This window comes from Zea mays, chromosome 3 (genome assembly GCF_902167145.1).
Source record: "Zea mays cultivar B73 chromosome 3, Zm-B73-REFERENCE-NAM-5.0, whole genome shotgun sequence".
Lineage (NCBI taxonomy): Eukaryota > Viridiplantae > Streptophyta > Magnoliopsida > Poales > Poaceae > Zea > Zea mays.
Window position 1 is genome coordinate 36,174,473 of NC_050098.1, and position 72,089 is coordinate 36,246,561.

General features: G+C 43.7%; 1 protein-coding gene, 1 long non-coding RNA gene and 1 pseudogene across 2 annotated transcripts; 1 reads left to right on the top strand and 2 right to left on the bottom strand.

The window, feature by feature from the left end:
* The window catches only part of LOC109944977 (uncharacterized), an 18,310-nt pseudogene extending 6,660 nt beyond the window's left edge, over positions 1-11,650 (top strand).
* A 9,299-nt stretch (positions 11,651-20,949) lies between these two features.
* Positions 20,950-28,044, bottom strand: LOC100383665 (uncharacterized). The gene is made up of 7 exons (NM_001366830.1): positions 27,380-28,044; positions 26,757-26,850; positions 23,975-24,114; positions 21,948-22,022; positions 21,548-21,705; positions 21,347-21,447; positions 20,950-21,252 (listed from the first exon to the last, which is right to left on the bottom strand). Exons 1-7 carry the CDS (start codon positions 27,598-27,600, stop codon positions 21,187-21,189), a joined length of 855 nt encoding a protein of 284 aa, NP_001353759.1. The 5' UTR covers positions 27,601-28,044; the 3' UTR covers positions 20,950-21,186.
* Positions 28,045-31,071: 3,027 nt separating this feature from the next.
* On the bottom strand, positions 31,072-33,625 carry LOC103649955 (uncharacterized). Its single transcript, XR_004857115.1, has 2 exons — positions 31,546-33,625; positions 31,072-31,446 (listed from the first exon to the last, which is right to left on the bottom strand). It is a non-coding gene; the product is annotated as an uncharacterized lncRNA (long non-coding RNA).
* Positions 33,626-72,089: the final 38,464 nt, after the last annotated feature.

The following is a 72,089-nucleotide window of genomic DNA, read 5'->3' on the forward strand; positions in this document are numbered from 1 at the left end:
TTGTAAAGGCCTCGTAGTGTTACCCTGCCTCGCCTCCTCGGTAGAGGTGTATGGGATTGGCCATCTCTTGGCAGATGGGTAACATGACTTGTGGGTAAAGATGTGCAACCTCTGCAGAGTGTAAAACTGGTATACTAGCCGTGCTCACGGTCATGAGCAGCTCGGACCCTCACATGATTAATTATGGAACTTAAATTTAATTTGACATTTGCATCGCATTTGGGATTATTTTACTATTACTTTTCTTTATTATTATTAAGGTTTGGTATTTACTTACACTTAGTAATTGCTAATAAAATTTTGACCAACTTATAAAAGCAATGCTCAGCTTCAGCCTTTATCTCATTGATCAGCCTTACACTTCATGAACTCCCACCTTTGGTGAGTTCATGCCACATTATTCCCCACGACTTGTTGAGCTATGAACGTATGTGAGCTCACTCTTGCTGTCTCACACACCCCCCCCACAGGAGAAGAACAGGTGGATCGGGAGGAGCCACAAGGCGAGGAGTTTGATCTGATCTAGGTGGCGTTTCTCAGTCGACATTGGCGCCGACGATCCTTAGTTCGTTTTATATTTATCTTTATTTTGTAATAAGTCTTCCACTATGTAATAAATACTCTGATGTTTTATGACATTTATCTCTATACACTCTGTTATTATATATGTTGTCTTCTTTGGCGCATGTATGAGATGCACCCGGCTTTGTTCCTTAAAACCGGGTGTTACACATACCATGCTCTTGGGGCTTGCTTGAGCCCATAAAGCGCCTTAGAGAGTTTATAAACATGGTTAGGGTACTCACTATCTTCAAAGCTGGGAGGTTGCTCAACATAGACCTCTTCCTTGATTGGTCCATTGAGGAAGGCACTTTTCACGTCCATTTGGTAAAGCAAAGCCATGGTAAGTAGCATAGGCAAGTAAAATGTGAATTGACTCAAGCCTAGCTACGGGTGCATAGGTTTCACCAAAATCCAAACCTTCGACTTGTGAATATCCCATGGCCACAAGTCGGGCTTTGTTCCTTGTCACCACACCATGCTCATCTTGCTTGTTGCGGAAGACCCACTTGGTTCCTACAACATTTTGGTTAGGACATAGAACTAAATGCCATACCTCATTCCTCGTGAAGTTGTTGAGCTCCTCTTGCATCGCCAGCACCCAATCCGAATCTTGAAGTGCTTCCTCTACCCTGTGTGGCTCAATAGAGGAAACAAAAGAGTAATGTTCACAAAAATGAGCAACACGAGATCGAGTGGTTACCCCCTTTTGAATATCGCCGAGGATGGTGTTCACGAGGTGATCTCGTTGGATTGCTTGGTGGACTCTTGGGTGCGGCGGTCTTGGACCCTCCTCATCTTCCTTGTCTTGATTATTGGCATCTCCCCCTTGATCATTGTCCTCCTCTTAAGGTGGCTCCTCTTGATCTTCATCATCATCATCTTGAGCTTGATCCTCATCTTGAGTTGGTGGAGATGCTTGCATTGAGGAAGATGGTTGATCTTGTGCATGTGGAGGCTCTTCGAATTCCTTAGGACACACATCCCCAATGGACATGTTCCTTAGTGCGACGAATGGAGCCTCTTCATCATCTAGCTCATCAAGATCAACTTGCTCTACTTGGGAGCCGTTAGTCTCATCAAACACAATGTCACAAGAAACTTCAACTAGTCTAGTGGACTTGTTAAAGACTCTATATGCCCTTGTGTTTGAATCATATCCTAGTAAAAAGCCTTCTACAGCCTTAGGAGCAAATTTAGATTTTCTACCTCTTTTAACAAGAATAAAACATTTGCTACCAAAGACTCTAAAATATGAAACATTGGGCTTTTTACCGGTGAGGAGTTCATATGATGTCTTCTTGAGGATTCTGTAACACTATAAAAATCATTAATAAAAATAATACATTTAGTTATTAATGATATTTATGGTAATTAAATTTCCTTTTAAGTGTTTGTTATTTATTTGCATTTGGAATGATTTTTGATTCCTCATAATTGATTTTGGATATTGAATATCATTTCTTCTTAAATGAAAACCAAATAATTAATATAATAAGTACTAGTCCAAAATAAATATTTTATTTATAAATATTTTGATATAATTATTATGAATTTTAGGGTTATTTAAAAATATATTTCGAATTTAAAAAAAAAAGAGATTGAAAAAAAGAAATTGAAACGATCGGCCCAGGCCCTAGCCATCCCACGTTTCCCTTTCACCCTCCTCTCCATGACGTGTAGGCCCATGTTGTCAGATGTTTCTTCAGCAATTGTGTTTCCAGCACTTGCCGCTGCTCGCACGGACAGAGCCGCTCTGTAGCGTATGCCTGTGCACCCGGACCTCCCACACGGCCGCCTGCTCACCTACCGGATTAGTGGAGCAGCCGCCAGCAACCACTTATGCAGAACACCAATTCCCCTTCCTCTTCCCTCCCCTCACGACTTCTTAGCCTACTGGCTTCCTCCCAAAAATGCGACCGCCATTGTTGCAGCTTTAATAGCTACCGTTTCTGTGATGGTTTAAGTAGCGTTTAATGAACCATCAATTCATGTGATCACCGTCCTCTCTCCCTCGCCTATAAGAGCAGACTCGTAACGCCCGACGCTTCCTCTGCTTCCCCACTGCGTCGTACGTCTTTCTCTCTCCTCTTCTCCGTTACTGCTCGCCATCAATGGTAGTTGTCGGCCGCTGACTGCTCGTCTCCCCGTCCTCAGCCTATAAAACCTACAGTGAGCTCTCCTTTTTTTTCACTGCTCGCCCATTTCATCTGTCACCCGTGTGTTCTGTTTATGCCAGCCTCCGCGCAGCCAGGCCATCACTCTTCGTCCACTCGGTGTCGCTCTGTTGTGCAGCTCGCCGGTGCTGTCGCCCTTCGTTCGTCGTTGCTCTGCCGCTCGCCCATCCTGTTATGTGCTGAGCGCCATTTTCTCTACTCACCAGCACTGTACCCTGCTCGCACGTCGCGCATTGCGTGCTCTGTCTTCGCTACCAGTGTCGTACATATTGTTGAGACCTCCTCGCGCAGAAGTTCTTCGTGTCGTTGTTGCCGGAGCCGCGCTCGTGCACAACCACGACGTCGTCAGTTCGTCGCCTGCCCGTCGAACCCCGCTCGTCGACGTTCATCCCTGCGCATGAACGAAAACCTAAGGTTGAAGATAACCCACTGATTTATTTTCTAAATCATGTTTTGAATCTTGCGATTTATCGTGTAATATTATGATGATGCGATTTAGCGATTCGTGTATGATTTTAGAGATTCGATATATACATGTAACCGAAATCGAACCCCGCGACAACACTTTAATAGGTGTATGATTTTATAATTTTAAAATGAGTATGATCACCATTCACTAACTCAGTGATTTTCATATTAGAAATGTTTATTTCGCTAGTGTGTGTGAAACGATAATTGTTAGTAGTATTTTAAGTGTAAACTTATTTGCATGAAGAAAATAGAAGGAATGCTAAGCCACATATTTTCGGTCGTATGAAAATATATATTTTACTATTCATAACAGATGTATTCATAAGTATAGCACTTAATTACTTAGAATAGTAAAATGCTCATTTATATCATAATAACCATGAATAGGTTATTAAAAGTCCCATTTAGTAATTTACAATTAATTCTTAGTATATTAATGTTAGAAGAATTAAATAAACAATTTTTAGTTATAGTATAAATTCTATTTAGAAAAGAAAGGAGAAAACTGAAATAGTAGAATTTATAATAATGTTAAAATGATTTAACTAGACACTCATACTTTTCTAATAAAAAAATTGATAGTTATATTGGTAAACATATGTTTCTTACTAAAGAATTAGATAATTTGTTTCTAACTTTAAAATGACCTTTTAATAAATATCATATTTAACAAGGTTCATTATAGATGTTTAAGTATAGCCGTGTTAAATAGAAATTTAAAAGATTATGTAGACTATATGTTTCTTAATAAAAATAGAAGATAAATATATGTTCAATTAATAGATTAATTATATTTTCTTTATCAAAAGATAACAAGGGTCATTGCTTTTACAAACTAAAATGATAGTCTATATATAATTTCCTTTCCAACGAATTAGATCATTTTGTTCCTACACTAGAATTAAAAGATAATTAATAGATTAATTATCCTTTATCATAATTTATTAATCAAACCGATAGTCAATTTGTTCATAACTAGTTATCCAGGCTTGATTAATCATTTTATCATATTTAGTCCATGTTATGTAAATCATTTAGTTTTTTCTAAAGGATAAAATAAAGTAATAAGAGTTTAAGTTCTTTTATAACTTAAAATGTTACTTTAGATATATTGACTTCAAATACAATAATATAGGCTATGTGCTTTTTAATGAAATTAAATGATGGTTATGTGTTCATTACCTTTTGCATAAAAATCCACTTAAGACACATAACCTAACTCGTCATAAATAGGTGTTTAATAATATTGACCTCTTCACATAAAACCTATTTAGACTTATTTCTTAATTTGTCATAAGTGATTGGTTAACAATATTTATAATATGCTCTATAATGCTTCTAAAATTAATAATGTGATAAGTAGACCATTAACCTTAGATATATAACATATATCTTTTCTAAAAAGTTAAAAAGGTTTAATATTGTTATAACGTGTTGCATCATCTTATAAACCCTTAATATTAGACATATCACGTATGACGTTTTATAAAAGATTAATTTGGTGAACCTAATATTTGTATATTTTAATTAAGATATTTTTAAGCTCATGTCTTATTTTATAAAGTATAGACCACACACTTTTGAAAAGAATATTTTTTATTATAACCCTTGCGTGTAATGTTTTTGAAAAGTGAACGCTCTTTTCGTTAGGCTTTCTTTTAGCTTTACGTATGGTGAATGTTGTATGTTATTGAGTGGTGTTTGTTCTTTTGTTTGTTTGTGTGATATTCAGTGGTTGATCTAGTAGTTAAGAATCAAGATCTATTCCTATCCGTGGAAGAACCTCAAGTTTTCAATAAGCAAGGCAAGTGGACTTCTCCCTCTGCATACTCTGTTTGATCCCAAACAATACATTTAATAAAGTTTACTCTTTTGGATATATATGCATAATTTGACGGGTTACCTATTTAGATAACATTTCCAACCTTACTCCTTGTTTAACCTGGGATTATGATCTAATCAAGTAGCTATGCTATTGCTACAACTTTAAATTTATGCAGTCACTCCTGTTTATGATATTAATGTTCCAAATGGTAAGATTACTTTATTGTTGTTAACCCGATGGTTAAACAAGATTATTGCATATTAATTGGAACATGAAGTGACCACCCGGGAAAACAGTGCTACCATGAGAACTATCATGGCTCTGGTCTTGGCTAAATAACTAGGGAAGTCTTATGTTGGGTGTTGGTCGTGGTCGACCGGAATGGGGGCATCTGGCAAGCGCTTATAGTTCCGGCTCAGGCAGATTGGATACGGGCATAGTTCCCAAAGCTTTACCCTGTAGTCTGGACTATAAGTTGGTTACGGTAGGTGTACCTTATGCAGTTGACCATTTCCAGCATTTGCGTAATGAGGACTCTAGGGAGAAGCCTTGTAGTGAGACCCTGGCCATTCACCTCGGAAGTGAATACGGGTCTAGCTAACCCGGGCTAGAAGGGAATCGCGACTCATGGGTAAAGATGCGCCACCTCTGCAGAGTGTAAAACTGATATATCAGGCGTGCTCACGATTATGAGCATCCTGGACTCCTCACATGATAATTGAACTTGAAGATGGAAATAAATCGAGATCCGATGATCTGCCAATGGTTTTGCTTAAGTGGTTTCACTTAAGTGTTTTTGATATACTCTTATACCTTTGTTTAATGGGAATACTTGGGATTCACACTTATTAGTAAGACAAATGTTGATAATAAAATGTTGACCAACTAAAATGCTTACTGCTCAACCTCAGCCTCACCTTGTTACCTTGCATTAGTTTTTCCCCCACTTGCTGAGCCCCGACCATAAGTGAGCTCACCCTTGCTTAATTTTGATCAGAAGTTGCAGATGAAGATATGATGCTGAACTCCATGGATGCTAGTCTAGTGATACCCCCGGTCATCTTCCTGTGGATGGATGTCCATGTTCGCTGTACTTTGATGAATACAGGTTAAGACATTATGTATGTTCGAAGTGTAATATGTTAATATAATCGTTATTTACGCTTTTATGCATTGTTCTTTTGATATATTACACTTGTGACATCAACATATGTGTGGAAATAGATCCTGGCACACATATGCTATGCACCCGGCTCTGCCCTTGGAAACGGGTGTGACAGATTCGGTGTAGATATAACTGGTTGATGGCGTAGCAAGCGGTGTTAACCGCCTCAGCCCAAAACCGATCCGAAGTCTTATACTCATCAAGCATGGTTCTTGCCATGTCCAATAGAGTTCTATTCTTCCTCTCCACTACACCATTTTGTTGTGGCGTGTAGGGAGAAGAGAACTCATGCTTGATGCCCTCCTCCTCAAGGAAGCCTTCTATTTGAGAGTTCTTGAACTCCGTCCCGTTGTCGCTTCTTATCTTTTTGATCCTTAAGCCGAACTCGTTTTGAGCCCATCTCAAGAATCCCTTTAATGTCTCTTGGGTTTGAGATTTTTCCTGCAAAAAGAACACCCAAGTGAAGCGAGAATAATCATCAACAACAACTAGACAGTACTTACTCCCGCCGATGCTTATGTAAGCTATCGGGCCGAATAGGTCCATGTGGAGTAGCTCAAGCGTCCTATCGATCGTCATGATGTTCTTGTGTGGATGATGAACACCAACTTGCTTTCCTGCTTGACATGCGCTACATACCCTGTCTTTCTCAAAATGAACATTGGTCAGTCCCAAAATGTGCTCTCCCTTTAGAAGCTTATGAAGATTCTTCATCCCAACATGGGCTAGTCGGCGGTGCCAGAGCCAACCCATGTTAGTCTTAGCAATTAAGCAAGTGTCGAATTCAGCTCTATCAAAATCTACCAAGTATAGCTGACCCTCTAACACTCCCTTAAATGCTACTGAATCATCACTTCTAAAGACAGTAACACTTATATCCGTAAAAAGACAGTTGTAGCCCATTTTGCATAATTGAGAAACAGAAAGCAAATTGTAATCTAAAGAATCTACAAGAAAAACATTGGAAATAGAATGGTCAAGTGATATAGCAATTTTACCCAAACCTTGATTTCCATCCCCGAATGTGATAGCTTGTTGGGGATCTTGGTTTTTCTCATAGGAGGAGAACATCGTCTTCTCCCCTGTCATGTGGTTTGTGCACCCGCTATCGATGATCCAACTTGAGCCCCCAGATGCATAAACCTACAAAACAAGTTTAGGCCTTGTTCTTATGTACCCAAACGGTCTTGGGTCCTTTCACATTAGAAACAAGCACCTTGGGTACCCAAACACAAGTCTTTGTCCCCTTGTGTTTGCCCCCAACATATTTGACAACTACTTTGCCTGATTTGTTAGTTAGCACATAAGATGCATCAAAAGTCTTAAATGAAATATTAGGTTCATTTGATGCACTAGGAGTTTTCTTCTTAGGCAATTTAGCATGGGTTGATTGCCTAGAACTAGATGACTCACTCTTGTACATAAAAGCATGATTAGAGCCAAAGTGAGACTTCCTAGAGTGAATTCTCCTAATTTTATGCTCGAGATAACCGACAGGGTACAAAATGTAACCCTCGTTATCCTGAGGCATGGGAGCCTTGCCCTTAACAAAGTTAGATAATCTTTTAGGAGGGGCATTGATTTTGACATCGCCTCCCTGTTGGAAGCCAATGCCATCCTTAATGCCAGGGCGTCTCCCACTATAGAGCATGCTTCTAGCAAATTTAATTTTTTATTTTCTAAGTTATGCTCATTGATTTTGGCACTAAGTTGAGCTATGTGATCATTTTGTCGTTTAATTAAAGCTAGGTGATCATCAATAGCATCAACATTTATATATCTACATCTAGTGCAAATAGTAACATGCTCAACAGTAGATGTAGAGGGTTTGCAAGTATTTAATTCAACAATCTTAGCATGTAAAATAGCATTCTCATCTCTAAGATTGGAAATAGAAGCATTGCAAACATTTAAATCTTTAGCCTTAGCAATTAATTTTTCATTCTCAATTTTAAGGCTAGAGAGGGATGCATTCAATTTGTCAATCTTAGCAATCAAATTAGCATTATCATTTCTAAGATTAACAATTGAATCATCACAAACATTTGAATTCTCAACCTTAGCAATTAATTTAGCATTCTCATTTCTAAGGTTGGAAATAACATCATGGCAAGTGCTTAGCTCACTAGTTAATTTTTCACATTTTTCTATCTCTAGAGCATAAGCATTTTTAACCTTAACATGCTTTTTATTTTCTTTAATTAGGAAGTCCTCTTGGGTGTCCAAGAGTTCATCCTTCTCATGAATAGCACTAATTAACTCATTTAATTTCTCCTTTTGTTGCATGTTTAGGTTGGCAAAAAGCGTTAATAAATCATCCTCATCATCACTAGAGCTAGCCTCATCACTAGATGTTGCATACTTAGTAGAGGATTTAGATTTTACCTTCTTCTTCTTGCCGTACTTTGCCATGAGGCACTTGTGGCCGACGTTGGGGAAGAGAAGGCCCTTGGTGACGACGATGTTTGCGGCGTCCTCGTCGGAGGAGGAGTCGGTGGAGCTCTTGTCGGAGTCCCACTCCCGGCAAACATGGGCATCGCCGTCCTTCTTCTTGTAGTACCTCTTCTTTTCTCTTCTCTTTCCCTTCTTGTCGTCGCCCCTGTCACTATCACTTGATAATGGACATTTTGCAATAAAATGGCCGGGCTTACCACACTTGTAGCAAACTTTCTTGGAGCGGGGCTTGTAGTCCTTCCCCCTCCTTTGCTTGAGGATTTGGCGAAAACTCTTGATGATGAACGCCATCTCCTCGTTGTCGAGCTTGGAGGCGTCGATGTGGACTCTACTCGGTGTAGAGTCTTCTTTCTTCTCCTCTGTTGCCTTGAATGCCACGGGTCATCGGGTGTGGAGGAGGCGCCTTGCTCGATGATTTTCTTGGAGCCTTTGATCATCAATTCAAAGCTCACAAATTTTCCTATCACTTCCTCGGGAGACATTAGCTTGTATCTAGGATCACCACGAATTAATTGAACTTGAGTGGCATTAAGAAATACAAGTGATCTTAGAATAACCTTGACCATCTCATGGTCATCCCATTTGGTGCTCCCGAGGTTGCGCACTTGGTTCACCAAGGTCTTGAGTCGGTTGTACATCGCTTGTGGCTCCTCCCCTTGGTGAAGCATGAACTGACCGAGCTCCCCCTCGATCGTCTCCCTCTTGGTGATCTTGGTCACCTCGTCTCCTTCGTGTGCGGTCTTGAGCACGTCCCAAATCTCCTTTGCGCTCTTCAACCCTTGCACCTTATTATACTCCTCTCGACTTAGAGAGGCGAGGAGTATAGTAGTGGCTTGGGAGTTGAAGTGTTGGATTTGTTCGACCTCCTCTGAATCATAATCCTTGTCCCCTTCCTTTGGTACCTGCGCTCCATACTCAACAATATCCCATATACTTTTGTGGAGTGAGGTTAGGTGATGCCTCATTTTATCACTCCACATAGAATAATCTTCACCATCAAACATAGGTGGTTTGCCTAATGGGACGGAAAGTAATGGAGTGAGTTTTGAAATGCGAGGATAGCGAAGGGGCATCTTACTATACTTCTTGCGCTCATGGCGCTTAGAAGTGGCGGATGCCGATTCCGAGCCAGAGGTAGAGGGTGACGAAGAGTCGGTCTCGTAGTAGACCACCTTCTTCATTTTCTTCTTGTCACCTTTCCGTTGGGAATTGATGGAGGAAGAGGATTCCTCCTTGTGCTTGTGGGCGGACTCCCTTGAGTGCGTTCTCCCCGAGCTTGCGGACTTGTCGCCGGTCCCGATCTCCCTCTTGGCGGATGCTCCCGACATCACTTCGAGCGGTTAGGCTCTATTGAAGCACCGGGCTCTGATACCAATTGAAAGTCGCCTAGAGGGGGGTGAATAGGGCGAATCTGAAATTTACAAACTTTAAGCATAACTACAAGCCGGGGTTAGCGTTAGAAATCTAAACGAGTCCAAAAGAGAGGGCGAAAACAAATCACAAGCAAATAAGGCGAATGACACGGTGATTTGTTTTACCGAGGTTTGGTTCTTGCAAATCTACTCCCCGTTGAGGTGGTCACAAAGACCGGGTCTCTTTCAACCCTTTCCCTCTCTCAAACGGTCACTTAGACCGAGTGAGCTTCTCTTCTCAATCAATTGGGACACTAAGTCCCCACAAGGACCACCACACAATTGGTGTCTCTTGCCTTGGTTACAATTGAGTTGAACACAAGAAAGAAGGAAGAAGAAAAGCAATCCAAGCGCAAGAGCTCAAATGAACACAAGTCTCTCTCTCACGAGTCACTATTTGATTGGAATGATCTTTGGACTTGGGAGAGGATTTGATCTCTTTGATTGTGTCTTGTATTGAATGCTATAGCTCTTGTAAGGTGTTTGAAGGCTGAAAACTTGGATGCAATGAATGGTGGGTGGTTGGGGGTATTTATAGCCCCAACCACCAAATGAGCCGTTGGTGGAGGCTACTATCGCATGGCGCACCGGACAGTCCGGTGCGCCACCGAACACTGTCCGGTGCGCCAGCCATGTCACCCAACCGTTAGGGTTTGACCATTGGAGCTTCTGTCTTCTGGGTCACCGGACAGTCCGATGGTGCACCGGACAGGTCCTGTAGACTGTCCGGTGCGCCGTCTGGCGCGTGCTCTGACTTCTGCGAGCGCTGCCACGCACTGTAGCGCATTTAATGTCTTCTGCAGACGATCGTTGGCGCGAAGTAGCCGTTGCTCCACTGGCGCACCAGACAGTCTGGTGCTACACCGGATAGTCTGGTGCTACACTGGACAGTCCGATGAATTATAGCAAAGCGGCTCCCAGAATTCCCGAAGGTGGCAAGTTCGGAGTTGAGTTCCCTGGTGCACCGGACACTGTCCGGTGGCACACCAGACAGTCCGGTGCGTCAGATCAGGGCACACTTCGGTTGTCTTTTGCTCTTTTTATTTGAACCCTTTCTTGGTCTTTTTTTATTGGTTTATTGTGAACCTTTGGCACCTGTAAAACTTATAGTCTAGAGCAAACTAGTTAGTCCAATTATTTTTGTGTTGGTCAATTCAACCACCAAAATCAATTAGGAAAAGGTGTAAGCCTATTTCCCTTTCAGTCAGCGTTGTGGAGGCTCTTCAACACTCCGCTTGGCTCGGTGGTGTCGGGGCCATTGTCGCTTTAGGCGTCTGCTTGCTCCTAGAGTTCAGCGTTGTGGATCTTTGCTCGTGGTGAAGAATCGAAGCTGCCTCGTGTGGGGTGTGCCAAGGCTTAGCAACGATGGCGCATCGCGGTCCTATTCCTTGCGTCGGTGTCTGGATGTTGGCGTCGTCGAGTTGCTTTGGTAGTGTGTGGCTCGTCCTGAGAAGTCGGAGCTACTCGTCCCTTGTTTTTGAGCTTGGCAACGATGACTCTAGATGTGTTTGTGTGTGGGAGGCTGTCGTTGTCTAGGTTGTTTGTTAGGGCCTTCGCCGGTTTTTCTAATGTGCGCTCTGTGTAGGTTTTGGGCTCGGTTTTCCTTAAAACTGGATCAATTCCATTCTTCTTAATTGAGAGGCAGAGCTCCTGCCATTACATTAAAAAAAGTGACAATGACCAGAAAATTTGATACTTTATATTAGTATAGCTTCGTTTTTTATAATTGTCAGTCAATATTTTAATTTCGTTGTTAGTATTTTTTAATCCTTCTTCTGCGATCAATATAGTAGATAAAAGAATAATACAAAAGACACAAAAGAGAGAGAAACTATTCTTTATTCATGTGAAAATTGGTGACTACAAAAGGAAGCTTGTAGGATCTAGGACACCGGCTAGAGGAGGGGGTGAATATACGGTTTTGACTAAAAGAAAGTACACTAGAGAAATTTAATCAAATCGACAAAAGATTTAAAATTACTAGCCTTGATGAGACAACAAAATATAATGAGCAATTTAAGCTAATACCATAAAAGATAGACAATATACAAATTACCAAATACTTGTAAGTAATGTATAAAAGTTGAGAGAGAGACACCGAAATTTATCCCGTGGTATCGGTGATTTCCCGTTCACCCCTAATCCACGTTGAGGTGGAATTCAAGCTCTCACTTGCTCTTTTACCAAGACACGGCTTGATCTTTGAGCCAAGTGGACAATAACTCACTCAATACCTCAATTTTACTAGCGTCGCCTTTGCCGCTCCGGCGAGGTGGGCGCAAACCCCTCACAATCAATCTCGCGGCTCCTCCACAATCTTCACGGAGAGCTCGACGGAAACAACACCCGAGCCGTCTAGGAGGCAGCAACCTCCAAGAGTAACAAATCGATGACACTTGCCTGGTGTACCACCTAGTGCCTCAAAAGATCACAACGAATGCAAATGCACTAAAGCGTCTCAATCACTCACTAGAATGCGATCTTAATCAACGAGTGTGAGTATTTGAGTGGGAGGATCACAAATGAGCTCAATGTGTGCTAGGAGTGGCCAAGAGAACCCTCACACACGAGCTCCACTTCTATTTATAGCCCTCAACACAAACATAGCCGTTATGTGCAACTAGCACAGCTTCTGCGCACATGCGGATGGTCCGCGCCCCATGGCTGGATGATCCGTCGTACCAGTAACGACTATATTGACCGTTTGAAACCTGTCAGAGCTGTCAGAAAAGTCAAGGTCGGACGATCCGCCCTCCAGGGCCGAACGGTCTGGGACCTGACAACTTGGAAAAATAGAGTGTTGGTCAGTAAAAGTAATTCGAGCGGACTGTCCGCCATTCATGGCCGGAAGGTCCGCACATGGGTCACTTACCGTCCGGCTAAAAACCTCGGACGGACCGTAGTACAAGGACACAAAAACACACCGTCCCTGCCCAACTCATTTCATCTTATGCGGGCGGTCTGGCCTCCTGGCCCAGATGGTCCGCCAAGGGGAGACAGAGATAGACGGCCAGCAGACCTCTCTAGCAGAGTCGCGGGCCCGGACGATCTGCCAACCATAGAGACAAAAGGTTTTGCGCTAGTTCAAAAGAATTCTAATTTTGAAACCCGGAGCGCTGTTAGCCCTCATGCAAATACTACCGTTTATACTCTACATGGCACTAAGTTTTACACCAATCAAGTTCATTGACCCCTCTTAATAGTACGACTGTCTATCTTATTAATCCGGTCTATTTCTTCTCTAAACACCTGCTAACTGGCAAAAGCAAAAACCTATTGTTTTACCTTTGCCTTCACTTGCTCCACAATCACTGGTTATGAATCCCAAAGACTTTACTGTTTTCTGTGGTCCAGTCCTACATTCTTATTTCTTCAAGAATTGTTAGTCCACAGTCAGTTTTCATTAATTACCAAAACACCACTTAGGGACCTAGATAATTCACAAAGCTCCAACATGCATATAGTTGTCAAGGCCTTAGCTTGTGTTTGGTTGCAATGACAGAAGAAAACGAGATAGGATGATCTCTTAGATAAGATTGTTTGGTTTAGAGTCAGGAGTTAGGACAGAACCATCCCAGTGTTGTCCTTGGCACTTTGTCAAAATTAGACAGACGAGAGGGAACGTCGGGGGACGTAGCTATCCCCGATTGTCCCAGTTGTCTCACAACTAAGCACACCCGAGTTTAGCAAGAGGTTGTATAGAAATGGACTAGAATTAGGGTTCTCTCTACTCCTTCCTTTACCTGATAGAGTTTGTATACTTTAGGCTGTCCGTGGTAGATCATGTAAAATAGAGGATTTGCACTGTATGTTACATTGTTGTAGAGTGAAGTTTGAAATAGAAGATGTGATAGGGGATGGGATGGGATAGATGTTGGAGACAGCCTTACAACCCTCTTACTTGTACGACTACCATGATGTGCACATGTCTCATTAAAAACTTCAACCTAAAATACAATAGGAAAAAGGTTCTTGAAGAAAAGAGTATATCGTATTCGTTAATTATATTGCACATGTTGTCTTATTAAAAATATTTCTTGAAAAGTATTCATGTAAAACCTCATGTTGGAGAAAAGAGTACACCGCTTATCTTTCTTAGTCATCTATTCTTCGAGATATTCTATTCTCTATGAATTCATGATTTATGCATGAACTTTGATATAGTAACTAAGATCTACTTGATACTTGTAATTTAGTGGTTTACCTTCAATGTATATTCAAACAAATATGTTCTCCCTAATAAAGCCATTTTTTTATAAATGTATGTATGATATGCAGTACCAAATTGTCACACCCGGTTCCAGGGGACAGAACCGAGCACATAGCATATGTGTGCCAAGATCCATTTCCACACATATGTTGACGTCACAAGTGTAATATATCAAAAGACAATGCAATAAAGACGTAAAGAGAGTAGAATACTTTATTATCATCTGAATCATTGTATCTTTAACAAGTATCACATCAAAGTAGGGCGGAATTTAAATAACATGGGTAATCTCCCATAGGAAGATGACCGGCACATCGATAGACTTAGAACTCATCGTCGAAATCTTCATCAAAGTCTCCAGCATCACCCTCTGATGAAAATATTAGCAAGGGTGAGCTCACTTATGGTTGGGGCTCAGCAAGTGGGGGAAAAATTAATGCAAGTATAACAAGGTGAGGCTAAGGTTGAGCAGTAAGCATTTTAGTTGGTCAACATTTTATTAACAACACATGTCTTACTAATAAGTGTGAATCCCAAGTATCCCATTTAAACAAAGGTACAATAGTATATCAAAAACACCTAAGTGAAACCACTTAAGCAAATCATTGGCAGATCATCGGATCTCGATTTATTTCCATCTTCAAGTTCAATTATCATGTGAGGAGTCCAAGCCGCTCGTAACCGTGAACACGGCTAATATATCAGTTTTACACTCTGCAGAGGTGGTACAACTTTACCCACAAGCCATGTATCCCATCTAGCCTGGGTTAATCGAACCCGTAAACACTACCAAGGTGAATGGCTAGGGATCCATTATGAGGCTTTCACAAAATACACTTAATACAAAGCAACCCGCTAAGGTTTCTAAAGTCGGTGTGGAGGCCCTCTGGGTGAGGTACCTTAGCCAAGAATACGTCCCCATGTCAATGTGAGCTGCCACCACTGTCGCTCCCCCTCTTGCCCATATTTCAGGTAAGGTTGCTAGGTACTAAGCATATAAAGCTAATTACCAAAGTCAGAGCCATGATAGCACTTGTGGTTGCACTGTTATCTTGGGTGGTCACTCCATGTTCCAATTAATATGAAATAATCTTGTTTAACCCGTGGTTAATATCATAATACCAATTTCAATTTCGGAACATTGATATCAAATAATGAGTGACATCAAAATTATTAAGTTGAGTGGTAGCATAAATTTGCAAAGCATAATATTTTCCCAGGGTAATCAATGAATACAGTTGGTAAATCTAAGAAATCCTTAATTAGTTAAATCTCATCAAATTATGCAGTATATCCAAAAAGTAAATATTATTATATGCATTAATTGGGTGCAAATAGAATATGCAGAGGAAGAATCCACTTGCCTTGCTCGAACATGTCCTGCGGATCGTACTCGAACGAGTTTGGTTCTTCTACCACAGCTTCTAATATCGATTCGCATACCGTACATATAAAAGAAAACATACACCAATAAATAAGCATACACCATTACATAAACATACACCATTATACAAATAAACATACACAATACAAATCACACTTATAAAAAGAAGACATCTAAAATAGAACTTGATTTGTAACTATAATATCAGTCTATTCATATCGACGATCATCTCATTTGCTATGAGGTAAAATACTAATCATTTAGTTTTGAGAATTCACTAGAGGAATCTATATGACAAATTGACTATGGAAGTACATACTATATGAATTCATTAATATAGATGTAGCGTTAAATCAAACTCTATGAAGCTAGATTAATTAGCTAATTAATTATTTCTACCGGATAGCACGTGAGTTTATTTTTATTCTTTCAAAAGGTAAATTATAGTAGAGTAGACGTTACAATATTATTTAAAAAGTCACGTAATCTTAATATTTAAGAGAACTAAATTAAACTACCAATTTAATTCTACTATTTAGTTTACAGTGGACATAGTCGCTATATTATTTTAATACTAATCGAGACTCTAGCATGACTTATTGAAGAAGCAATTTGTGTATAATCACACATATGAACACATATAATTTGACCAAAAATCTATAGTTCATCCTGAGCAAAGATAACCGTAGAATTATTCATCTAGTATTTTTATTATAAATATGTGGTCTACCTATCTTTTAATTTCCTAAAAAATATACGTAAGACAAGTATAACAAATATAATTCAAACTTAATCATATAAATATGGAAAAATATAGTAATACTAATAGAAATTGCTTATCACCCATTCACGAGACTCATAAATAAATAACCAATTTTAGTTAGATGCTAATTATTCAGTTATAATTTGAAAATCAAACATAGGTACTAGTTTCTAAGGTGTAGATTACAAAGTTTAGCTTCTTCTGCCTCTGACAGTCTGACTCACAGGCACAGGTACGTAGCATAGAGAAGAAGTAAAGACGTCGGTCGACGAGGCTTCGGTTGCGGGAGAGGATCGCTGTCGCAACACAGCACAGGAATCGCTCTAGCGACCGCGACTCGGCGCAACCAGCAGGGACCGAGTGGTTGTGCTGAGCAGCAGGTAGAGATGGCGGGCGGATGCGAGGTCAACGCCGACGGGGAAAGACTAGAGACCTCCGGCCGACGACGAACAGGGGACCGGCGCGACTGCCGATGTCAGGGACGACGGCTGGGCGAGTGGGCAATCGGAGTGCGAGTGGGAGCTGGCGAGTAAGAAAAGTGAGCAGGGAAAAAGAGTGTGGCTGCGGGCTTTATAGGAGATGGGGAGGGGGAAGATTTAGAGCCGAATTAAACTCCATTGATGCCAATTGCTGCACTGAAATCGTCCACCAGAAACTGCCCCTTTCAATCTCCATTAGCGCCGGCTTGGTTATGACTGCAGAAACCGACGCGGCTAGAAAACGAACGAACGACGGGCGAGTGCGTGCGCTGTCAGCTGAGCGCGGTGCGCGTGCATCTGGCGGCGGTAGGCATGGTGTTTTCGCTGGTCTTCAAACAACGACGAAACAACCTGGGAATCGAGCGAACCAAAGAAATAGGAGAGAAGGTGAACAGTGCTGGAGAGGGGCCCACATGTAAGCCACACAAAGGAGAGAACGTGAGAGTCCTGGGCATGGGCCTTCGGCCAAGCATTTCGTGTGTTTTTTTCTTCTTCTTTTTTTAATTTCGAAAATTCATTCTCTTTTTAAAAAAAACATTAGATTACTCATAAATAACTATATTTTAAATATTCAAAAAAGTATAATAAATCTGATAACAATATTTTACTAAATAATATATCTTATAAATAAGCTTTTATGCAATTTAAGTAAATGGAGCTTCACAAAGAGGATAAATTAAAATAAAGGTGTTGCAATTCATTAACAGACAAAGAAATCATGCATCGATAATGAATGCATTCAAACACTTGATACATTTTTAATTTACTCTCTACTTAGTTTAGTAACTAATAATGTATTATTTTAATTGACGGATTTGAGGTGTTACAAAAATACTATATCTTTCAATCACGTGGCATGAATTATAACATGAGTAAATATGAGCAATATGATTCATGCATAAATGACATTTTTTAGTTGAGCACAACAAACAAAAAACAGAGGATTATACTGGTGAATACGTTATAATATTCAATATCTTTTACATAGAGCATCCAATGTTATACTAGAGTTTGAATATTTATATTTTTCTTAGTGGGTTTTCAAAATACATGTTCTATAAACTTCGAAATTTGGATCGTATTACGAAATAATAAATCTAGTCTTGCATTGGCATTTATGGGATAACCCGATTTACCAAAATCTCCAATATTTTTATACCTTCTATAGTATTTAGAGGATATTACCACTTTATCATTAGCTTTAATGACACCTTCATGGAGTTTAAGATTCCTAATTTATTTTCTTGGGTATATACTCACTTCTACGATTAATGGTGTTTATTAAAGAATCGACTAGTAAATCCTTCATGGATTAGCTCCTTCAAGGATATTCTCATTTTTATCAATAATATTTCTATTCCATGAGATATATTATCTATTATATATGGGAGTTTGTTATGTGATATAGATAATGAGATAGCGTTATCCACTAAAAAGTCATTCGATGACTATTCTTTCTAGGACATGCTTTTCTTGAGACTTCAATACTTGTTCAGAAATATATTCTACCTTAGACTTCTTAATACTTGGTATGAGATTTAAATTTCATATGATGTGATTTATATTCTTTAGAAACCATACATATTTTTATAATCTGTTTATTAACTACATAATTAATATTCATTCATTTTATTTCATTTACCAAAAATATAGTTAGACATTTATTTCTTCTTAGTAGGAGATTCACACTCAATTGCTTTATTCATTGACCTAATATAATCACTACAAATGCCTTTGGCATAATTTTTTTAGTATCTAGGTTCTCATAAGAGAAGTATTTGTAATTACAATAATAGAATTACCAATAACTATTATTTTTCCAGTGTTATCATAATGTGAGATTATTATATATCTTTTTTATTTTCCAAATAAGATAATTTATTATTCTGCATTCCTATGAATGATATATACCACGTGTATCAAGTCAAGCTTCACAAAGAAGAGTCTGAGCTGAATGGCCTATGGGCTCAACAATAAGCCTAAGGACTTGGCAATAAGTACGAGAGGGAGCCCATAGCCTAGAGGTTTCTAGAAGCATATATAAGATTTCAACCGAATGAGAGATAAGATTGAAAATATGGAGTTAGACTCATGTATAACTTGGTAAGCAATTTGGTTTCATCATAAATTTGGTAAACAACTAGGTGCCTATCATGTAACCTCTATCCCTCCTTAGGTATAAAAGGAGGAGCAGTGAACCCTGAACATCAAGAAGATACAACAGATCCACTACACCCAAACTTGTATAAATCATCATGTCTCTCATACTCCAACCTTCAATACCCAGTATTGAACAATCTTTAACAGTTGGCGCGCTGGATGGGAGAGCACGAAGATGAATCAAGAGTTGATGACATCTATAAAGTTCGCACCAGAAGACAAATTCACGTTTGGTTCCTTACGATTCATCGCCAACATGTTGGACCTCAAGCATGGCCCGCGACATACGATGAAGACTATTGTGACTAAACCGCCATTATGGCAACTTTGGATCGTTTAGATCCATCGACACTGACTCGAACATGGACTCCACTCCAATCCCAACTGCAACTTGGACTCAGATTCGACTACAACCTCGGCTTCGACTCAGACTCGAATTCGACTACATCCAGACTCAGATTCGACATCGAACTCAACTACAACACGGGTTTATGCTTGGATTATTATCTTGATCCCAACCTCGACTTTGGCTTGGACTCGGGAATGCCTGATCCGCTAGAGGATCTGTTCGTGTTTATGGCTAACTCGATCGATGGAGGCTGAGATGGCCACCTCATGGAAGATGAGGAAGATGTCAATGATGAGGAGGAGGTTAGGGATCAGAGAAATCTTAATGGCCCACCTTCCGCATAAGGGCAAAATCACCATGCCTAGTCATCAGTGTCGATGAGCCGATAACAACCTACAAAAACGTGGCAGATCTGTCCACGACCAAATCTAGACGATTGACTTCTGGCTCATTAGGTCTACGTGACGTCTACACAGAACATTTAAAAATATTGTTTGATCGACTTGCACCATTGCTTACAAGAGAGATTTGGTATAGTACAAGAGGAATATCGAGAATTTGGTGTAGCACGATCTCCGTAGCGATATATTATTGCACGTCAACGCCAAACAGTCTCCGCATCGAGATTTTTTTTATGTGTTAACGCCAACAAACGGGACACACGCCCACGGTGGTTCTGCCATGCTCACCACACCGGCGCTTATGTTGTTCGTCAAGGTCAAACCATATCCGACACCCGTCAGTTCTCGCGCCCAGCCGAACACGGTGGCTTTTGCGATGCTCACCAGTCACCACAGCAGAACCACAAATAAGTTACCAGTCCAGCCAATATACCTTCTGACGACATGTTTCTCCTATTACAACGCACACAGACCGCTAGTTTTGCCCTAAATCATAGGATTGAAGTTCATGTTTGCCTCTCTTCTGGTCGAAACTATGTACGATATCTTCGGTCATTATAAATACAGAAGATTACAATAACACTATTTTATCCTCTCCTGAACCAACCATTTCCTTAAGCAGAAAACTATGATGGACCACATAATAATAAGCAAGAAGAAAACAATGATGGACCTCCGTCTCCACCTAACAACATGGTGCCCATTGCCCAAGAAGAAAAGAGGAAGCGAAGTTCACATATAGAAAAGCGTTTCTCATGGAATCGAGGAAATTCATACCACAGATAATCCAACCTTGTTCTACAGCACGCACTCATACATTACAATATATAAACAAAGCGTGCATATGAGACAAGAGGAACTACACTGGCAGGAAAGAGTATACTTTTAGGGGCCGTTCGCCAGTCCAAGATCAGTTCCTGCTCAGGAACCGTTCCACGCCGGGATGGAGTGGATTCTGGTTATTTACTAAATCCTGGTCTGGTTTGATTCCAGGTGTTCATAGGTGTGGCTCCAATCCGAGTGGAAGAGAGGTTAAAAGGCTGAAAACGCTCTGGTTTCGTTCAGGGTTAAATCTATCCGAACAGATATTTAGGATTGATCCAGTTTTAATCCAAGTGACATAATTTCAGCTGGAATATGCTGTATTCCAGGTCGTTCAGGCCAAACCGAACGGGGCCTTATGTGAAACCACCCATGCATTCCAGATACATCATCACCAAATACACAGCCATACCACAAGCACATCACCAATCACCGCCTGGATACATCCAGGCGGATGCCAGGATCCATTCCTGGCTGCACAGCAAAAAAAATAATAATAAGGAATTCATCGCAATAAGCTCGATCATTGGAACCTCAGCTGCCTTCCAAGCTTTTATGCTGCAAGTACTATTATCACTATGAGCAGGACCACGCCGAAGATAACCAGTAACAAGCATATCTGCAGCGAGAAATCGGGTCACTAAATCTGAACAGCAATCCAAAAAAAATGGATCTAGGATATTAACAAAGTGTAGAAGGGCTCGTGAAACTACCAGCGAAGAGTTCGACTTCTGAGTCTTGGCAGCTTTTGAAAGCTGACCTTTAGCCTGCGAAGTCGCTACAACAGCATTCTCTATATGGGAATCAATGTCATCTGGTTCACAAAAGGAGAAACACAATTAGATGGGGAAGTAGGCAGATTTATGCTTGAACGTGTTGAAATGTATATCCAATTTGCAAGGAAGGTCACATACCTATCATTGCTCCTTGATCATGGACTAGCACAGCAAGATCTTTGAAGATTTCATTTACTTCAGTGATTTGGTGTTGAATCTCTTGTATTCCCTGATCCCTCTCCTCAATGATGGCCTCATTGAACACTATTTCATTGTCCAAGAAGACCAACTCCTGCCTATGGTAAATTAAAAGTTTGAAATTAGCACCTTGGGATATTCAGAAAAAAAAATGACCTGTAGGAGGGAAAATGTCTCGATTTTTATATGCAAACAAAGGGTGATATGCGTTATCCTTGTCCAAGCAACGTTATAAAATCAAGAAGGTATATGGGTCTCCAAATTAAAACCTGGATACATAGCTAACAAGTCTATAGCGAATGAGTAGTTCCACAAAATACAACAGACAAAATCAACTTACCTTCTAGATTCTAGAAGCTGCGTGCGCTGCTCTGCCAACTTATCAGCACCATTGTTCACTTCACTTGAGTTGTAGCTGTAAATAATGGTAACTCCAAGGTTAGGCATATGGTGGCGAGACTTAATAATTTTAGTAACATTAGTATTAACAGAATTAAAACGAGGGAAGTGAGAAGAAAACAAGCAATTCACAAAATTCATCAAGTTATTAATGAATTACAGAGGAAAAACAATTATAAACTGTGGTATAGAAACATTAAGGCAAAAATGTCCAAAGATCGTATTACTGTTTTTATAGAAGAAACAAATGTCACTATTCACTAAATAGACTATGCCGGAGGAAATATTTTTATCATGTGAAATCAAGCCTATCACACTTTCCCTCTCTTCTTGCAACAAGTGTTCCAAAATAAAACATGAGTCCAACAACTGGGACAGGGGCTAGCAAACTACAGCAGCAATCATGAACCAAATGCTAGCACCATGCTTAACTTTGTTCTGGCAAAATGTGGTAGTGAACCAAACTTATTTCAGTAACTCAATAAGAGGTTAAATAATACACAAATAGAATATATCGAGCAAAAAATATTCAGTATGCGGGCTCACCTCATAAAGTAATACATTTCTAATATTTAGCCTTGCAGCAAGGTTAGGTTAACATTAAATACTTGATAACTTCATGCTGCAAATTATAGTGCAGCGGAAATATAGGGTCGGTTTGTTTCGACTTTTGGCCGGATTCTGGCCGTCACAATCGGCTTCTGACTGCCAAATGCTTCGCTTCTCAATTCGCTTATGTGAAAATCGCTCAAATCAACGTGAATGCAGAATCCACCGAGTCGTGGTGCCAGGAGGAATCCGCTGCTTCCTAAACCCTAAACCGTGCAAACCCCGTCATCTTCCTCCGCACGCAAGCCCCGCGATATCCAGATTCTCGTGACAGCTAGATTACCTAGGAATCTAGATTCTCAGAAAAGCTCTTCAGGAAAAAAAAATTGTCCCGAACAGGCCTATAATGTCGTAGCATATGGTTACCAAAGCGGTAAGGTATGGTGTAGCGACTGACTACCGCCCCTTACACTTAAGCAACTAAGATGCAAGGCGAGACGACGCCTTAACAGCTTAAACAAAACTTAAAACAGCAGCTTAGGGCAATAGATATGAAGAAAAAGCGACGTTTTTCAGACAACTTGGCCATAAGACGGACACCATACAGACATAAGACGAGGTGTCTGCTATGGCATCGCGCACGCAGCAGTTTGGCGCTTAAGCGATGCCAACGCAATGCTTTAATAACACTGTCATCGCGTATAGGTATGCAAGAATTGATGAATGCCGAAACAATCATGAATGTAGTGTTTTTGGATATTGATGGTTGGAAAAAAGATCAAAAGGTCCTGAAAGGGCATCATGTTTGGTTTATTATAGGTTTTTTATTTCACAGTGCAGCTAACTCAATTCCTGAGATGTATCTTTGTGATGCTGATGGGCATTTGCACTTGGACTATTTTATTCAAAGCACTTGTATTAATAATAAATTTTTAGACATTGTACCATTAAAGCACTGTTATGGTCAGAAATGTCAACCATCGCTGCAAAGCACTATATATACAGCACACCAAGTCATCCGCATCGTTTGAACTTCAAATAAGTTTACTTTCTAATTTTGTTTGTTAGCTTTTGTGTTGAATTGGTTAGATAAGTTTTTAGGATTTGGCTATAAAGCCAGGGACATTGATCATCCAGATTAATCAGAAGATTGAGTTATCTGTCTGCTTATCACTTCTTAACTCTCGCTCTCTGCCACACACAGCACAGCTCCTGGCCACCAGGGATTCAAGCCCTGGCCACCAGCCACCCACTGCTACAACCTATGCAATGCCCCATGTCCTATCAAGGACTACAAAAAAGACTAGAAATGAATAGTGTCAAAAAATGTACATGGATTCATTTTGTTTGGAAGAATAAAATTCCTTGTAGAAATGCAACAAAAAACATATGGAATAAAAAAATCTGCCAGCAAATTACCTCTGTGGCAGGCCCGCTTGAGTAATAAAAGGTGCATATGCAGCTTCTCTCTCTACTGCTAATCGTTGAGCTTTCTGGAATTCTTTTAGGACTGCTTGGAAATCTTTAGCTAGCTTTGCATCAGCAATCTTTTTGGTAGCCTGCAAGACAATATGAGATCATGACCGCAATTGTAAAAAGAAAAGACCATCATCCACAAGAGAAAACAAAATTTCCCAGATAATAGAATAATAGGCATGGGCAAAAAATACAGCAGCTGATACAAGATTTTTCCTAAATGCATGATGATAATTTCAATTTTTGCTACATTTTTTGTCATGGGAAATGCCGCCAAGCAAGAAGAGAAGCATGCTGTAATAATGAAAGAAAAATTCTATAGTTACATACATCAAAAGTTCCTATTACTTAATGCAAAACTAAAATTTGTACAAAACACAGCACATTAGGTTTGATTCCCCAATCAGAATACACGAGATGTCTCTGTTCAATAACTCCCTTCTTCTGTAACTGGAACAGCGAAAGGGCCTCTAGTTGAGTTGGTAGATGGTCTGAGTAGCACTCCTCAAGTCCTAGGTTCGACTCTCCGTGGAAGCGAATTTTCAGGCTGTGGTTAAAAAAAAACCCTCGTCTGTCCCACGCCAAAGCACAAGTCTAAGGCTCGGTCCTGGTCGCGGTCGTTCTCATAGGGGCTACGGTGCCACTGTGTATGGGTGGGGCAGGGGTTCAGGGGGTTTTCTCGACACGCAAGGTCTTCTTCTTAACAAAATACGGTGGGGGCGGTCTTACCCCCGCAAGTCGAGTTTTTTTTGTAACTGGAATAGAGAGGGTAATATATGTGTTGCAGGTTCCACTTCAAAGAACAGACACAAATATTTTGCAAAATAAGATAACATGATTGTGCAATTAACCCAAAACCAGAACCAGCACCAGCGCTAAATTATGGAACAAGAAATGTAACGGTGTGAACAGAGCATGGTTCCAAATTTCATCATATCTTGGTGTGGGAGGAAAAAGAAATGAGGCAATGATGTACCATCAAAGAGAACAAGAAATTTGTACTTAAATGAACAATATGGCAAAGGAAAATTTAGTTAAGACTTAAGAATAATCATATAGTTATATCGAGAATTATTATGGTTAGTCATGATGACTTTAAAAGTCTGGGACTTTCCAACATGTTCAATTGTGCTGTTGGGCCCATGGAGTTCCTGTTTCAGGCTCCAGACTTTCATGTGGTTAACTGAATCCCAATTGAGGAAAAATGTTTATAAGATTATATGGTTGGCAAGAGAGCTCTTTAAGTCTTGGAGGTAAATCGGTGCACATAAACTCAAGTCTGAGCAATATCCCTGTACATGCTATGACTATGTATTTGCTACCACTTACTACTATTAGGAAAACAGATACTGCCCAAAAAAGATTCTTTTGCCAGAGGACGGGGGAGAGGGGGGACAAAAGAGAAAGTATCACCTGCTCAAATAGACTAAGATCACCAAACCCAAGCAGAAAGAGGGTTTAGGGATAAAAAAAATCCGAGAACAATGAACATTAGTCTTCTCTGTAAATGCTGGTAGAAGAGTGGCATTTGGTAAGAAATTGTTAAGAAGAGATATCTGAAAAATGGTGGGATAGCCCAGCTTAAGAGTAGTAAAAGAACTCCCCTGTATGAAATCATCAACTGAAAGTCAAGCATATCTATATAAGGGGAAGAAGTATGGTGATTGGAAATGGTACATATACAAGTTTCTGGCTGGATAAATGGTGTGGACAAGTGTACCTCAAAGAAAAGTTCCCTCATCTGTTTGAAATAAGGACATAGCAAGATGGGATTGCAAGAAATCTGGGGGTTTCTCTGTTAAATCTACTTATAAACACCTATGTAGGAATTAGGTTGGAATGAGCTTCAAGCATATCAGGAAAGCTAATCGGCCCTTGAAGGTGAAATTTTTTCATGTGGCTTACCCTTCGGGAAGCCATCTTGGCAAAAGATAACCATCAGAGGAGAAACTAGAAAGGAAATGGTACTTGTGCAGTTGTGTTTTTTGCACAGAACAAGAAACTGTGATACGTCTCTTTCTTGGACCTTGGTTGTACTACTGCAGCATATGTTTAGAGTTTGATTGCTTATGCAATAGGGGCTAACTGTAGACCTAGCACTTTCGAGTTTTGACCAATACTGGGATTGGATTAAAACCAACGTACCCAATGGTAATCCGGTCTATGTTATGGGCATCGCTGCTGTATTCTGGCCATTTGGAAGACCAGGACTGCAGTCTATTCTTGACAAAAAGAGGATTAAATCTCCTACTGAGATTATATGTGTGATGTGTTCTTTTATTACATATTGGGCAGGGCCAGGGCTACGGAAGTCGGAGATGGAGAAGCAGATTCTTCAAGGTGAGGAGACCATCAAAGCGATTGCTCTTCTATTTCATCAGCAAGACATGAAGACTCAAGCGCAAGAAGAAAGACAAATGCTGGTCATGTCCAGGAGATGTCAGTTTGCTCAGCCTGTGTGCTGCTAAGGCCAAGGCCCATGTATTTGGAACTTCGTTGGCATTTTTTTGGTTTTGTTTGGAGTAGTTCGTTCTCCTTATGGGTGGGTTGTTTCCCCCTGATGGCTGTTCCCTGGGTGTGCAGCATCAGGGTGGTCGTGAGACTTCACTTTCGTTCTGTTTGCTACGTTCTAAAACTTTGTAATTTCGATACTATCATAATGAAATTTGGTTTTTACCGTTGTGGAAAAACAAAAATGTATCAATAATTAGAGATAGGCACGTACGCTGACTTCAACGCGATGATCCGCCTCGCTAGCTTGTTTAAGCTTGTCTGATGTATCCTTCACTAGTTGTGTTATGTGTTGCCGTGTTTTATGTCTGCGATCAACAGCAGGTGATAGTCAGTAGACACATCAAGACAATTAGAACTTGTTAGCCTATATTTGGGCATAATTGAAGTTACTACTAATTCAATTTCAAAATATAACACAAAATGAGCAAGGGGTGCATAAGAACTGATTCAGATGACCTAATGAATCCATGTAGGTCATATGGCTTGATTTGCTCAATTCAATGGCTGATGACTAAGTATCAGCTAAAGTAGGCATCATCAAGAGCTATAACGTATGGACTTAGCAAATCGATTTACGGAAGCAATCTCTAAAAAAATAATAAGAGAAAATTAAACCCCAAGCAACCACCACTGGCAACTGTAATCGAAGTATCGACCACTTGCAACAGGAATCGATGCATCCATAGCAGGGACGAAACCTAAGCCGTAATTATACAGGCGCCAGGCGGATCAAAGCCGGAGCGGACCGAGTCCGCGAAATCAAAACGGATGGGGGTTGAGGCAAGGCAATCAAAACAGATTGGAGGTGAGGTAAGGCAGGAAGGCGGGACGTACATCCTGTCGCGGAGGTCGGGGGTATCCTTGGGCGTGCCGAGCGTGTTGACGAGGCGCTGGAACGTGGCAACCGCGGTGTTGATCTGGAAGACGCCCGACGCCACGGCCTGCGACGCGCCGGCGCCGGCGCCCCCCGCCCCCGCGGGGCCCCTGCCGTTCCTCCGGCCGCCGCCGAGCGGCGCCCCCCGGACGTGCCCCGCCTCCAGGTCCTGGAAGCTCATCCTCTCCTTCCGCTGCCTCTGCCTGGCTACCGACCCGGTCGAATCGTCGCCCCCGCCGGTCGAATCGAGGCTCTGAGCAGGAGATGGGATCCGAATCGGCGTCTCGCGAGGCCGGCCGCGAGAGGGGCGAATTGGAATTGGGGGACCGGGTCTAGCCCTCCGACCTTCTCTCTATTCTCTTCTCTTGTGTTTCGTTTCGTGTGGCGTCGGATAGATTGGGGATTCCGGAATTCACTCGCGGCGCGCAGGGGAAAGGACGGGACGAAAGAAGGTCTGTCGTCGCGGGCTCGCGGCAAGCTTCCAAGCCACAATCCAGTAATCCAGGTTGGTTCGTTGCCTTGCCTTGCCCGCCGGGTCGGGCGCTGGAAGCTGGGCCGCGACCGCGACGTCGCGTACGCGGTGCTCCTGATTCTGGCTGGGTTTGAAATTGCTTCGTGGGTCACGCGCGCCGGCGGCTGTCGCATCGACTGGGTCGTCTCTTTATCGACGGCCAGTTAAAGTTAAGGTAGAGTCAGAACTAAAACTATCTCCAACTATATCTAAAAAGCCTGTTTGATTGGCTTCTCCCCCGTAGCCTAGCTGCATGAGCTAGGATTGCGGGAACCTGGCTCCAGAGATACGACCAATTTACTCGTCTCTGCAGAGTTTGGTTCAGGGTACTTTTAAGTATCGTGCGAGTCTGGTTTCACATCTACACGCAGGTAACCAAACATACACCTCGCACGTGTAGAGCCTGGTTGACAACAACCAAATATCAGCTCATTGCATCCCGCCATACAAGCACCAGCAAATACAGGCAACCAAACACATAGTAAACTTTGATTTAGCCATTTAGTATATCTTTAAAAAAAAACTACGATCCAACCGTTTTCTAAATTAATTCTGATATTTAAGCATATCCAAAACCAGTGTTTCTTCTCCTCAAACTTGCTCTCCTCTTCCGCATTCCCAACCAAAGAATTGGCGCCTAAATTTTGGTGCCTCGCACCGTTTTTCCATCAAATCGACCGTATTCCGCGCACCACACTAGACCACAACTGATTCGCGTGCCTTCCCATCACTACCACAAGCATTCTTTGGCAACAAAATTTTGGGCGAGGAACCCATCTCCTTGCTGCCCAAGCAGATCTGGCCGAGTATCCCGTCAGCTAAAAGAATCTGTTATGCCTTCTCTAAGGTAATCATTAGCCCATCTGCTCTCTCCATCCCTAGCTGTTTGGGTCTCTCTCTGAAATTCATAGATGCCCTGCTCCATGGATGCATGTGTCTAGTGTTTTTTCCATTAACTAATTTCCACGTGTTTGTATTTGTGGTCGGATGTTTCAAGTAATTTTTTCCATTAACTTGATTGGCCACGTTATGGATAGATAGATGTTGGGGGCTACTGTTGGGGGCCTTCGGCTCCCGAAGGTCCTCAAAAACACAGTTTGACAATGTTTTCCAAGTGTAAAATGTGAACAGACACCTTCGGAACAGGCACCTTCGGAGTCAGGTCGCGAATATACAAGGACATGTTTAAGACGAAGCTGGAATGAAAAGCGGTCATGACGAAGGATAAGACGGTCATGAAGCCATATGCAGAAAAGCTTCGGCATAACGGCAGAAAAGAGGAACCGACTTAAAGATAAAAAGCCAAATTGGACCTTGAAGGATTACTATAGAGTTATTGATAAATGTAAAGGGCATCAATGTAATTTTACACGGGCTGCGTCCCGTGCCTATAAATAGGTGAACAGTACTCTCGTACTGTTCACGCTGACTGGGCACACGTCTTTTTGCATCACGACTTGTACCTTTGCCTTACATCAGTCTGAAGGTACATTTGTAATTCGTTTTCATGAATTTAATAATGGAAATGTATTGATGATAATGCTGGTATTATTACTTTCGCACTTTATATATATGTTTATTCTGTTTACTCATTTACCAACTTAACGAAGGTCTTTTCCTTCGTAACCTTCGTTATATTATGTTTATATCCTTCGTCCGAAGTTCATTAAACCCTCGAGGAGATAATGCTTCAGCGGACGAAGGGTATTTAATACTTAACATCTTCGTGTTGTCTTGTTCTTGATTTATAGCATTTGAGAACAAGCCCCCAACAATAGATAGAGACAAGTGTTCTATGGTTGTAGAATGCATATAACTACTATATCAACTAGTATATGCTATCGAAGTGATTTCTTTGTTGCCAGGTATCCTGATTTTATACTCTAAATTGAGCCAATACAATACTTTTGCATATGTTTATTAGTTATACGAATTATGGTACCAGCAAGTACAAACAGACATTTGTATAATGTGCCAATTAATATTGAGAATATTGTTCACATAATCACATCTTCATATATGAACTAGGTGAGTGCCCGTACGTTGCAACGGAAACATATAATACCACGATAATTTATATACAAATATGTTGTATTGTTATTAGAAATTGATTCGAACTTATCTTGTCAGCAATACTTTCAAGAAGGTCTAGATCGGTGGTAGGAGAACCAGTCGATTTCTTCAGCTTGAGGAAGACGATAGGTGGCAGAACATGGCTGGAAATTTCAAGCTATGCAGTTTTTGATAGTTCTGCAAATTGAATATAAAGAGTGTTGAGATGGTGGCCACCAGTTCGTTACACTGTAAATTAGAAACCGTGATGTATCTCAAATCATAAGTTCACCAAAAATATCATGGCTACAAAAGATAAGTGTATCTCAAATCATGATAAAACATACTCTACAAACAATAAACCGTCATGGCTATAAAAGATTAGGATTTGCAACAAAAGAGGGAAAAAGGGATGAATTGCCATTCAAAGTTCACCAGAGATATCAAAATAAAAGGAACTGTTATCTACCAGCATTACCTTCTCAGCTATATCAGCAAACTTGAGGAGAAACTATTATCTACCATTCAAAGTTGTTGCTGGAATTATTGATTTGCTAGCAAGAGGGGAGTCAATGCATTCTGGGACATCTGCTTATGTTGTTCCACAAAGGTCTCAGTTTATAGGAGAACATAAGCTTGGACCATCTGAATTTGGGCACCAATTACCTAATTTCTTAAATAATAAAAAAATGTTGGCATGATGGATTTTGATAACTTTGGCAGTTCATTGCAGATTCAGCCTAATCTAGAAAGACTCTCTCTATACCACAGAGATCCACAAGGTCAAATTCAAGGCTACTAAATCATTTTTGTAACCCTGAAGTGAACGAAGCAAGTTAAAATAGAACCGGTCAGCATAGTAGATCACATAGCTCCCAAGATCAAACTCAATCGGCTAATTCCCAACTACTGCTAAGCAGCTGCAAGCCAACACAATGTTTTGTGTACTGACTCTACTTGACACAGGGAAAGCTGCACACATGAGGGAGGGAGGATTTTGAACCTTGCATCTCCTTGGTGACCTTTGCATGCATGTAATCACCAGTTCACCACTAATGCCACCCTTGTAGTATACATTTATGCCTAGAATTTTACATCAAATCTTGTACTAATACAATTTGTGCGAAATAGTGCTAGTTTAAGCAACTAAGAAAAAATGTACCCATGGAGATGATCGAAAATTAACCAAGGTAGTGTATAATCAAAATAAGCATGAAGATCTAATAATTAAAGATCTCAATGGTGGGCTTGAGGTGGAGGCCAGGGCGCGACTGCTGGCTCTTTAGCGATGGGCCCTTATCCTCGTCGTACAGATCGGCCATGGCCGCCATAGCGCAATGCAGCTGCCCTGCTAGGCCCTGAGATGTTGTCGATCTCTCACTCCCTCGCCGTTGGGGGTGGTGGCGGGTGAGTGGAGGCGAGAAAGAGGGGGAGGCCTACAGTTGTCCCCTGGTCGCCGCTCGCCTGTATCAGGAACAGAACAAAACCGACGCCACGCCCCAGAATTCAAAAATAGCAGGAAACCCTAACACAATCAAATCAGAATGAAGAGGATGTTGTAACCTGGTCCCGTTGGTGCTCGTCGTCCTTGGATTGGCATGGGGTTACAGGCACAGCCAGATCTTCATCGTCGTAGTCGACGTCGCGCGAGGGGTGCTCGTGCTGGACGACGACGCAGTCTCATTTGTCCGCCCACCAGGTCTGCTCCACCCACGCGTCGTCAAAGTACTCGTTCAACCGGTTCCTGCAGAGGTAGTTCTTGCCGTCGCCGTACTCCATTGTGTTGTCGTTTGGCCGGTAACACGCATGACACAGTGCAAGATGTTGTAAACCTAGAGGGTCATCTTTCTTGGCATCTGCAAACAGAAGCTCAAGCATGATATTATTTTGGTAAAAGAGGGAAACAACTATTTAGAGCAGCACCATTACCATATTTTCCATCAGTCTATATGTAACATCAGAATAGATATTCTTTGTCGTTAAATATCATTGCACACCAAGTCATACACTTGGTACTCCTCTTGTCTGTTGTTGGTAATTTCTCACTGATCACACGCCTTGTAGGTTTCTTGGAATGAATGTCCTCCAAAACAATGTCAGCTCTCTGGATGACTTCAATTGGAACACCTGCTAACAGGAAAACATGAGGACCATATTTAAATTACAGTTTAGAGTAACATGATATCATGTTTCTTTGTACCATCTCTGGAGATCATCCACGTGACAGTGTGACTTTTAGGTAAATTTTAGATTGCACGTCAAATTAACATGCCAATCACTTCAATACGAACTTCAACTTTTAATTGCAGCCATACAATGCTGACAACACCAATTTGATCAAAACAGTATAGCAGTTTATGGTTCCACTAAAAAAGTAACCGTGGTGATTAGAAGTTCGTCCAGGTACGTACCATTAAGTTGTGCACAATGCCGACATGCAAGGCAAAAAAAGTGTTACCTTGTAACTGATTCGAAAGGATCCATAGCAAAAGTATGTAAGCTTACCAAAGCTTAAGAGAGATTGCCTAGATATCAGCCTTCATCATGTGCATTACAAATTAAGGAATTAATACATAAGGAAAACAAGACAAGAACAAGAATAAAGCATGGCTACATGGCTAGTTTGCTAGTCTTTCAATTGATTGCATCTTAGAAAAATACAGGCAGAATTTCTACAGCTGGCTAAAATAGTTTAATGGAGAGAGAAGGGTGAAAGCTAGCACCTCACTGGCAAGAACTCATTCTTGCCCCGTCAATAAACTGTATCCCTCCATGCACATTATTGGCAAACCGCACACCAACAGTGAATGCACCTAATAATGTTTCAGTAGAAAAAGTCACGGTGGTAGACAAGACAAACTGTTCTTGTCTGTTGTTTTCAAATAACAAAAAGAAAACAAAAAAGGATAGACTGCAGCATGGGCTAGAAGAAAGAACCTGAACCCATTTTAGAGAAACACAAAGGTACTTAACCATATGAAAATAAGAAACACAAAAAAGAATTCTTGGATAAATAGATTGTGAGTCGAGTGAGCTCTTGTCTGCGATCTGTTTCCATCATCCCTGTTGTCTGATTCAAAATTCTAACTCATCCCTTCCTAGAGTAATTATTGCTAATTCATCGATGCTTTTAATTGACGAATACCACTGAACTGGGACAACTTTGATTCTGCTTGGTGTATTGGCTGTTGGTGCTAGACTGACTGGCCTCTAAAACTACTAATGTGGAGAATTACCGAGCTAAATTTTGATCCAATGTGCAATGATCTGGACAGCATGGGTCATTACATAAACATGAACCTTCCCACATGTGTTCCTTTCATATATATGGCACACATTTTTTTCTAACTGAATACTATTAGGACAAGTTAGAGACAATATGGAATTTCCAAACCAATATGCTCAGACATGCATTCTAGATCACATATGATATATATACATCCATACCAGTATTAAACAGGAGGATGCCATAACCAATAAATAAGATTTTAGTTTAATTTGCTAAGCGAAACCATATATGGACAGATGTGCAGAAGGAGTACAATCAAGTTACCATAAAAAATAGATGGAGAACCACAAAGCAGGTTAAAGATAGATGTCACAAAATTAATAAATTGACAAGCTTGTTCTTGGTTTACATGTATTATTGGTTGAAAAGGCAGCCACAATTTTCAGTACTATCTGATAAGTTTTCTTGGTTTTCTTTGTTTTAAAAGTGGCACTTCCCAAATACAAGTTACGACAGAGATAGAAAAGTATATATAAATTACATAAGATTATCAAAAGAAAAAGGAAACAAAACATGTAAGGATTGAAGAGAGCACCATAACCTGCTTTAAGGACACAGGAAAAGTGGTTTTGCAGAAAACTCTGAATTCATAACAATCTCTTTGCATATATCTCTTCAAGTTTGACAAGCAACTGCACAAGAGACTACACTCTTCCTTTTAGTGAGTATGGAAACATGAGCCTGTCTAACAAGAGAAAAGAAAACTCATGTTATCCTCTAAAATTTCTTTTCTGGTAAGAATAGAGAGATGCTGCTTAATTCAGAGTAACAGAGAAGTAACAGTCCAAAGATAAAACTCTGCAACATGCCTTGTATAATATTTGAATCTCACCATACAATTTCTCAAATACATTAGTACAATCAGTCATTATAAACAGGGGAGAATGTATCCCCCTCTTGCAAAAAGGCTTGACGTATTTTTCAGAAAGGATAGCAATTAACTGATTCAAATAGAATAATCCACTCTAGTAGAGCATCGGACACACATACAAAGCATCAGGAACCTAGGAGCAGAGAACACGAAACAGACTACTTGGATCAGTAGTAGTAGCTGGCCATAGTATACAAGGGAGGTGTTGAATCCGGCCAGAGCGTTCTCAATCATGGGCAATCCCACCAGATCAAACACATCGACCTGCAAATAACCACCATGATTTTGCTGCCACATGACGACATACCACCTAGATGTAGAGTCCGGGGGAAGGTGACTCCAGGCGGGAGCAGGCTGCGAGAACTGCGGAGAGGTAGCGGGAGTCAGGGACAGCCCCCTCCTCCTAGGAAGCAGTGGCGCCAGTTGTGGTGGTCTTGTGGTCGCAGAGCACGCGGAGGGATGACGACGGGCGCGGGGATGATGACACGACGATGGACTTGCGAGTCGGGGAGCGGCTATCTCGGCGCATCGCGTGTTGGGCGGGGAGGACGGCGGCGGGGATCACCGCGGCAGCGCATCGGCCTCGTCGCCGCAACTTGAGTCCAGCGAGTTGTCCTCACAGAGAATCGACGAGGAGAAGCCACATTAGGTGCGACAGTCCTCCTTGGTGGTAGGGCATGGGGGATCTCGAGGGGTGCCCGTTGTCGCTCTGGACTCGGCGGTGTTGTTGTGCAGCACGCATGCATCTCTAGTGGAGGTGGCGAAATCGGCAGCAAGCGAGGTATCAGAGTCAATTGTGGGAGGGGCAGTGGGGGAGCAGAGCAGGAAGGTGGGGCGACGAGCATCACGGACGCGGACACAGGGCGGCGGGCATCACGGACGCGGACACCGGGCGGCAAGCATCACGGACCCGCGGCTATTGCGCGCGTGGGGTGGGGAGAGGGGGCAGAACATGGTGCACGGATGGTCTACATTGCATTCTTATAGAGTAGTAGAGATTTATAGACATGTTGGTCGTTATATTGTCCAGATTATATAGCATCATATGCAACTGGAATTTTTTCTATTTCTAGGTATTTGTGCAAATGGAAGTTAATGGGTTTTACATGACCTTGTTGAATGATGGTGATTATCCTGTTGCTTTAGAAAACTTGGGCGCTATACCAGATATATCTCAACAATCACCCATAATGGATAATGCACCCTCATCAAAGCCAAAGCATAAGCATACAGGGAAAAACTTTAATGAAGACGAAGACAGACTTCTAGCTACAGCTTGGTTGAATGTTAGTACAGCTGCTACACAAGGAACTAACCAAACTAAGGACGCATTTTGGAGAAGAGTATACACTTTCTATGATAATGATATAGAACAGTTAGCAGAACGCAGTTAGAGCTCATTGGTACATCGATGGGGAACTATTCAAGAAGTTGTGAGCAAGTTTTGTGGGTGTCTAAATCAGATTGAGACCAGAAATGAGAGCGGGGCAACTATTTATGACAGGGTATGTATCTACTCTCTCTTTGAACCCATAAAACCTTTAGTTGTGGTTCTTTAGAAATTTATCCCAATTCTGTCTTTCTATAGGTGGAGCAACATGAGAAGTTGTTTAAGAGTCAAGATGCCAATAAGAAGTCGTTCCAATTTAGGCACAACTGGTTGCAATTGAGGAATCAACCTAAGTGGCATGAGAGGTTGAACCAATTAGCATCTCTGAAAACAAGTAACAAAAAACAGAAGGCAACTTGAGATGTAGAAGTTGATGGTAGCCCTCAAGATTTAAATGTTGGTGGTAGCCCTCAGGATGTAAATGTTGGCGGTAGCCCTAGAGATAACATTCCTACAAATCTAGATGCACCAAAGAGACCAATGGGTAAGAAGAAGACAAAAGAAGTTATACGGCGAGGCGGGAGTGATGCATGCATACAAGCTTTAGACATTTTGTGGGCAAAGAAGAGTGAGGCTGATGCGGAGAAGCAACAAAAGAAAGAGGAGTGGTATGCCAAGACATTTGCTCTAGATCAAGAGAGGCTTCAGTTGGAACAAAAGAGGCTTGCAATTGAAGAAACAAAGGAAATTAATGAACAAGAGAGGCTTCACAGACAAAGAATTGCTGAAGAAGAGAGAATTATGAACATAGATATGAGTTGCATGGCTGAGATGCAAAAGAAATACTACATGAGCCTACAAGTTGAAGTCATGGCTCGTCGCATTAGCAACTCTGGTTGAATTTAAAATATTGCATTTCCTTAATATTTTCATTAGTTGAATTATATTGTTGGCTAATGTGTGCTTGTCATGAACACGCTACTCATTACACTATTATTGTTGGATATTTTACACTTAGTCCATGAGAATAAAAAAATGGTATTATGTGTGATGGGATTATTGCTGGTGAGGTGTCAACTATATATTTGTTGTTGGGTGAAATTGGCATGCAGCCATGGAGCGTAGGTACCAGCTACCACATATCTAGCTTGCAACTATTTATTTGTTCCCGTGCGCCGAAACATGTCGATGTTGCATGTTTTTTCAATTTTCACACAAGAACTCACTGAATACACAAATCGGTAACAATTGAATTGTAAAAAAAATAAGAATTGGTGAGCAAACATGACACTAATTATATTGATCCGAGTGATGTTACCATAAGTGCTCCACTAGGTCTTCTCGAAGTTGATGGTGAGTTTCATTGTTCCTAATATTTATGTGGTTCTCAATAAATTCATCAAAATCTGTTATGTGCTCGTGAGAGGTCTCCACATTATCGCCACCATTGTCAAATAGTTCGTCGGGATCCACTATTCCCTCATCTTCAATAACCATATTATGCAGGATAATACATGCTTTCATAATGTATGCTAGTGTCTCATCATCCCAAAAATGAGTTGGGCCACGCATAATGGCAAAACGTGATTGTAGAACTCCAAAAGCTCGTTCCACATCCGTCTGTATTGCTTCTTGTGGTTTGGCAAAGTATTTACTCTTATTTCCTCATGGCTCTAGTATGTTTTTACCAATGTAGCCCAAGATGGATATATCCCGTTTGCAAGGTAGTATCATATTGTATAATCATGACCATTTATATTGTAGTTCACTTTAAGAGCTTCTCCATTTGCTAGCTTTGAGAATAGTAGCGACCGATGAAGAACGTTGATGTCATTGAAAGAGCCAGGTAAACCAAAAATGCATGCCAAATCCATAGATCCTTCGAAGCAACACCTTCTAAAATTATTGTAGGTTTATGAAAATGGCCTGAATACATACCTTGCAACGCCGAAGGGCAATTCTTCCACCTCCAATGCATACAATCTAGTGAACCAAGCATACCTGGAAAACCTCTTTCTTCCCCCAAGAGCCAGTAAACGAGTTGTATTGCTCTCAGTGGGTGACCTCAAGTACTCTTCTCCAAAAACTTTAGTAATAGCTTCAACAAACCTTCTTAGGCTTTCTATAGTAGTACTTTCTCCAATACAGACATACTCATATGTAGCATCTATTGATACTCCGTAAGTTAGCATACGAAAAGCTACAGTAATCTTGAAACATTCTTGCATGTCCTGCTTATCTATCTCGATACAGTAATCTAGTATTTCATAAAACAAAACCTTCATCGGAAGAAAGATGGACCATATGTGGGATTATCGGCTAAGTAATCTTGAAACATTCTTGCATGTCCTGCTTATCTATCTCGATATATGTATAAATGCCCGAGGATAGAGCCACCATGCTTTGCTGGAAGTATTGACTCACTCTGTATGATTTGAGCAGTGGAGATGATGAATGCATCGTTGTCATCTTTAGAGGACGATTCGTGCAAATACCGGCGGGAAAGCAATGGCCAATCACTCATTGCGTCTGAAAAATATAATTACAGTGAAGATAAAAAACATTGAATTAGCACATGAATACTAATTGAGGCTAACATCTCACATGAGAGACCGGCTGCAGGATTGATGCCTTCCTATTGATTGATGCCACCCCGCTCGATCTAGAAGGAACCAAGCCTCACATGAGAGAGAGAACGGTGGCAAGCTCATTTGGATTAGCACCAGTGGCTCAGGATTAATAGATTGGATCGGTCTCTAGATTGAATCGGTCTCTAGTCAAAAACAGAATATATGTGGACCTACTAATTAAGATGATGTGGCAAGATTTAAACTATTTAGGAAATAGTCTTTAAGAAACTGTTGGAGGACAAGAGATTTTCTTTATCTAATATGTTTTTGGAGACTGTAAAACCAGTGTTTTGGAATTCATTTTTAACAAACTGTTAGAGATGCTCTAAAGTCATGTACAACGTAATTAGGAGGGGTCCCTTGAGTGCAAGTTTAATAATAAAACATATTGTTAGCTCTAACTCCTTACCATGTCATCTAGAGCCAATAATAAACACACTCATATATTAAAGCTGGCTTTAAGGCTGGCTCTTAGATGAATCTCTTGCCTCTTTCTCTTTCATCCTTTTGTCTTGAAACCCTGTAGCACCTGGCTCTTGCATGAGAGCTCACTACCTCTACTTTTTGATGTCTCTCTCTTCCACATAAACAAAGATGCCATGTAAGCAGGCTTGGAGCCCATTATTGTACTTGCTCTGAGAGGGATAGGTTCTCCAAGCACAGGAGAGTCTCTTTGAGTTACGAGCTAGAGACGTCTTTTCATGGCTCCACGTTTTTTTGTAAATACCTCTTTTAGACACCTCAAGAGCCTCTTTATTAAACATCATTATATACACCCTAAAGGGCCAATAGAAAAATCTATAGATGAACTCTTCACGAAGACCGAAGAGTCTGTCTCTACATGACTCTCTATGTATATTGTGTCTTGACTGCATTTATGATCTAGGAGTTGAGGGTTGTATGATACAATCTCTTAGTTGTCTCTTGTATTTGAAAAATTGGTAAAAAAAAGCTCAGGATCGTGCATGCCCTAATCTACCTAGAATCAAGTTTATTTATGATACGATGCAAATTTGTTAAAAGACAATTTATTTGACAAAAAAGTTAGCGAATAAATTTAGATCCACAAAAATATGGTATACCTAAGAGGGTAGATTAACCGTTTTGGTAGAGCCTCTCATCGGGTGTTCTCTGATTCAAATTTATTGGAGACGGTAAAAGTTACTCACAAGTAGAGATGACAATAGGTACCTGAACTCTAAAAACTTGACAAGTTTTACCCGATATGTAAACGGGTATAGGATGGTTTCTCTACCCACCGGTATATTAGTGGGCAAGAATCTCTATTCATTGAGTAGACGAGTACAGGTATGGGTGGGTACTACCCATACCCACAGGGCATAATTGATTCTACTCAGTTTTGACCGTTCGCACGTGTGCAGAATCAGTTAGGGTTCCAGATTTCTCACAAGACTTGTTTGCTAAACCTGCGGGATTAACTCGATAACCGACTTGTAACGGGTCTAGACTTTCCCCTTTATATAGATGAAGGATTACAATCGATTGAACCCCCACAATAGATTCAATCAACTCTACTTATCGTTTTTACCGTGTGCATAAGGAGTGGCCCTGGTTTAGCCTTCCTCTACCTTGAATCTTCACCTCTCTTCGGCTCTACGTCAACTAGAGGCACCTTGGGTGGCATATCGATGCCAAGACACATCCTAGGATCTCTCATCCCCAGTGAGATCCCTCTTAGAAGGCGATATCTAGATCTACTGTGAAGAAGATGATCCTCTGCGCCATCGCGAACCTTGGACATATGTAGAAAAGGAGTCGCTTCTTCACCTAGGTCACAGACCATTCGACCCAGGCCCGCGGACCATCTGCGCCTCCGTAGAGAGCACCGCTAGGTAGTTCATCTCCTAGTTGTGAATCATCTAGGCCCTGTGGGGGACAGATATCCCCCGGGTCCACTAGAAGGCAAGAAGGCCACGCGAAAGGCCTTGGGCCCATTATTTCACAAGGCCATCCCTTCGTGGGCCAGGGGAAGAATGTCTGGCAGAATGGATCGACACAGTATTGGATCGACTCGAGCCCGTGCGGCTCACTGAATTCAGACGTTATCCACAGCAGTGATCTGATTCTCCCGCGCAGCGCCCTCAGACATCGGAACTGAATGATGATAAGTCGGCAGGATTATAGGAAGATAAGCTCAGTCGGTTCACTATTACTTAAGCGCACATTGTTATCATATCCGCATGTAACGCCCCACGATTGAGTATATAAGGCCTAGGGGGCACCCCATCAAATGACATCTCTCTCATTAGCCGTCTACTCAGCTCTCTAGCATCCCTCGTACTAGAAAACCACCCTGTAACCCACCACATAAAAGATCCACACCAGTAAGTAGGGTATTACGCCTCTCTAAGCGGCCCGAACCTGTATAAAATTGTCCGCTGTCTCTCGTGCGTCTAGCATGAACCATCGAGCTACAGTCGGTAACACCATCCTACTCCAAAAAGCACCTCGAGGGGCAACCCCAGGTGCACGGTCGGACCCAAAACACCGACAGCTGGTGCGCCAAGTAGGGGGTGTGTTACTGATCCAAGCTAGCTCAATGGTCGTCACTTTCCAGCACAAGATCACTCTCCGCCTTGGGTCCGTGTTCTGCTTCGGAACCATATCATCCATAGCAGACGAAGAAGGAACTCTACATCGCATAGCGGATCTGCCGGAGAGAAAGCCTTCCTCGATAATCTCTGGGAAAGCCGGAACGAAGCAGGAAATAGCACAACCTCCAGCGCTCCGGGCGAAGACTACCACCTGCAAGCCAGGAGCGGAAAATTCATTCACCCGAAGAACCCCATTGTCCACCTCATCCACAAAAGAGTGGACACGGATTACGAGGAAAAAGAAACAAAGACCCGTCATGCTGCCCTTCTGGTGCCTCCGCCCTCAAAGGAGAACAGAAAGAAGCTTGTCGTCATGACAACTCTGTTCTACCCTGACGTCCTCTTTATCGGGGGGAGAGTGGAATCGCCCCCCATCTCCGACGACGAACCAACTGTGCCTGGGGAAGAACCACATCAGCAGGAAGCTCGTCGATGAAGGAATCGACGTCGTAATGCTCGGTGACATCATGAAGCCAAAGAACGAGACCCGGCGCAGCCTGTGTCGCAAGATGAGATCTCGGAGGTGGGAGAAACTCCAGATGAATGAGTCTTCAGGGAAAGGAGGAATTCCCGTCGACGTGATCGTAGACGAGCTCAAGAGCAGGCCAAGCAGGAGGCGAGACAACATCGCGAGAACCCTCTCCTCGGACGAAACTTGAACCCCGACTTCGCCCGAGCCATGAACACACCGAGCAAGGTCGGTGGAGTGTTGGCTCGGATAGCCGATTGCCTTCCTCGGACTCCAGACGCCGAGGGCTACCGACGGCTGCTCACTCGAGCAGCTAACCACCTTCTGCCTCTCGCTCATCCTCCGAGCGATCTACGACACGCCATCAATAGTCGACGAGACGCACGGAGCTCCATCAATGCTTCATGCGAACGACAACATGAGAACGAGATTCGACGCCGAGAAGAGTATGATCGGGATCATGGCATCCCTGCGCAAAGTCAGGCCACCAGGGTTGAGTCGGCAACAGCCTCAACTGGCGACACAACCCGGGGACGGTCGAGGTAGCACATCGACAACTCCCCTCCTCAGGACCGACACCACAATCGTCAACAGGAAGACACATGTGGAGTATTGGCGCTCACTCCACGTCTCAGGACCATTCAATGGCCCCCTAACTTCAAGGTGTCCAACGTCGACAAATACGAGCCTAAGCAGGACTCAGGAGGCTGGTTGGCCGTCTATACCATCGCTGCCTGAGCCGCTGGGGCAACTGAAGATGTGATGACTGCGTACTTGCCCATCGTCCTTGGGCAAAATGCGCTGCAATGGCTACGACACCTGCCCCAACACTGCATCGACGATTGGAGCGACTTCAGTCGGTGTTTCATTGCCAACTTCTAATCCCTCTCCAACAAGCCGGCGCAGCCATGGGACCTCAAATCCATCAGGCGCCGAAGGGATGAAACTCTCCGATCATACCTCAAAAGATTTCAGACCATGAGAAGTCGTATCCCCGAGGTTGCGGAAGCAGCGGTGACTGAGGACTTCTACCGAGGATCTAATGACTCAGCTTTCATCCGAGCCATACTGCAAAAGGCACCAACTACCTCCGAGCAACTATTTAGGGAAGTGAACCTCTACATCACCACCGACGAATGGTCTCAGGATCTCATCAGAGGAATGAAGCCTACACCGCCGGCACCACGACGCGACACGAACCAACAACCCGACAAGTGTTGTGAGAAGAGGCCTCATGAAGAAGTCCACGCCGCTGGACCACCCGTCTCTCATGCCCGAGGGGCACCCCGCGTAGGCGAGCGGACATTGGACGATATCCTCGACACCCAATGTCCGTACCACAAGGACATGCGCCACACCCTCCGGAACTGCAGAAACTTCAAGCACTCCGTCGAGAACGATCGACCCTTCCAACCTCTGCCACCTCCCCCACCGCGAGGAGGACCCGGAGAACCTCGGCAACCTCAGCAGCAGGAAGGGGGAGGAGGCGGAGCATTCCTGCGCGTCGACGGAGAAGTCAACGTCATCTTCGGTGGACATGGGTCTCAAGTGAGCAAGAGGCAGCAGAAGCTCAACGACCGTTAGATACTAGTGGCAGCCACCAGTCCTCCTGTCCCGTATCGATGGTCCGAACACCCGATCACCTTCACTCGGGCAGATCAGTGGCTCAACTTCGATCATCCGGGGAAATACCCGCTCCTCGTTGATCCGGTGATCCGAGAAAGCAGGGTAAAGAAGGTGTTAGTGGATGGGGGAAGCAGCATCAACATTACCTTCCCTCGAACACTCCTAGGCTTGGGAGTCGCACTCAAAGAGCTCCACGAGTCAGACACTCCTTTCTTCGGCATTGTGCCAACTGAAGGAGAATATCCACTCGAACACATCTACATGCTGGTCACCTTTGGAACTCCAGAAAACTACAGAACCGAGTTCCTGAGGTTCGAGGTAGCAAGCTTCGACTGCGGATACAACGCTATCATCGGCAGGCCGGGATTGGCGAAATTCATGGCCATTCCGCACTATACATATATGATATTGAAGATGCCGAGACCACAAGGAATCATCACCGTGCGTGCTGACTTCCAAGGCGCCGCAGAATGCTTTCGAGCGGCCATTCAGGCGGCCCTCACCACCAAATCATCAATGACTTCTTCCGCGCAGGCGAATTCAAAGCCTGAGGAGGACTTTGCAGTACCTGCAAATGAAGCTCAAGTTGTGACCTCTATGCGGCCGACTGAGGAGACAAAAAGAATCAACCTCGGATTCGCTGATGAACGCAAAACCGCCATCATCAGCTCCAGCTTGGATGACAAATAGGAAGGCACGCTCGTCCAGTTTCTGCAAGATAACCGAGACGTATTCGCATGGCAACCTGCGGATATGCCGGGAGTCCCGAGAGAACTGGTCGAGCACAAACTGAAGGTCTATCCCCACGCGAGGCCAATCCGATAAAAGTTGCGTCGTTTCATGCCCAACAAGAGAGAAGCCATCCGTGCCGAGCTAGCTCGCTTAGTCGCAGCAGGGTTCATTAGAGAAGTACTGCATCCTGAAGTGTCCCCAATCCTCTGGGACTCAAATGTGATACAATTACTAGTCCCAGGAGGCTAGTAAACACATTTATACATCAGATGATACCAAATCTGCTTAAACGAGACAAACCTACAAAGGTGGCGAACAACTTTAAGAGTTGGTCCACAACTCGAGACATATCATCAGAGTGGGGCTGAAGCAGCCCGATATACGCAGCGAAGCAAATCAGCGGTCCAACAGCCACAGGCAAGGTTGGGAACAGTCGTAACTCTTACCCGATCTCCTTTTTTCTGAAAAACAACAAATAAGCAAGGGTGAGTACAAACGTACTCAGCAGCCCACCTTCACCCACGGAATGGGGAAATCAGATATAATGCATGGAATATGTGGAGCTCAGGATATTTTGCAGAAACAGCAATATTTTATGCAGAGTTGTTTTGAAAAACATTTTGTATTTTTGCAAAGCGCATCCTCTCCAAAAGGAGCAGGAAGTTTTTCAGTATTATAACAAAATCCCCTGGACTAAACCATCCAGGTATATCAGCAGTTCCCACTGGTTTTCATTTTCAAAAACAGCTACTGGACTTCCAGTCCACCATAGCTCACGGCTCAACCGCCGAACCTTTTAAAAACCACTTTTCTCAAAACCATCTCTTTTTTTGGAAAACAAAACATTAATTGCCATACCATACCAGACTCGTCCATTCCTGTGGACACAGACTATTCGAATAGGTTTTCAAACTCTGCGCAGAGGTGTACACTTTACCCACTAGTCCGGCTCTGCGATCCCATAGCTAGTGAGACCCGAATCCGAATCTCTTTCTTTCCTCGCACGTCCTAACCTTAACGGTTATACCGGAAGGAGTCAGGCCACCGCCATGTCCAAACCGGACAAAACATTCCCCCTCCTTATCCTCCCGATGCTCCCCAGCCTTCATAACCCTGGGGTTGGACCGTACGAGTTCAGATTGAGTGACTGTCCACACAGTCTCGAGTGGTTGTACTTATCATGAGTACAGGTAGTGAAAGATGACAAACCGGTCCTTATATGAGGGGACAATCCTTCTGCTCACGCCTAAACCAGCTGAGCCAACACCTTAGGCCCTCCCCTAAACCAGGGAGTCCCTGATTATCCCACTCACAAGGTGATAAGGGTGAAAACCCTTCATCATACACATTTTGAAAAGCATTTTCTTTTGAAAACTCACACCTTTTCTCAAATCATTTGGAACATATATATCAGGGATTGATTGCGGCAAGCGGCTGAGTGGCCATAATAACTTGTCTCAAAATCATATCATGCATAAACTAACAGGCTGAGGGTTGTGGTTAAAAAATCATAGGTAATTTATGCATCAAAGGGATCCAGTGAGCTTGCCGTGCTTATTCGGCGAAGGGGGAAGGGGAGCTCGCGGAACTAGCTTCTGGCTCCACCGCCTGGTGTAGACTTGTAGATCTGGCCTCCACGAGATGGCACGAACGCTCCGATAACTATGCAACATGAACAAGCAAACATACAAACAAGCAAGTATGCCAACAAATATTTAGTATAGTGGTCAAAATAGTGATACATGGATGGGTAGAGTGTTGAGTAGAATCTGTGTCATGTGGTGTTGTGATATTACTGATGGTGGAGTGGAGGTGCTTACCAGGAGGGTGGACTGGAGACGAAGCGACACTATGCGTGTAGCCGGTAGAGCAGAGTAACTGAGTGGGTGGGGTGTTTGCCTTGGCTGAGGGTGTTGAGTGTGTGGAGTGGGAGAGGGTAGCTGGGTGTATTTATAGCTGGGTGTATGTGGTGTAGCACAGTGAAGTTCACTGTAGGTGAGAATAGTGACGAATGAATCGTCTGACTTAGTATGAACAGGAGAGTTATAGGCAGAATATGGGACAAGAGTATTTTGGGAGTTTTCTAGAATATGAACCATGCTTAAGGGATGACATGGTTGGATAGGGAATAATTCGATAAGAATTTAGAAACAAGAATTATTGGAATCGGAGTTTGGAAGCCTGGTTCGAAGGAATCTCAAAGTTAAGCGTGTTCAACTTGGAGAAACCTAAGATGGGTGACCAGATGGGAAGTTCCCACTGGAAGGAAAATAACAGTCACCGGAGTTCGTATGACTGGAATATGGGTCTGGCTGGTCTTAGGTGGACTGGACAACATGATGTATGAGTAGTTGAAATTTGGGGTGATCGGCTAATCGATGAATAGTAACGATGAATAGTAATGATGAATAGTGACGCCAAAAAAGTTACATAGATATCATCGATGAGTAGTAACGACGATGAATAGTAACAATGATGAATAGTAACACTGAATAGTAACGATGGTGAATATTGTCAGTGAATAGTAATGACGAATAGTAACGGTGAATAGTGATGGTGAATAGTTCGTATGAACGAACGATGAACGATGAATAGGAACTATGAACGAACGATGAACGATGAATAGGAACTATGAACGAACGATGAACGATCGAATAATCGAACGAACGAACGATCGGAATTTCGGCAGCATAACGGCAGGAAAAAGATTATTTGGATGAACGAACGGACGAACGATCGAATGATCGGACGAACGAACGATCGGAATTTCGGCAGCATAACGGCAGGACAAAGATTATCTGGAAGAACGATGAATAGGGACTATGAACGATGAATAGGAACTATGAACGAACGATCGGAATTTCGGCAGCATAACGGTAGGAAAAAGATTATTTGGACGAACGAACGGACGAACGATCGAACGATCGGATGAACGGACGAACGAACCAAGAACAGGGGACGAACGATCGAAGAACGATCGAACGATCCTTGTGCTAGTGTGTGCTTGTGTGGAACATGGAGTGGGTGTGTGTGGGGGGGGGGGAAGAGAGTTGCCATGAAATGGCTTGGGGTGGGATGAGAGGAGGCCCTTGCCCCTCTATTTATAGCCATGGTGGGGGGATTAGGGGGAGGGATGAGAGGATTAGTGGGAGGATGAGAGGATTAGTGGGAGATTAGCATGTATTTGTCTTGTATAAGTGAGATTAGCTTGTAGAGCTCACTGTATGACACTGGAGGCATACATATACGTATGAGCATGAGGAAAGTTATGAAGAAAATATTTGTAGGGTCTTGAAAAATGATTCTGAAGGTATTTCTCAAGAGGAAAACATCCGGAGATATATCGGTGGAATATTTGGGCAGTATTTCTGGAAAGAACTTGAAGGGGATCACTAGGGAAATATCTAGGCAGTATTTCTAGAAAGAATTTGAGGGGGATCACTCGGGAAATATTTGTAGGATATTTTGAGGAGGATTTTGGAGATAATATAGACCACTATATTTTATTTGTTGATATCAACTCGCAAACAAACATTTTGAAATGAAACTTGAAATTCATTTTGAATTTAGGGCGAGTTTGAGAAAATTTCAGGATTTGAATTTTTGGGTTGCTACAAATCTACCCCACTTAAAAGGAATCTCGTGCTCGAGATTCGGCTTAGAAGGGTTATGGGTATAGCTTTACTTCAGCTACATATCTTCACTTTGCAACTCTTCGAGGAGATGGAACTTCAACAAAATCTGGCCCTTGCGGAGCATCCGGCTGCTGATTGCAAACGCTGATTCTGGCTACTCAAGATCATCTTCAGGCTTCTAGCTTTCGCTTGGCAACTAGCTTATTGAAGAAGCATCGATGCCAACACGCAAACCTTTCTCCTGCAAACTCCCACATGGATTCCTTCCTTGATTGGTCTTCTGGTGCTTCATCAATGGTACTTGGGTGACCACTTCTCATTCAGAAACTTATAGGCTTCGATGATCTTGTCTTCCACAAGCTTGCTACAGGCCTTCTTCTTCTTCTCCATAGCAGGAACCTTACTGGAACACTACCCCACTTAAAATGGATGAGGGTAGAACTCCTGAATCTTGGGGATTTGAACTCCTTGAAGTACCTCATAACAAGGGTGTTATGGGGCCTTCTTCTGCTGTTGCTGCTTGACCAGGCTGCGGAGAAATGACTGACACAGGGTTGATTTTGGGAGAACCTTCTTCTCATCTTCTCTTCACTATCTTCTTTTCTCTTCTCACTTTTTACTTTTCACTGCCTCTTTCTTTCTCTTTGCTCTTCCCACTCGAGGATTCTATCAAAGAGTATTACTATCATACACTGGAGGAAACCAAAGACTATGAACCATGTGCAACAGTCTTCAACCCAAGAATTACCAAGCATTGTGATCTCAGGGGTGAGGGAGTGGAAAATGGAGTTGCTTTCAATTTGGTAGAGGGGGTTTTATCTGGAGTGTTTTGCTTGGGATGGGAACTAAGGGAGCTGGTGGGGGGTTTTATAGGCGAGTGTGGGTGCTCGGGTGCGGAGTGGCGGTGATGGAGTAGGTGACACGAGGCAGCAGGTGCGACAAGGGGAAGGGGGGCCTATTGCCGGCGACGATGGCAGTGGGTGCGCTGCAAAAGGGGACGTGGGCGGCGGTAGTGCGCTGTAAAGGGGGCGTGGGTGGCGGTAGTGCGCTGCAAAGGGGGCGTGGGGCAGTGGTAGTGCGCATGGAGGCGGGCACGCGTGCAGGGGGCACGGGTGAGTGGTGGGGTCAATGACCCTGATGTTTGTGGTCTCTGGTTCCAAGAATCTTTGCCTCTCTGTATGGTAATAACTCCTTCTGTCCTTTTTTCCTATTTACTTTGACTCAGGGGCAGTGCTTTGATTCTCACGGTCGGTCCTTTTGACTGAGCGACTGGATAGGTTCCTCTGTAGCTTATTCCAGGCTTCAAGGGTAAGCTTCTCGGTATCTTCTTGGGTAAGGCACTTTTCTCTTGAGATGGGTTATGATGAGAATGGGAGCATAAGGTGAGGATTAGCTCTAATTTGTGATCTATGTTTTTAGAGAAAACCTTTCTTAAAAAGAAAGAAAACACATAAGTTCAGCAATGATAAGCACAAACAAATCAAATATTTTGAATAGGGGAAGAATAGAGTTTTTCCAAAGCACGAACTACTCAGATTCGGGGGCTAAGCATAACTACTATTGCTTGGCTCCTGAATTGAGAACTATGCTAAATGCAACTTATGAGCACTAACGTTAAAGCATCACATATGCACTCAAAAGGGAGGAAAACATCAAGCGAAATTCATTTTGAAATGCCCTAGGGGGCCACACAAATAGAGTTTTTCAAAACATGGGTCTACACGATTACCTCTCATACATGCAGGGCTCTAGCCAAAGTGAAGAAAAACTTCACTGCCCAACGCATGCAGAGGACTGGGCATAACTAACTTCAAACCAGGCAGCTTCTCTTCTGGCAAGGTTGGCGCACAACTTCAATCTGAGACATCTCCTGGATGGGTTAAGAGGGAGCTGATGTTGATGACTTCTTCTGGCGGCGACTGAGATGGCAGGACAGGGTCGAACTCTTCTTCAAGCGGAACTGGCTCTTGTAGCTCCTCTGAGGGCGGCGGTGCTGGCGGGGTGCTTGCAGCTTCTTCCTTGACCTCAAGGGACGGTACTAGAATCTTCTTCATGGTGAGGGGCTCACACAACTCCGGCGGGGGATCTTGGGAGGACTCGGGGTGCTCTTGCTTATCCATAGCCTTAGGGGAGACTGGAATTCCTTCCAAGACTATGGCTCCTTCTGGTAGTTCCCAAGCCTTCTTCTCTCCTCTGATAGAGACCGGGTGACCTTCAAGAATCTGAGGGTCTTCAGCTCTCCTGGGTTGAACTGGGTTGGATGGAGCGAGCTCTTGGATCCGCAGGGCTCTACGTTGGTTATGGGTTACCAAGTACGCCTCCATCAACTTCTGGACATGCTCATCCTTGGCTTGCTTCAGGGCTTCAACAGCAACGACTTCACGACTTTCCAAGGCACTTGCACGGGCTTGAGCTGAGGTGAGATCCACATGGAGCTTACGGTTGCGCTTCTCTGCATCTTCTGCTCGGGCAATCATCTAACGGTGGTGCCGAGCCAAGAAATCATATTGTGCATCCAGGGTGAGCAGGTAGGCAGTGAGGTACACGACTGTGGGGTCGTCCTCAAGCAGCTGCTTCCCTTCCAATTGAAAGGGAAATGTGCCCTTGGGCCATTTCTAAGTATTTTGGTGATTGAGTGCCAACACAAGTGCTTAAATGTGAATTCATGATTATGGATGGACAAAGTGCAAAACAAGAGCAAAGGTATGTTTCTAAGTCTTAGTACATTGGTTTTGTGTACTAATATACTTGTCTAAGTAACAGAAAGAAGAAGAAAAGAGAAGAGTTGGCTGTGTACAGCCAAAAGGCTGTTTCGGTCTGGGGCACCGGACTGTCCGGTGGTGCACCGGACAGTGTCCGGTGCGCCAGGCTGCCTCTAGCGAAGTGGCCGCCCTCGGGAATTCGCCGACGGCGTACGGCTAAAATTCACCGGACTGTCCGGTGTGCACCGGACTGTCCGGTGAGCCAACGGTCGGCCGGGCCAACAGTCGGCCGCGGAATCTGCGCGCGACACGTGGCCGAGCCAACGGTCGGAAGGGGGCACCGGACTGTCCGGTGTGCACCGGACTGTCCGGTGCGCCAACGGCTCTCTGACAGCCAACGGTCGGCTGCGCCGTTTAAGGAAAGAAATCGGGCACCGGACAGTGTCCGGTGTGCACCGGACTGTCCGGTGCACCAGTCGACAGAAGGCAAGATCAGCCTTCCAGATTTGCTCTCAACGGCTCCTAGCTGCCTTGGGGCTATAAAAGGGACCCCTAGGCGCATGGAGGGAGACACCAAGCAACCTTAGAGCATTCTTGATCATCCACACTCAGTCTTTACGCATTCGTTTGTCATTCTCAGTGATTCGAGCTCCGTTCTAGTGAGAACTTTGAGATAGTCTTTTGAGCTCGATTCTTGGCCGTGTGTGTGCGCATTTTGCTGTGGATTTGTGTGTGTTGCTTCCCTCCCTTACTCCGTATTTCTTTGTGAATCTCAAGTGTAAGGGCGAGAGACTCCAAGTTGTGGAGATTCCTCGCAAACGGGATATTGAAAGGCAAAGCAAAACACCGTGGTATTCAAGTTGGTCTTTGGACCGCTTGAGAGGGGTTGATTGCAACCCTCGTCCGTTGGGACGCCACAACGTGGAGTAGGCAAGCGTTGGTCTTGGCCGAACCACGGGATAAACCACTGTGTCATCTCTGTGTTTGATCTCTTGTGGTATTGTGTTTTGTTGAGACTCCTCTCTAGCCACTTGGCGATTATTGTGCTAACACTTAACAAGTTTTTGTGGCTATAAGTTTAAGTTTCACAGGATCACCTATTCACCCCCCCCTCTAGGTGCTCTCAATTGGTATCAGAGCCGTTCTCTTCAAGGAGGGACTAATCGCCCGAAGAGATGGATCCTAAATGGAAGGGAATCGTGATCAACGACAAGGAGAAGGAGTCCTTCATCAACGAGCCAAGGGATGACAAGTCCAACGACTCGGGCTCGGGCCACAGACGCAAAGATGGGAAGAAGAAGAAGACAAGACGCATCAAGGAGATCGTCTACTACGACAGCGATGAGTCTACTTCCTCCCAAAAGGACGACGACCACAACGACTACGAGAAAAAGAAACCGGTCAATTCGAACTTTTCTTTTGACTACTCTCGTATTCCGCATAGTTCAAGTTCACATTTGCTCTCCATTCCACTCGGCAAGCCCCCACACTTTGATGGAGAGGACTATGGATTTTGGAGCCACAAAATGCGTAGTCACCTATTCTCTCTCCATCCTAGTATATGGGAGATTGTAGAAAGTGGAATGCACTTTGATAGTTCCGATAGTCCCATGTTCATTAATGAGCAAATACATAAGAATGCACAAGCTACTACTGTTCTTCTAGCTTCTTTGTGCAGGGATGAATACAACAAAGTGAGCGGCTTGGATAACGCCAAGCAAATATGGGACACCCTCAAGATCTCTCATGAGGGGAACGACGTCACCTTGCTCACCAAAATGGAGTTGGTGGAGGGCGAGCTTGGACGGTTCGCAATGATAAGGGGCGAGGAGCCAACTCAAACATACAACCGGCTCAAGACCCTTATCAACAAAATAAGGAGCTACGGGAGCACGCGATGGACGGACCACGACGTCGTCCGCCTAATGCTAAGGTCATTTACCGTTCTTGATCCTCATTTGGTGAACAATATTCGTGAAAATCCCAGGTACACCAAGATGTCGCCCGAAGAAGTCCTTGGGAAATTCGTTAGCGGGCGAATGATGATCAAGGAGGCGAGGTACGTGGACGACGCCTTGAATGGTCCGATCAACGAGCCGCAACCCCTTGCTCTCAAGGCAACACGAAGCAAGGAGGCGCTACCTAGCAAGGTGGCACAGATTGAGGCGGCCAGACTTAATGATGAAGAGATGGCTCTCATCATCAAAAGATTCAAGACGGTGCTTAAAGGTCGCAAGGGACAGCCAAGCAAGACCAAAGCCAAGGGGAAGCGCTCATGCTTCAAATGTGGTAAGCTTGGTCATTTTATTGCTAACTGTCCCGACAATGATAGTGATCAGGATCAAGGAAACAAGAGGGAGAAAAAGAAGAACTATAAGAAGGCAAAGGGCGAGGCTCATCTTGGCAAGGAGTGGGATTCGGACTGCTCTTCGTCTGACTCCGACAATGAAGGACTCGCCGCCACCGCCTTCAACAAGTCATCCCTCTTCCCCAACGAGCGTCACACTTGCCTCATGGCAAGGGAAAAGAAAGTAAGCACGCATAATACTAGTACTTATGCTTCTTCAAGTGAGGATGAGTCTAGTGATAATGATGAGATAGATTACTCATGCTTATTCAAGGGATTAGATAGAACCAAGGTAGACAAAATTTATGAATTAATTGATGCCTTGAATGATAGGAATATACTTTTAGAAAAGCAAGAAGATTTGTTGTATGAAGAACATGATAAATTTGTAGAAGCACAGAAATCTCTTGCTTTAGAAATTAAGAGGAATGAAATGCTCTCTAGTGAATTATCTTCTTGTCATGAAACTATTGCTAAGTTAAAAAGTTCTAATGAGGATTTAAATGCTAAACTAGAAATAGCTAGTAAATCAACATCTTGTGTAGAAATTGTTGAAACTTGCAATAGGTGTAAAGATTTTGACATTGATGCTTGTAGTGATCATTTAGTTTCAATTTCCAAATTAAATGAGGAATTGGCTAGTCTTAATGCCCAACTTAAGACTAGCAAGAATGAATTTGATAAGCTGAAATTTGCAAGGGATGCCTACACGATTGGTAGACACCCCTCAATTAAGGATGGACTTGGCTACAAGAGGGAAGCCAAGGACTTGACAAGCCATAAGGCTCCTATCTCCGCCAAGGAGAAAGGGAAGGCTCCTATGGCTAGTAGTACTAAAAGGAACCATGCTTTTATGTATCATGATAGGAGACAAACTAGAAATGCTTATAGGAGTTATAATGCTTATGATGATTTTGACTCTCATGCCATGTTTGCTTCTAGTTCTTCCTATATGCATGATAGAAATATGTCTAGGAGAAATGCTATTCATTATGTGCCTAGAAAGAATATTATTCATGCTCCTAGGAAAATAATGAATGAACCCTCTACAATTTATCATGCTTTAAATGCTTCCTTTGCTATTTGTAGAAAGGATAGGAAAATAGTTGCTAGGAAGTTAGGGGCAAAATGCAAGGGAGACAAAACTTGCATTTGGGTCCCTAAGGATATTTGCACTAACCTTGTAGGACCCAACATGAGTTGGGTACCTAAGACCCAAGCCTAAATTTGCCTTGCAGGTTTATGCATCCGGGGGTTCAAGCTGGATTATTGATAGCGGATGCACAAACCATATGACGGGGGAGAAGAAGATGTTCACCTCCTACGTCAAAAACAAAGATTCCCAAGATTCAATAATATTCGGTGATGGGAATCAAGGCAAGGTAAAAGGGCTAGGTAAAATTGCAATCTCCAATGAGCACTCTATCTCTAATGTGTTTTTAGTAGAGTCTCTTGGATATAATTTACTATCTGTTAGTCAATTGTGCAATATGGGATATAACTGTTTATTCACAAACATAGATGTGTCTGTCTTTAGAAGATGTGATGGTTCACTAGCTTTTAAGGGTGTACTAGACGGCAAACTGTACTTAGTTGATTTTGCAAAAGAAGAGGCCGGTCTAGATGCATGCTTAATGGCTAAGACTTGCATGGGCTGGTTGTGGCATCGCCGCTTAGCACATGTGGGGATGAAGAACCTCCACAAGCTTCTAAAGGGAGAACACGTGATAGGTCTAACCAATGTCCATTTCGAAAAAGATAGACCTTGTGCAGCTTGTCAAGCAGGTAAACAAGTGGGAGGAGCACATCACAGCAAGAATGTGATGACCACATCAAGACCCCTGGAGCTGCTACATATGGACCTCTTCGGACCCGTCGCCTATCTAAGCATAGGAGGAAGTAAGTATGGTCTAGTTATTGTTGATGACTTTTCCCGCTTCACTTGGGTGTTCTTTTTGCAGGATAAGTCTGAAACCCAAGGGACCCTCAAGCGCTTCCTCAGGAGAGCTCAAAATGAGTTTGAGCTTAAGGTGAAGAAGATAAGGAGCGACAACGGGTCCGAGTTCAAGAACCTTCAAGTGGAGGAATTCCTTGAGGAGGAAGGGATCAAGCACGAGTTCTCCGCTCCCTACACACCACAGCAAAATGGTGTGGTAGAGAGGAAGAACAGGACGCTAATCGACATGGCAAGGACGATGCTTGGAGAATTCAAGACCCCCGAGCGTTTTTGGTCGGAAGCTGTGAACACGGCTTGCCACGCCATCAACAGGGTCTACCTTCACCGCCTCCTCAAGAAGACTTCGTATGAGCTTCTAACCGGTAACAAACCAAATGTATCATACTTTCGTGTATTTGGGAGTAAATGCTACATTCTAGTGAAGAAGGGTAGAAATTCTAAGTTTGCTCCCAAAGCTGTAGAAGGGTTTTTGTTAGGTTATGACTCAAATACAAAGGCGTATAGAGTCTTCAACAAATCATCGGGTTTGGTTGAAGTCTCTAGCGACGTTGTATTTGATGAGACTAATGGCTCTCCAAGAGCGCAAGTTGTTGATCTTGATGATGTAGATGAAGAAGACGTTCCAACGGCCGCAATACGCACCATGGCGATTGGAGATGTACGGCCTCAGGAACATTTGGAGCAAGATCAACCTTCTTCCTCAACCATGGTGCATCCCCCAACTCAAGACGATGAATAGGTTCATCAAAAGGAGGCGTGTGATCAAGGGGGAGCACAAGATGATCACGTGATGGAGGAAGAAGCGCGACCGGCACCTCCAACCCAAGTTCGAGCGGTGATTCAAAGGGATCATCCCGTCGACCAAATTTTGGGTGACATCAGTAAGGGAGTAACTACTCGATCTCGATTAGTTAATTTTTGTGAGCATTACTCCTTTGTCTCTTCTATTGAGCCTTTCAGGGTAGAGGAAGCCTTGCTAGATCCGGACTGGGTGTTGGCCATGCAGGAGGAACTCAACAACTTCAAGCGCAATGAAGTTTGGACACTGGTGCCTCGTCCCAAGCAAAATGTTGTGGGAACCAAGTGGGTGTTCCGCAACAAACAAGACGAGCACGGGGTGGTGACGAGGAACAAGGCTCGACTTGTGGCAAAAGGTTATGCCCAAGTCGCAGGTTTGGACTTTGAGGAGACGTTTGCTCCTGTGGCTAGGCTAGAGTCAATTCGCATCTTGCTAGCATATGCCGCTCACCATTCTTTCAGGTTGTACCAAATGGATGTGAAGAGCGCTTTCCTCAACGGGCCGATCAAGGAGGAGGTGTACGTGGAGCAACCCCCTGGCTTCGAGGATGAACGGTACCCCGACCACGTGTGTAAGCTCTCTAAGGCGCTCTATGGACTTAAGCAAGCCCCAAGAGCATGGTATGAATGCCTTAGAGACTTTCTAATTGTTAATGCTTTCAAGGTTGGGAAAGCCGATCCAACTCTCTTTACTAAGACAAGTGATGGTGATTTGTTTGTGTGCCAAATTTATGTCGATGACATAATATTTGGTTCTACTAACCAAAAGTCTTGTGAAGAGTTTAGTAGGGTGATGACGCAGAAATTCGAGATGTCGATGATGGGCGAGTTGAACTACTTCCTTGGGTTCCAAGTGAAGCAACTCAAGGACGGCACCTTCATCTCCCAAACAAAGTACACGCAAGATCTGCTAAAGCGGTTTGGGATGAAGGATGCCAAGCCCGCAAAGACTCCAATGGGAACCGACGGACACACCGACCTCAACAAAGGAGGTAAGTCCGTTGATCAGAAAGCATACCGGTCAATGATAGGGTCTTTACTTTATTTATGTGCTAGTAGACCGGATATTATGCTTAGCGTATGCATGTGTGCTAGATTTCAGTCCGATCCTAAGGAGTGTCACTTAGTGGCGGTGAAGCGAATTCTAAGATATTTGGTTGCTACGCCTTGCTTCGGGCTCTGGTATCCAAAAGGGTCTACCTTTGACTTGGTTGGATACTCAGATTCCGACTATGCTGGATGTAAGGTCGATAGGAAAAGTACATCAGGGACGTGCCAATTCTTAGGAAGGTCCCTGGTGTCGTGGAACTCTAAGAAACAAACCTCCGTTGCCCTATCCACCGCTGAGGCCGAGTATGTTGCCGCAGGACAGTGTTGCGCGCAACTACTTTGGATGAGGCAAACCCTCCGGGACTTTGGCTACAATCTGAGCAAAGTCCCACTCCTACGTGATAATGAGAGTGCTATCCGCATGGCGGAAAATCCTGTTGAACACAGCCGCACAAAGCACATAGACATCCGGCATCACTTTTTGAGAGACCACCAGCAAAAGGGAGATATCAAAGTGTTTCATGTTAGCACCGAGAACCAGCTAGCCGATATCTTTACCAAGCCTCTAGATGAGAAGACCTTTTGCAGGCTGCGTAGTGAGCTAAATGTCTTAGATTCGCGGAACTTGGATTGAATTGTAGCATACATGTGTTTATGCCTTTGATCATGTTCATTCTGCATTTTGTTGCTTATTGTGGTGCTCAAGTTGTACAAACACTCCCTGGACCTCACAAGTCCTGTTTGCAAGTGATGCACATATTTAGGGGGAGCTGTGCTACAACTTGACCCTTTGAGACTAACCATGTACTTGAGTTCGGTTGTTTTAGTCTCCAAGGAGAATTGAAAGGGAAAAGGTGGACTTGGACCATGCAAGACTTCCACTGCACTCCGATGAAAAGAGTAACTCTTCCAAGTTCATCTTTATACTCTTATTGCCTATTTGCTCTTAGTTGAAGATTTTGGTGAGGCAATGGGGTTAAAGGGCCAAGATTGATCCCGTTTTGGTGCTTGATGCCAAATGGGGAGAAAATAAAGGCCAAAGCAATAAATGGATCAGCTACCACTTGAGAGATTTTGAAAATAGTAGAATAGAGCTTTTTGTTTTGTCAAAACTCTTTTATTGTCTCTCTTGTCAAAAGTTGGCTTCTTGTGGGGAGAAGTAGTGATTATGGGAAAAAGGGGGAGTCTTTGAAATCTCAAATCAATTTCTTTTGGAATGACTCTCCTTATGCTTCAACATGTGTGTTTGACTTAGAGATAGAGATTTGAGTTTGATTTTCAAAAACAAACCAAGTGGTGGCAAGGGATGATCCATATATGCCAAAATTGAATCAAAATAAATTTGAGTTTTATTTGAAGTGATTTTGCACTTGTTCTAGTTGCTTTATGTTGTGTTGGCATAAATCACCAAAAAGGGGGAGATTGAAAGGGAAATGTGCCCTTGGGCCATTTCTAAGTATTTTGGTGATTGAGTGCCAACACAAGTGCTTAAATGTGAATTCATGATTATGGATGGACAAAGTGCAAAACAAGAGCAAAGGTATGTTTCTAAGTCTTAGTACATTGGTTTTGTGTACTAATATACTTGTCTAAGTAACAGAAAGAAGAAGAAAAGAGAAGAGTTGGCTGTGTACAGCCAAAAGGCTGTTTCGGTCTGGGGCACCGGACTGTCCGGTGGTGCACCGGACAGTGTCCGGTGCGCCAGGCTGCCTCTAGCGAAGTGGCCGCCCTCGGGAATTCGCCGACGGCGTACGGCTAAAATTCACCGGACTGTCCGGTGTGCACCGGACTGTCCGGTGAGCCAACGGTCGGCCGGGCCAACGGTCGGCCGCGGAATCTGCGCGCGACACGTGGCCGAGCCAACGGTCGGAAGGGGGCACCGGACTGTCCGGTGTGCACCGGACTGTCCGGTGCGCCAACGGCTCTCTGACAGCCAACGGTCGGCTGCGCCGTTTAAGGAAAGAAATCGGGCACCGGACTGTCCGGTGCACCAGTCGACAGAAGGTAAGATCAGCCTTCCAGATTTGCTCTCAACGGCTCCTAGCTGCCTTGGGGCTATAAAAGGGACCCCTAGGCGCATGGAGGGAGACACCAAGCAACCTTAGAGCATTCTTGATCATCCACACTCAGTCTTTGCGCATTCGTTTGTCATTCTCAGTGATTCGAGCTCCGTTCTAGTGAGAACTTTGAGATAGTCTTTTGAGCTCGATTCTTGGCCGTGTGTGTGTGCATTTTGCTGTGGATTTGTGTGTGTTGCTTCCCTCCCTTACTCCATATTTCTTTGTGAATCTCAAGTGTAAGGGCGAGAGACTCTAAGTTGTGGAGATTCCTCGCAAACGAGATATTGAAAGGCAAAGCAAAACACCGTGGTATTCAAGTTGGTCTTTGGACCGCTTGAGAGGGGTTGATTGCAACCCTCGTCCGTTGGGACGCCACAACGTGGAGTAGGCAAGCGTTGGTCTTGGCCGAACCACGGGATAAACCACTGTGTCATCTCTGTGTTTGATCTCTTGTGGTATTGTGTTTTGTTGAGACTCCTCTCTAGCCACTTGGCGATTATTGTGCTAACACTTAACAAGTTTTTGTGGCTATAAGTTTAAGTTTCACAGGATCACCTATTCACCCCCCCTCTAGGTGCTCTCACCAATGCACGCATCCTGGCCATCCAAGCAGGACGGTCTCTCTGAAAGGGCGGAAAGAATCTGAGCGGGGTGTCGGCCACTTCTTCTTCATAGATCTGACACAGGGCCCTCAATGCCTTGCGAGCGACGACTTGGCAGGTGTCTTTGAATCTGTGCCCAGCAGCAGTGACACTCCATTCCACATGGCGCGGACTGGATCCAATGTATACAGTCACGACACACTTCTCTGTGCCATGCTCGACGAATTCACGACCATCATACTCTGGCTGGCTCCTGATTCCGAGGCGGACTGTGCATGCTCTCAACAACTTGGGGAAACCATCTTCATTCTGGCAAAAGCTGGTTTGGCAATGGACCTCCATCTGACTTCTGAGAGAAGGAAAGGGGAAAACATTTTTGAAATGAAGGGATGAGAGCAAGAATTTTTTTTAAGAAAATAGTTTTGACTCAAAAACTTTTGATCAGGCTAAGGGTTACGTCCTGCGGCCAACCTAACAGCTCTGGTACCACCTGAAGCGTCCCCAATCCTCTGGGACTCAAATGTGATACAATTACTAGTCCCAGGAGGCTAGTAAACACATTTATATATCAGATGATACCAAATCTGCTTAAACGAGACAAACCTACAAAGGTGGGAAACAACTTTAAGAGTTGGTCCACAACTCGAGACATATCATCAGAGTGGGGCTGAAGCAGCCCGATATACGCAGCGAAGCAAATCAGCGGTCCAACAGCCACAGGCAAGGTTGGGAACAGTCGTAACTCTTACCCGATCTCCTTTTTTCTGAAAAACAACAAATAAGCAAGGGTGAGTACAAACGTACTCAGCAGCCCACCTTCACCCGCGGAATGGGGAAATCAGATATAATGCATGGAATATGTGGAGCTCAGGATATTTTGCAGAAACAGCAATATTTTATGCAGAGTTGTTTTGAAAAACATTTTGTATTTTTGCAAAGCGCATCCTCTCCAAAAGGAGCAGGAAGTTTTTCAGTATTATAACAAAATCCCCTGGACTAAACCATCCAGGTATATCAGCAGTTCCCACTGGTTTTCATTTTCAAAAACAGCTACTGGACTTCCAGTCCACCATAGCTCACGGCTCAACCGCCGAACCTTTTAAAAACCACTTTTCTCAAAACCATCTCTTTTTTTGGAAAACAAAACATTAATTGCCATACCATACCAGACTCGTCCATTCCTGTGGACACAGACTATTCGAATAGGTTTTCAAACTCTGCGCAGAGGTGTACACTTTACCCACTAGTCCGGCTCTGCGATCCCATAGCTAGTGAGACCCGAATCCGAATCTCTTTCTTTCCTCGCACGTCCTAACCTTAACGGTTATACCGGAAGGAGTCAGGCCACCGCCATGTCCAAACCGGACAAAACATTCCCCCTCCTTATCCTCCCGGTGCTCCCCAGCCTTCATAACCCTGGGGTTGGACCGTACGAGTTCAGATTGAGTGACTGCCCACACAGTCTCAAGTGGTTGTACTTATCATGAGTACAGGTAGTGAAAGATGACAAACCGGTCCTTATATGAGGGGACAATCCTTCTGCTCACGCCTAAACCAGCTGAGCCAACACCTTAGGCCCTCCCCTAAACCAGGGAGTCCCTGATTATCCCACTCACAAGGTGATAAGGGTGAAAACCCTTCATCATACACATTTTGAAAAGCATTTTCTTTTGAAAACTCACACCTTTTCTCAAATCATTTGGAACATATATATCAGGGATTGATTGCGGCAAGCGGTTGGGTGGCCATAATAACTTGTCTCAAAATCATATCATGCATAAAATAACAGGCTGAGGGTTGTGGTTGAAAAATCATAGGTAATTTATGCATCAAAGGGATCCAGTGAGCTTGCCGTGCTTATCCGGCGAAGGGGGAAGGGGAGCTCGCGGAACTAGCTTCTGGCTCCATCGCCTGGTGTAGACTTGTAGATCTGGCCTCCACGAGACGGCACGAACGCTCCGATAACTATGCAACATGAACAAGCAAACATACAAACAAGCAAGTATGCCAACAAATATTTAGTATAGTGGTCAGAATAGTGATACATGGATGGGTAGAGTCTTGAGTAGAATCTGTGTCATGTGGTGTTGTGATATTATTGATGGTGGAGTGGAGGTGCTTACCAGGAGGGTGGACTGGAGACGAAGCGACACTATGCGTGTAGCCAGTAGAGCGGAGTAACTGAGTGGGTGGGGTGTTTGCCTTGGCTGAGGGTGTTGAGTGTGTGGAGTAGGAGAGGGTAGCTGGGTGTATTTATAGCTGGGTGTATGTGGTGTAGCACAGTGAAGTTCACTGTAGGTGAGAATAGTGACGAATGAATCGTCTGACTTAGTATGAACAGGAGAGTTATAGGCAGAATATGGGACAAGAGTATTTTGGGAGTTTTCTAGAATATGAACCATGCTTAAGGGATGACATGGTTGGATAGGGAATAATTCGATAAGAATTTAGAAACAAGAATTATTGGAATCGGAGTTTGGAAGCCTGGTTCGAAGGAATCTCAAAGTTAAGCGTGTTCAACTTGGAGAAACCTAAGATGGGTGACCAGATGGGAAGTTCCCACTGGAAGGAAAATAACAGTCACCGGAGTTTGTATGACTGGAATATGGGTCTGGCTGGTCTTAGGTGGACTGGACAACATGATGTATGAGTAGTTGAAATTTGGGGTGATCGGCTAATCGATGAATAGTAATGATGAATAGTGACAACAAAAAAGTTACATAGATATCATCGATGAGTAGTAACGATGATGAATAGTAACACTGAATAGTAACGATGGTGAATAGTGTCAGTGAATAGTAATGACGAATAGTAACGGTGAATAGTGATGGTGAATAGTTCGTATGAACGAACGATGAACGATGAATAGGAACTATGAACGAACGATGAACGATCGAATGATCGAACGATCGGAATTTCGGCAGCATAACGGCAGGAAAAAGATTATTTGGATGAACGAACGGACGAACGATCGAATGATCGGACGAACGAACGATCGGAATTTTGGCAGCATAACGGCAGGACAAAGATTATCTGGAAGAACGATGAATAGGGACTATGAACGAACGATGAACGATGAATAGGAACTATGAACGAACGATCGGAATTTCGGTAGCATAACGGTAGGAAAAAGATTATTTGGACGAACGAACGGACGAACGATCGAACGATCGGACGAACGGACGAACGAACCAAGAACAGGGGACGAACGATCGAAGAACGATCGAACGATCCTTGTGCTAGTGTGTGCTTGTGTGGAACATGGAGTGGGTGTGTGGGGGGGGGGGGAAGAGAGTTGCCATGAAATGGCTTGGGGTGGGATGAGAGGAGGCCCTTGCCCCTCTATTTATAGCCATGGTGGGGGGATTAGGGGGAGGGATGAGAGGATTAGTGGGAGGATGAGAGGATTAGTGGGAGATTAGCATGTATTTGTCTTGTATAAGTGAGATTAGCTTGTAGAGCTCACTGTATGACACTGGAGGCATACATATACGTATGAGCATGAGGAAAGTTATGAAGAAAATATTTGTAGGGTCTTGAAAAATGATTCTGAAGGTATTTCTCAAGAGGAAAACATCCGGAGATATATCGGTGTAATATTTGGGCAGTATTTCTGGAAAGAACTTGAAGGGGATCACTAGGAAAATATCTAGGCAGTATTTCTAGAAAGAATTTGAGGGGGATCACTCGGGAAATATTTGTAGGATATTTTGAGGAGGATTTTGGAGATAATATAGACCACTATATTTTATTTGTTGATATCAACTCGCAAACAAACATTTTGAAATGAAACTTGAAATTCATTTTGAATTTAGGGCGAGTTTGAGAAAATTTCAGGATTTGAATTTTTGGGATGCTACACATCCTGAGTGGTTAGCAAATCCTGTTCTTGTACTCAAAAAGAATAAAGTGGATTGGCGCATGTGCGTCGACTATACAGATGTCAACAAACACTGTCCGAAGAATCCCTTCGGACTTCCTAGAATAGATCAGGTGGTAGATTCAACCGCCAGATGCTCTATACTGTCATTCTTGGATTGCTACTCGGGATACCATCAAATTAGCTTGGCAAAAGAAGACGAGGAAAAAACAGCATTCATTACCCCGTTTGGAGCTTTCTACTATACCTCCATGTCGTTCGACCTCAAGAACGCTGGAGCGACTTACCAGAGAGCCATTCAAACATGCTTAGCCGATCACTGGGGCAAGCGGGTAGAAGCCTATGTTGATGATGTGGTGATCAAGACAGAAAACTCAGAAAATTTCATTGAAGATTTGCAACTGGTCTTCAACAGTCTGAGGTGATATCGGTGGAAGCTCAATCCAGAAAAATGTGTCTTTGGAGTGCTAGCAGGGAAGTTGCTTAGATTCATTGTCAGCCACCGAGGGATTGAAGCTAACCCGGAAAAGATCGAGGCTATCATGAGGATGGAAGCACCACGGTCACAGAAGAAAGTGCAAAGACTTACTGGATGCATGGAAGCTTTAAGCAGGTTCATATCAAGGTTAGGAGAAAAAGGCCTACCATTCTACAAGTTGCTTAAGAAGGTGGATAAGCTCCAGTGGACTTTAGAAGCTCAGGAAGCTCTTGATGCACTGAAGAAGTTCCTAACCATACCACCTGTGCTAAAGCCACCACGCCAAGCCACGCCAAACCAGCCGGTAGAAGATCTGCTATTGTACATCTCTTGCACGACTCACATGGTGAGCACCGCGTTGGTAGTCGAGCGAGCAGAGGAAGGACACGCATGTCCAGTACAACATCCCGTCTACTTCATCAGCGAAGTTCTGGGGCCATCTAAGAAGAAGTATCCTCAAGTTCAAAAACTATTGTACACAATACTTCTAACTGCACGCAAGCTCCGTCACTACTTCGATGACCATAAAGTCATAGTAGTCACCAGGTTTCCAATAGGGGATATTCTCCACAACAAAGAAGCCATTGGAAGAATAGCCAAGTGGGCCTGTGAGCTGGGAGCTCACAACATCGAGTTTCGGCCTCGTACTGCAATAAAGACTCAAGCACTAGTTGACTTCGTATCAGAGTGGACCGAGCAACAAGAACCAGATAACCCGGAGACTGCAGAAGTATGGCGGATGTATTTTGATGGCTCACTAAAGCTGCAGGGAGCAGGCGCAGAGATCCTCTTCATTGCACCTGGAGGTGAACAACTTAAATATGCTCTTCAGTTGTTATTCTTAGCATCCAATAATGCAACAGAATATGAAGCTTTGATCCATGGATTGAACATTGCCATATCACTGGGCATTAAGAGGTTGATGGTATACGGAGATTCACTGGTGGTCATAAGTCAGATAAACAAAGAATGGGATTGCTCGAATGACTCTATGGGCAAGTACTGCACAGCCGTCCGAAAGCTGGAAGACAAATTTGAAGGGCTGAAATTTCATCATGTGGAAAGAGATCGCAACGCGACAGCGGACGCGTTGTCGAAACTAGGATCCAGTCGAACCCAGGTTCCACCTGGAGTTTTCGTCCAAGAGGTGGCACGCCCAAGCATTTCCTCAGGTCAAGCAGAAGAGTGCAATGTTTTAAGCCGACCAGAGTCAGACTCTAATGACTGGAGGGAGCCCATCATCAGATATATAAAGAACAAAGAGGAACCAGATGACAAAGCCGCAGCAGAACGCATCGCAAGGCAGTCAACTCATTACACCCTCATTAGGGATGCACTGTACAGAAGGGGCGCAACAGGAGTCCTCATGAAGTGCATTCCTTCGGTTACTGGGAAACAACTGCTAGATGAGATCCACACTGGGCAGTGCGTGATACACGCATCATCCAGGACTCTAGTCGGGAAGGTCTTCAGGTCTGGTTTCTATTGGCCGACAGCAAAGAATGATGCAGCCGAGTTAGTCCGGAGGTGTGAAGTTTGCCAATTCTTATCAAAGCAGCAGCATTTACCAGCACAGCAACTACAGACCATACCCGTAACATGGCCATTTGCGTGCTGGGGACTGGACATGATTGGACCCTTCAAAAAAGCTCAGGGAGGATACACTCACGTGCTGGTCGCCATTGACAAATTTACCAAATGGATAGAATACAAACCCATTGCCTCGCTGACTTCAGCCAAGGTAGTGGAGTTCATACAGGATATAATATTCATGTTTGGGATACCGAATAGCATCATAATCGACTTGGGATCCAATTTCACTAGCTCTGAATTTTTTGATTTCTGCGAACAACGAAGCATCCAAATCAAATATGCATCAGTAGCACATCCAGGGGCCAACGGTCAGGTAGAAAGGGCTAATGGAATGATACTGGAGGCACTCAGGAAGAAAGTCTTCGACAAGAATGAAAAGTTCGCAGGAAAATGGATCAGAGAGTTGCCGCATGTGGTTTGGAACTTAAGAACTCAACCTAGTTAAGCTCTGCATGGAAATACTCCTTTCTTCATGGTCTATGGTTCGGAGGCAGTGCTACCTGCCGACCTCAGGTTTAGGGCACCAAGGCTGGTCTTCGAAAACATAGCTGAAGCAGAAGCTACCAGACTAGAGGATATTGACGTATTGGAAGAAGAGCGATTGAATACAATAATTCAGTCAGCTAGATACCAGTAAACCTTAAGGCGCTATCATGATAAGGCTATACGACATCGATCTTTCACAGTGGAAGACTTGGTCCTTCGCCGAATTCTAACGGGGGAAGGACGACACAAATTGTCACCACTATGGGAAGGGCCATTTGTGGTAGAGGAAGTCACTCGGCCAGGATCATATCGGCTTACTCGGATGGGTGGCACGGAAGTAGGGAATTCATGGAATATAGAGCATCTCAGGAAGTTTTACCCTTAGCAAGATTTCAAAAGCTATCGAGGCAGCATTGTATTCTGTAATTGGAAAATACATCATCAATAAAAAGACTTCATTCGCAAGGGCACTTGAACTGTTTATTATCAATCAAGCGCACTTACTTGGCTTAGGGTGACCACTATACCCTACTAACAGAGCAATCGGCTTAAGTCGGCAGTGACTTAAGACAGTGCAACATGATCGTGCTTACTCGGCTTAGGGTGACCACTATACCCTACTAACGGAGCAATCGGTTTAAGCCGGCAGTGACTTAAGGCGGTGCAACATGCTCACGCTTACTCGACTTAGGGTGACCACTATACTCTACTAACGGAGCAATCAGCTTAAGTCGGCAGTGACTTAAGACGGTGCAACATGCTCACGCTTACTCAACTTAGGGTGGCCACTATACCCTACTAATGGAGCAATCGGCTTAAGTCGGCAGTGACTTAAAACGGTGCAATATGCTCATGCTTACTCGGCTTAGGGTGACCACTATACCCTACTAACGGAGCAATCGGCTTAAGTCGGCAATGACTTAAGACGGTGCAACATGTTCATGCTTACTTGACCTAGTGTAACATGCTTATGTTTACTCATCTTAAGGCGACCTCTATGCCTCAACAGCTAATCAATTAGCAGGAAATAGGAAAAAACTTCAAAACCAGCACGCTGCATCTACTTCTGCAATCATCTATAACAACTGTTGAATTCTAACAACAGAAAACAAACATAGCATTCAGCGTCAAGAACACGTTCTAACTGAATATTTGAGCACATTGGACACACACACATATAGTTCACAAATGTATTCAGTATCTCTACTTGGCAATGTCTTTCTCAGGAGCAACTGAGGAAGAAGGGCGACTCGAGGAGTCAGGAGCAGCTTTGACATCGGCCACTATATCATCAGGAACAACTATACCTGACCTCCTCATCAGGATCCGCCCTGCGCGAATGGCTTTGTCCATAGCCTTGTCGTGCTGAGCCTTTAGAATGGTGGAATTGTCTTCTGCAACTTTGGTAGCCAGTCGAGCGGCCTCTAGCTCCTAGGCGACTGATCTCTTGGAGGCGCGCATATCCTTGATGATGGAGTCCTTGCTCGACACCAACTGCCTAAGACGCAGGGTCTCATCCTGGGATACTTGCAGCTCGTGATGATGATGGTCCAAATCTTTCATGGTAAAGCGGTGGCTCCTCTCCAAGATGGTCAAAGAATTGCTAGCGTCACGATACAACCTATCAAGATTATCGCGAGAAGCCGCAAGTGCCCATTTCTCCTCCTACAGACGAGAATCAGCTCTCAAGTATCCAGTAAGCAGTAAAGTCACAGCAGATCCAATCAAGTAAGCTTACCTCGTTAGCCACCCTTTCAGAGTCAAGCTAAGCATTAAGAGAGGAATTCAAGGAATTTGCATCGTCTAAAGAAGCAGAAACCCGGGCCAGGTCGATCTGACCTTGGGAATACTTCCCCTCAAGCTCAGAGTACCACCGGGTTGAGTCGGTTTGGTACTAAAAATGTTTCCCCTCAAGATCAGAATACCGCCGAGCCATATCTGACAAAAAACAGTCGAAGAAGGATACGCGGTTAAAAACAAATTAATCAATCAGCCAAGGGAAAAACGAAGATACCAACTAGCATTTCATACTTTCAAGTCAGCTATTTGTTTCTGAAGCAGCAATGGATTCCACTGCGTCAGAGATAGAGCTCCTTCTGGGATAGAGGCACAATGTGATTTCAATTGAGCAGACATCCCGTCAACCAAAGCCTGTTATTAAAAACAAATGAGTACAGAGAAAGTGATTCACCAGGAGAAATGACAGAGCGAGAAGAGCTAAGTTACCTGAAGATTAGAAAAGAACAAAGGCAACCCCAAGTCATGAGAAGTTGCGTTATAACTTGACGAAGGAAGGTCAACTGGAACAATCTGAAGAGCATCGTCGGGGGTTGATTCAGCTCCACTAGCAGATATCAGAATTCTGGCATCCAGTGCGCCGACCTCTAAGGCGACTCCCTCGGTTGAAGCTAAGGAAGCATGCATCGCAATCACCGCATCAGAACATGGTGGAGGCGACCCGACGTGGACATCCATGGAGGTATGGGAAGGGGAGCTCGCTCGGACACCCTCGGGGGCTGGGTTACAGCTTGCGCTACCCACTCGAGCCGGATCATTACCGACAACACCCTCGGGGCTGGGTAATCGCCGGCACCACCCTCGGGGGCTGCGTTTTCTGCAACAGCTGCCTCTGCGGCTGAAGGACCCTCAGCCACCTCCATGGGAGTCGGGCAATCGTGACCAACCTCTTGACATTGAAGACTGCCCTCCAAAGTCGATGATGCGTGAGATGCTGCTCGGGAGACCTCTAATCCCGCATCTGGAATTTCAGAGCAAACATCCATCATATCGCCATCAGTCGGCTCTGACAGCATATCTTCAGGGACAACATCCTCAAGAGCCCGATCAAAATATGTTATAGACAATTCTTGAAGGTTGACAAGAGCAGACAGTTGGAGAAGGAATATCACTGTCCTCGCCACTACCTCTATAATGCCGGCTATTCTTGCGAACCAGTGGAATTTCTTCCTCTTCTTCTTTTTCATCCTCATAAAAAATGCGGACAAAAGATGGTGCAGGATCACACCCATTGGGGTCAGCTTCGATAGGGTCACACCCATTGGGGTTAGCTTCAACAGGATCACACCCATTGGGGTCAGCACCATTGGGGTCAACTTTAGCAGGTACACCACCAGTGGGATCTACTCTAGTAAAGACCTCTACCGGTACTTTTTCAGCAACAGGAGTAGAAGGGCCAACATCCTGGTCCAAGCACGACAATCACCGAAGCCGTCTCTTTTTCTTCTTCTTTTCTTCAACAGGCGCAGCCGGACGACTGACCTGGCGAAGACGCTTTGGGTGAGTACCCTCAGGTTTTCGGATGTCCACTATTCTGTCAATTTCTTGTATAACAGCAACAATCATTGTTTTAGCAGGGGTCGAGTCTGAAGAATCTCCAGCCAACAGGTCAAGCACAACATTCATTTCTGCATCATCTGGACTCGCTGGCATCTCAAAATGAACTTGCTTCTCATCATTGGGAAGATCACAAAGAGAAGCAACCAAGACCTCAATATCTTCGGGAGAGGGTCGCACTCTAAGACCCAGGCCACTATCACCAGCAGAAGGATTGGACACGAAACTGAAAAAGGACTTAGGAGGTGACAAGTTCCAAGCAGAGTAGGCAACATGAGCACCAACATTTGACACTTTGCCTCTCAAGATCATGTCTAGTCGGCTCACCAGATCCTCAGCAGGAATTCTCCTATTGGTAACTCGGGTTGGGTCGGTAACACCGCTATACAAAAAAGCTGGGTATGCTCTGTAATTCAAGGGCTGAATATTCTTAAAAACAAAGTCAGCAACCACAGCCTCGGCGGTCAGACCTCTCTCCTTCAGAATACAGAATTTAGCAAGCAGAACCTTGGCTTATGTTACTTCCAAGGCAGTAGGAGACTCAATCCAACTTGGAGTGCGCACATCTGGCTGTCTCCCCGACCGAGGGGGGAGGGACTGGCCGTGGTTTTCCACAATAAACCACTCCAGGCGCCATCCTTTAATACTGTCCTTAAGCGGGATGTCAAGATATTCTGTTTTCCTCCCGCGGCGCATCTCCAGACTTGCACCACCCACGAGTTGGTGCTGACCCCCAGCCATCCCAGGTCGGCAGTGGTACAGATACTTCCATAAACCAAAGTGGGGAAGAACTCCGAGGTAGGCCTCACACAGATGAACAAAGATAGAGATTTGCAGAATGGAATTGGGATTCAGATGAGTTAGGTTCAGATTGTAAAAATCAAGGAGACCACGGAAGAAGGGAGAAATGGGAAGAGCAAGGCCGTGGATAAGAAAAGGAACATAGACAACGAACTCGTGGGTATCCTCTGTTGGGACAGTAACTGTTGGGGACTTGTTCTCAAGTGCTATGAATCAAGAACAAGGCAACACAAAATGTTAAAAGTTAATGCCTTTTGTCCTCCGAAGCATTATTTCCCATGGGATATAATGATCTTCAGACGAAGGCGATGAAGGACATACCTTCGTCATTACAGTGTATATCAATGTAAGAAGAAGCATATGAAATATGAAACACAACATGAATAATCATGAATAATCATATGATGTTATTAATATATTTTTATTGTCAAGGATAGATAAAAACGATATTGAATTACATTTATACCTTCGGCTTGGCAGAAAGCAAGTGGGTTCAAGCGTGATGCACGAACGAGTACAAATCAGCATGAACAGTACAGGGATACTGTTCATCTATTTATAGACACAGGGCACAGCCTGTGTGAAATTACAATTATACCATATATAATTGACTACTTTTATGACATAAATTATCATGGGTCAATCTGTCCTTTCATCTTTAAGTCGATGCTACACCTTCGTCTCAAAGCGTGTTACTATGTCGAAGCTCCTTAGATGACAGTTTCGGTGCTGCTTCTATGTTGATCTTCCGAAGGTGTTTCTTCTTGCAGGACTTTCGGCGACGAAGTTGGCCCCCAACAGTAGCCCCTTCGCGGTGCTAGATTGTTTTTCGTAACGAGCTTGATCCGTGAAAACATCTCTGAAGCTTCGGAATGCCGAAGGTCCGAAAAACACCTTCCCTGAGCTCGTTGTCGAGAAACGATTAAAATATTCCATGCGCGAGAGGTGGTTCACCATGCAGCGGATATGCGGGGTCTGGCGGTTCTTGTCCCAAGCATCGGTTGGTCCACCGTTCAGCGGGTGTGAGTAACTGTTCAGCGGGTGCGGTTAGTTTGGCGATTCACCTTCCCACCTGCAGCACTATATAAACAGACGGGTAGTTGTGAAGTTATCACAACATTCATTGCCATGTACTGTTGTGCTGTTGAAAATTTTAACCATAGCCGAAGCTTTTTCACTACATTTCCGAGCAAGCCACTGTTCTGGATTAGCTTTGTCAAAAGAGGGAGCTTCGTTAAAAAACTACGAAAAAACAATCAACTTTGTAAGAACTGCAAGGAAATCAACAAATGGCCAGAGTGCGTTCGACCGCTAGAATTATGCGCGACGAAGAGGAGGCCGAAGCTGCTGAAACTGCCCCAATATTCGAAGTAATGAAGCAATCGGGACTGGTTGTAACAGAGGGTGCCTCTGACAAAGGTGCACATGCTTCCGAAGCTGAATAGGCTGACATTGAAGAGGGTAATGCTGATGAAGAAGAGATAGATTATAACACCGTCATGCCATCCAAACCCAGCCACTTGGACTTTTGAAAGTCTACTGTCTCTGCGGCTGATATGCCCATGATGTTAAAGCTAGGCTACTTCGGGGAAGCCGAGAAGAAGCTAATTCGTTTTGGCGGGGAAGAAACCACTCTGAAGTCGGAAAATGATGAGGTGGTAGTTTTCAGAAGTTTCTTCAAAGCAGGATTGAGGTTTCCTTTGCATGAAATGATTGGGGATGTTTTGGAAGATTTCGAAATTTATCTTCATCAGCTGACTCCTAACGCCATCGTTAGGCTCAGCGTCTTTATCTGGGCTCTTCGAAGCCAAGGAGTGGAGCCACTTGCCGAAGCTTTCTGCCGGGTGCGCGAGCTTCATTATCAGACGAAGGCTAGAGAAGATGGGCTTCACGAGAATTTCGGCTGTTACAACTTTGCTTATCGCAAAGATATGAAGACTCCGGTGGTCAGCTATCGCACCAAATGGACAACCGGTTGGAAGAATGAGTGGTTTTATGTTAAGGTTGATGAGAAGAAGGAGAAGATAGTTCAGAGCCCACTGGTCCTAACCTTCGGGTTAACTAGGCCCCTGTGCGACATGCTGCAAGGGTCACCATGCCGAAAAGCTGTGGGCGAATTCCGAGTTGTGTCTGAGCATATCAGTACTAGAGATTTGGTGCAGGAATACTTAGCCAATAGAGTATTTCAGACATTAAAGGAATGGAATATGTCGAAGCTTAAAGGAGAAAAGAAAAAGAATGAACTTGTTCGACTGCCCTATCACTTCACGTTCAAGAAATATTTCAAAGAGCTTTGCCAAGAATGGTTGGAAATGATTGAGGCTATGTGCAATGAAATTTCGGGCAACTATACTAAGAAAGAATATCAATTGATGACCGCAGCCTTCGACACCCGATCGAAACAAAAGGCTGAACCGAGTAATGGATGCTCTGAAATTTGAATACACTGACTATGAACGATTGAACAAGGGTGCCAAAGGGCCAAAGCGAAAAAGAGTTGTCAGTGTTATGAAGAGACAAGCTGCTAGAATGATAAAAGAAGATGAAAAATTAATGAAAAAGAGAAAAAGCAGCCCTGAGCCGAAGGTGGCTGTTCCGAAGAAGAGAAAAGCTACAACTCCGAGGCCAGAAACAACTGATACAGAGGAAGAAGCTCCTTCAACACCTTCTGCCACTGACATGGAAGAAAATTTAAAGGTAATGACTGAATCCTTGCATATCAAGCTAAGTCCACTGGGGCTACATCTGACAAAGCTTTTACAGAAGGAGGAGCCTTCGGCACCAAAAAAGTCTACTGGGCCG

What these genes read in the sequence shown, in the direction of transcription:
- LOC100383665 (NM_001366830.1), bottom strand. Translation starts at nt 27,600, where the DNA reads ATGAGCTTCCAGGACCTGGAGGCGGGGCACGTCCGGGGGGCGCCGCTC. An exon ending in CCCGACCTCCGCGACAGGAT is followed by an intron (nt 26,851 to 27,379) that starts GTACGTCCCGCC and finishes TGTTGATCGCAG; the next exon opens with ACATAAAACACGGCAACACA. An exon ending in TGATCAAGGAGCAATGATAG is followed by an intron (nt 21,448 to 21,547) that starts GTATGTGACCTT and finishes TTTGTGAACCAG; the next exon opens with ATGACATTGATTCCCATATA.